The sequence below is a fragment of the Silene latifolia genome, chromosome Y, assembly GCF_048544455.1.
Source record: "Silene latifolia isolate original U9 population chromosome Y, ASM4854445v1, whole genome shotgun sequence".
NCBI classification, from domain to species: Eukaryota; Viridiplantae; Streptophyta; class Magnoliopsida; order Caryophyllales; family Caryophyllaceae; genus Silene; species Silene latifolia.
This window is the reverse complement of record NC_133538.1, coordinates 24,481,139-24,553,227: the sequence shown is the minus strand read 5'-3', so window position 1 is coordinate 24,553,227 and position 72,089 is coordinate 24,481,139. Positions and strand designations below refer to the sequence as shown.

At 37.8% G+C, this 72,089-nt stretch overlaps 1 protein-coding gene and 1 long non-coding RNA gene across 2 annotated transcripts; one reads left to right on the top strand and one right to left on the bottom strand.

Moving 5' to 3' along the window:
- Positions 1 to 11,391: 11,391 nt before the first annotated feature.
- On the bottom strand, positions 11,392 to 13,721 carry LOC141634105 (uncharacterized). The gene is made up of 3 exons (XR_012538834.1): positions 13,486 to 13,721; positions 12,540 to 12,594; positions 11,392 to 11,855 (listed from the first exon to the last, which is right to left on the bottom strand). It is a non-coding gene; the product is annotated as an uncharacterized LOC141634105 (long non-coding RNA).
- A 37,692-nt stretch (positions 13,722 to 51,413) lies between these two features.
- On the top strand, positions 51,414 to 55,257 carry LOC141627733 (uncharacterized). The gene is made up of 4 exons (XM_074440957.1): positions 51,414 to 51,557; positions 52,410 to 52,809; positions 53,288 to 53,568; positions 54,013 to 55,257. The coding sequence occupies exons 1-4, from the start codon at positions 51,414 to 51,416 to the stop codon at positions 55,255 to 55,257; spliced, it is 2,070 nt and encodes a 689-aa protein (XP_074297058.1).
- Positions 55,258 to 72,089: the final 16,832 nt, after the last annotated feature.

Genomic DNA, 72,089 nt, shown 5'->3' with positions numbered 1-72,089 from the left:
CATTTTTTTTTCATTTTTCCAATTTTTCTCTTTTTCTCATTTTTCATTCTTTTTCATCTTTTTTCTCTCTTTGAAAATGATCTTCTATTCATTCTCTTAGTCATAATGGATACACCTTGAAAACATGGCTTCGCCAACTAAATTGGGTAAGAACTAACAATTCCATGTTAGAACGGGTTGATATCTTCTCTCTTCGAGATGGGATAATTTTGTTGGGGAAAAGGCTTGCCTTCCGTCATCGATAGGGGAAACAAGGAGCTTGTCCGGGTTCATCCTAGAATCATCTAAAAGCTTGTCACAAACATTGGTTCAGATGGAGGTTTTCTACCGCCAGACATGGAATAGGTAAAGGAATCAAACACGGGATCCTAGTGTACCTTACATTTTGAAATGGGACATATTTCTACCCCAGGGATGCCTTTGAGTGTGTTGTGCGTTTTATCATGTTTCGGAATGATTGAGGATTGGAAACAAGACATATTTGGAAACGAAACTGCAACTTTTTTATTGGAATGGCAAAAGCTTAACAGACTCGAAAGAATGATTCCTAGGACACATCCTAGGTCATCGCGGAACAAACGACTCAAATTCAAGAAAGGAAAGTGCTAGACTCGACTCAACTAAGATAAGAAAACAGATCCCGACTCATAATTTTCAAATCCGGTCTTGAGCTTTCTCTTGTTCACCTGTCAGCTTAGATGCTCGGCTCTGGTTTTTGATCCCTATGATGGTCTGCCTCCATCCCGAGGTAGTCCTCTGAGGATCTACACCAGTGATGTAGGTTGGTGAATCGAATTGTCTTTTATTAACTTCGTTAATGAGAGGAGTACATTCTAGAGCAAGACTCCCGACTTGAATTTCATTCTTCGGGTTTGGCAATAATTCAAAGCAATCCACAAATATTTTCCCGATAAACACCCCTTTCAAGTGACATGGGCGGATAAAATGGGAATAATCGACATTGTCTTCGACAGAAACAAAGTTGGCGTGATCGCTAAATGGATTGGTGATATTATTGGGTTTAACAGTTGGGATTGGGAGTGTTCCATTCTCAATCATGTCTTGATTTCGTGCTTGATCGATAGCACCTTTCAAGTATCATGGCCTTCCCCTTGATGAAAGGCACAGAGGCATTTGGTTTATACCATTTACCTTGTTGATCAGCGGGAGGGTCCGGAGTTGGACCAATAGGCTTCAGCTTTCCTTGGGCTATGAGCCTTTGGAGAGCGTATGTATAAGTGCATCCGATATCGGTGAATGCCCTTGGTGTTTGGCGTTGCGACTTCTTTGATTGCCCTTCTAAGAGATTGATGGCTTCATCAATATGGGTCGTTGCTGGGGCCTTGCCCTTAGACGATGAGGCCCCTTGGTACCCTTTCGGCTTTTCAGCCTCTGCCCTTATGACATCATCTTCTACCTTTATCCCGATTCTTATCAATTCTTTGAAAGAGCCAAAATTCTGGGTATTTGTAGCATTGCGGTAAATAGGTCGTAGATTCTTTACGAACTTATCTACCATTTCAACTTCATCAGGCTTCTTAGCTAACTTCACGCTTTCAGCGCGCCATCTTGCGAGGAACTCAGTAAAGCCCTCTTTCTCCTTTTGTGTCATAACCTCCAAAGTTCTTATGTTGGTTTGAATCTCAACATTGTCAAGATAGTGCTTGAGTAACTCCACCGTAATATCTTCGAAAGTGGGGAAGTTCTTGAGGTCAAGATTGTAGAACCAAGCCTTTGGGTGTTCACCCAGAGATTGGGCGAAAATTTCAGAGAGAGCATATCGGCAGTACTCCCTTTGTGCTAAGTACCCTTTATAGGCCTTAACATGGTGAATCGGATCTTGGTGCCCTTGAACTTTGGGATGTCGGTGAGTACCATGTTCGTGGGCAACTTGTCTGAATCGGGGCATAGGCCCTAGCATTCTCATAGTGGATATTCTTCCCCTGGGAGAGCTTCAAACGGTCCTCGATGAACTTGAACCGTTTCTCTAAATCGTCGGAGGTGGAGTAGATGAAGAGGAATCTTCAACCAACTTAGACTCGATCACATCCATTCGGGTCATCATGAGGTTCACGGCCTCCGTGAGCTTGTTGATAGCATCTTCCATTGCTTGACGTCGGGTTTTGGGCGGCCTTTCTACAAGAAAACCCCGTCATCGAGTCAATATTTAAAGTAAGAGCCCCTGCACACTTAAGGACACGACCCCAACTTGACTCAAACAAAGACTCGACTTGAGATTGATTAACCAAAGGTTCGACTCACGGTTTGATTTAGACATCGGTTCATTTTAGACTCGACAAAACGACATGACTCAAACTGTCATAACTCGATTCTAAACTGGACTCGGTGTGACTAAACCCGTGATTGGGCTAACATAGCCCAGGGTTCGAGTGAAACGTCCATAAGGCCTAGCTTGGACGTTTTTTGTGGACTATTCTAGACCAAAAGGTCGACCAACATGACTCAAAGCCCAAGAGGTGAGTTTGGGTGACCCAACAAGGTCGTGTTCTAGACCCTTAAAATGAAACATACCCGGCCTAACATGGCCATGACCCGGACACGACTTGATGCATTTCATGCTTGGTTGAGGTTCGAGAAACATTTTGGATTGATTTTGAAAAACGAAGGATTGATTTGAGATTTGAAATGGGCAGCATGCCGGCTATAAAAGCTCAATTTGGGCCGAAATTCTAGTCCTATTTGGGCAGCATTCCGCGTTTTGAAAATCATGCTAGGTTTGAAAGTAAGTTGTTCAAAAGTTCGGTTTTGAAAAGGACTTGGAATTTTCGAAAAAAAGACTCGGGAAAACATATTGCACATTGTCATTCTCATGCTATAAGGATGTATGCTCCTAGACATCTCTAAGTCTCGGCAAGTCTTCTACAAGAAGGTCTATGCCCTCCATCCTTTTGCGGTCTTATAAAGCGAGGTGTCTTAAGGTAAAGTACCTAGAAGATCGTCCCCATTCCCAAGAACCACGCGAGGCGAAGTGGAAGCGAGCAATGTGCAGCTTCCTGGCATAGTGGGACGTCGCCCCCCACGCATCACGAAGAAACGCTGGGACGGCCCGGGCAAGTCCTTAAGGGTTTATGCATGAATCGTAGCACTATGAGTAATGTTTTACTTTCCAACACTTTCTTTTCAAGTTTCACCTCGGAGGAAAAGACCCTAGAAACACAGTGTAACTAGTCCTCTTTTCCCAAGTGAGTCGCCAAATCGTGGACAAGGCCCTCGGGAAGGCTGCGTCCGCGGGATCCACACCAGGCATAATCGACTCGAGGTTCTTTCGAATCGAATTAAGACATATTAGAGTCGCCACCAAGTTTTTTGGGAACTTGGAACCGTTCAAGTCAACTTTACACCTTTCGTCGAAAAGCATAAAGCCAATCGACTACGAGTGATTAAAGATAAAGACTTGTACCCTATATCACTCGATTTGAATGACTCTCGTAATCCAATGGTATTTAGACGGATCCACAAACCATAGATCTTGAGTAAGGGGTGAGGGTACGTGTTGGGAAGCCCATAAGGACACCCAACCCCGCCCGTCAATAACGGCCTCTACTAAGTCAAGTGTCGGATTTCAAACAAGGTCATAGCTACTACGATGTATGAAATGCAAACGTTGTTTTAAACCCTAACATGTGAAGTTTCTATGTTGATTTAGATGCAACTATACTAACTTTGTCAAAGTTGTAATTTAGCATGTGGGTTGATTGATCTAACAACATACAAATAAAGCAAACAAGGCTTAAGGGGGAATGGGGAGCCGTTGGGATCTACCTATTACAACCCAGGCGTTTCATGCCGACACAACAACAAATTAAAGATACAACTCGATCTAAATACAATTGCTACATACAACTCAAAACACGACACAAAACACACGGCCATTGGGCCTTGAAAACCGTGCACATGGGGGAGGTGACTCGCGGCCTACATGACACACGGCCGTGGGTCCCTCCTCGTATTGCGTGCTCTCACTTAATCCCATCGAATTAGACATTGGGCTACGCACCAAAGCATGCATTAGCATAAACCGGGCCATGTTGCTTTAAACAACATGCGGTTTACTACGCTCCTACAAGCATTGGGAACAACCGTCTAACCAAATAAAACTAAGGTTTTTTAAAAGGTTTTGACTCAAAAAGGAGAACTAATTACAAATAGATTACAAAACGTGACTCAAAGAAACATAAATTAATTACAAGTGATAAAACAAATAAAGAACGAACGATGCAAAAACAAACGAAATAGGAAAGGCCAAACACACGGCCAAACACACGGCCAACCACGGCCCAACCAAAGCCAACCTAGTTCCTAAGTTAGATTTATTGATTAGATCGAATGATTGCGAAAAGGAATCGAAAACAAGTTAGAAAACGAGTTAAAAACGATGTTGATTGATTGTCGCGCAAGGGTGCATTCTACACGGCCTAAAGGGTCCAATTAGGTTAAATTCGCTAATTAATTTAACTCATCGAGTGTCAATAAGAAGGTGCTAATCACGCACTCTTATACTAGCGAGAAATTAGGTGAAAGAGATAGATGCATTCAATTATTTACAGAAACCGTCGATTGATTTTATAACTTACGTCGAAGCCACCTAAAGTGTCTAATTAGATTATTAAATTGATTTAAAGTCATCTAATTACGTCATAGGTTAACAATCAGAAGTTAAACTAACATGCAACGGGTCCTAAGGTCCATCGATTTGGCGAAACAAGAAGAGGGTTAAAGCGAAGATCGAAGTTAGATAACTTGTTTTATTTATGCCCTACCTTGAACACGAGGATATGTAAATGAGACGGGGGTGTACGACCGACAGAAGGAGCGGTTTCTTTTCCCATCTCAAGTCAACGCGGGTGTTCATGGTGGTACTTTAACTCATACTCGGACTAACTAGTTTCGTAGTTAATTTAAAACAAACGATAATTAAAACGAAAAACAAACAAAAAAAGACAATAAAAAAGGCATAAAAAAACGAAATAAAAAGAGAAGAGAAGGGGATTTGATGCACCCTCAACCTACATGTATCGTTGACACCGTCTTGGGTCGTAATCGATGGTAGATTTTATCTCGAGAGGCCGTCGTCGACGAAGTAACAAAGCAACACGCGTTTTGGAAAGTTTCTGGACAGCAGTTTTAAAACAGTGATATCTCCCTCGTTTCACGACGAAAATTCGATCCGAAAGATGTTTTGGAAACTAGAAAGAGAGGAGAACAAGGATCTTAAAACAACCCCTGCTCGATTTGGGTTAATGGGCACGAAAAACGAGCACAAACAGAACTGGACAGACAAGAGTAAACCGCGAAAACAGAGTGTTATTTCACTCTGTTTTTCGAGGGATCTCGTGTGCTCTCAAGGTCAATTCGGCTCGTAAATCTTTATCTAATATGTATATGGATGTTATGTGGTTAATTAGGAACAAGAAACTCGAATTTTTATGGTGATTTGATGGAGGAACGAAAGGGTTTTCGAAGGAGACACACAAACAGTTTCAGTTTGTGTGTCGGTTTTGTTTAGGGTTTTTGGAGGATGTTTAGGGTTTGTTTCTGAGGTTTAAAGCTTGTGGGTGATGGTTGGATGTATGGAGAACTTAGAGGACTGAATGTATGGTGAAGGGGTGGTATTTATAAGGAGTTAAAGTAGGTTAAAAGAGAGGGAGAGGCAATCGGGCTTCATCCCGTATGGCTGCTGTCCAGCAGCTTTTGTGAGGGTTTGAGGGGGGTTTTCTTGGTGATTAAGCTAGGATAATATGGGTAGGATACTAGGATATGGGTTAGGGTTAATGGGTACGGGTCTTGGTAGTGTTTGGAGCGGGTTTTGGGCTCGGAATTGAGCTGCCAAAACAGGGGGCTGCTCGGTTTAGTGCGGGCTGTTTGGGGCCTGTTTTGGACGAGAATTTGGGCCGTGGTTAGGGGGTTCGAACAAGGGTGGATGGGTAGAGGCTTGGGTTGGTTAGTGTACTCGAGATTCGTGCCAATTCGTAAAGGAAACGGGCTCAAAAACCGAGCTAAAATCGAGCTCAAAAACAAGTGTAAAAAGCGAGTTCTTTTCGATTTCCAAATCGATTTTTCAAATCAATTAACCCATTAAAATAAATGACTTTTCAAATCAAATATACCCATAAAATGATTTTTCAAATCAAATATTTATTTTATTTTCAATAAAATAAACTTGGGAAAATAAATTCAAAATAAAATAAAATAAATTGAATTCACCTCAAAAAACCATAATTTAAATATCATTTAAATTAATAAAATGAACTTACTAAAAAAAACATTAATTTAAATATCATTTAAATTAATAAAATGAATTCACTTAAAAAACATTAATTTAAATATCATTTAAATTAATAAAATACTTCATCGACGACGCCCATTCTACATCGTAAAACGAGCTCCAAATAATGACAATGACAACTAAAGAATACATGTGTCCTATCATCATCGGGTGTTTGTCGGGTTCTCTATAAATTCCAATATCGACGGATACGGGTATCTACACTAGCTCTTCTTCAATTTGTTCTTCAATGTCAATGACCCTCTCATGTGACTTGGCCTTCCTCTTCTTCTTCGGGGGAGATTCTAAGGTTCTCCCCTTTCTCAAAGTCATGGAGCTTGCATTTTCCTTTGGTGGAAATGTTGTAGATGGAATTGAGTTAGAGTTCCTTTGATTGTTCTTGGCCATTTCTTGTGCAAGTTGGCCAAGTTGGATCTCAAGGTTCTTCACTCTAGCATCACTTGAAATTTTGTCCACATCCATTTTGTCAAATCTCTTGGTATTTTCGGCTTGCCCTTTCATGAGCATCTTAAACATCTCATTTGTAGACAAATCTTCATTTCCTTGGGAGGAAGAGCCCCCTCCTTGTTGGAAGTTCTTGTGGTTACCTTGGAAATTCCCTTGGTTTCCTTGGTTTCCAAATTGGAAGGATCCTCCCTTGGATTGTTGATGATTGTTGTTTCTTTGGTAATTGGAGTTTTGTCCTTGAGAGTTGGAGTTCTTCAAGTGGTTGAATTGACCATTTTGGAAGCTCTTGGAGGTATCTCCTCCCCAACTAAGGTTTGGATTGTCCCTTGACCCAATGTTATAAGTATTGCCACTCGGATCATACTTATAATACCCTCCCCCATTGGGGTTCCTAGAGTTGTATTGACCGTGCATCATGGCACTCACATTCTCCTTGCTTAGTCCTTGCTCTTCCATGATGGGACAAGTTTCCATTGGGTGTGGCCCTTGACAAAAATTACACTCCACATTAGATCCTTGTGCTCCTCCTTGATTGTTCCCCACTAGTTGAGCAACCATTTTTGTGAGATCATCCACGGTTTTCTCAAGCTTGTGGGAGGAAGGAGAGGATGTCTCAATGGAGTTAATATTCTTTGACCCTCGGCTTCTTCCATAGTTCCTTGTGCTAGCGGCCAACCTTTCTAGGATTTCATTTGCCTCCGCCACGGAATAGTTGTCAACTCCACCACCCGTAGCGGAATTAACCATGATTTGGTATTGTTGTGTAAGACCATCACAAAAGTTGACCAAAAGGTCATCACCACTAAGGCCATGGTAAGGACATTGAGCAACTAGCTTCTTGAATCTCTCCCAATACTCATATAAGCTCTCACTTGCATCTTGCTCCGGAGAAGTGATGGCTTTCTTTGCATGGTTATGTCTTGAGTCGGGGTAGTATTTCTCAAGAAAAGCCGCCTTCATGTCCTTCCAAGTACGGATTGTACCCGGTTGAAGGTAAAACAACCAATCTTTTGCCGCATCTTGAAGTGAAAATGGGAAAGCTCTCAACTTAAATTGATCTTCCGTGACACCATTTGGAATTGCACCCTCACACATCATATGGAATTCGGAAAGATGGCGATTTGGGTCATCCCCCGCATGTCCATGAAACTTTGGGAGGTTGTGAATGAAATATCCCTTCAATTCAAAGTTGGCATTAGCCCCCATGGGTGGGTAGGCAATGCAAAGAGGTTGAGTGTCATAATTTCTTGCCCGGAGCTCCCTAATAGTTCTAGTATCATTCGCCATTGAAGGGTATTCCACTTCAATTGGCTCCACGTCAATAGGGTCTTCTTCAATAGGGGCTTCTAAGGGTGGTTCTTCCACTATATGCTCTCTTTGGGCTCTTCGGTACCAAGGGTTAGTGAATAGCCAAGAATAGGCCCCAAAAGTGTCTTCTTCCACGGGAGTTGATTCACCGTGTTGTGGGGAACCAAACATATACCTTCGCACTAAGCAAACAAATTAGAACTTCCTAGTACTACTAACAACAAGAGGAGTAATAAAACAACTAAACATAAATTCACAAACTCAAGTTCTAGCTATGTTGCCCTTCCAAGACAACGGCGCCAAAATTTGGTAAGCAAAAGACTAGGTCGCTAATATACTAGAATAAACCACCAAATTAACAATTTATAACCTAAACTTTGACTCTACTAACTTTAAACTTAAAACAATAGCAAAGTGGAAGTAAAGGGTCGTACCCAAGAGAAGGGGATAAGACTAGAGCTTGAATTGTAAATTAATGGCTACTAAGTGGGTCTCTACTACTAATTAAGATGCTAATGACACTTTAAACTTAATCAAAAAGGGCACTAATCACAAACAATGGATATTAACAAAGGTCAACAAGTAGAAAACATAGATGGAAAAAGATTGGTTTTGAGAAACAAACATGGAAATATGAGTAGAACTAGAATATCTTCCTATTGAGACAATTCTACAAACAACTAGTATGCAAGATTCAATGTAAGGGGGAGTACTTGATGTAATTCTCTCTTAGTAACCCAACAATGGTAAAGCTTGACTCTTTTTACTCTCTCACAATTATCTACCCACTACTATCACCTCAAGATGTTGATACATGTAAATTAAACCATCCACACATACCCTTCAAGCTTAAGCAACAAATCATTAAACCATGAAAAGAGACTAAGCATGAGCATTAAGAATTTACCAAAAGATGAAGCTAGGATCAATTCCTCATGAGATTAAACCATACAAATGAGCAAAAGACAAGAACTTTCCTATTTGTTGTAAGAATCCTTTAAACCAAATCAACTAACAACAAATTTGCTTCAACAATCCCAACTAAATTAAACCATTTCATTAGGATTTGCACTAGTCAAGTAAATAACATGCAAGGATGGCCAACCCAAACATTCAATTACTCAACAATAGAAATTAAGCACAAGGAAAGAACTTTAGATAAATAAAGAGAGGTTTAAGAGTCTTACAATTACCAAAGTTGGATACTTTGATCAAATTACATCAAGATGGGAAGGATTTAGCCTTCCATAGTCTTCAAAACCCAAAGAAATGAAGAAAGATTACAACTTTGCATCAAAATAGTCCTCTAAATTATTACAAAATTAAACCCTAAGAATGAGATTAAAAGAGATGATATGATGGTAGGTGATAATCCCAGGTCTTCAAACTCTCGGGTATTTATAGGCCTTTCACGAAAACCTAGAAAGATTTCCACTTAAGAAGCCCACGAAGAAGATTAGAGAAACCCGTAAAAGGGGGATGCGCAGTCGCGCAAGAATCATTCATGCTGCGCATTTTTTTGCGCACTACAAGACTGTTTTGCGCAGTCGCGCACGATCTCGCAAATCGAACTTCTATTTTCCTCGAGCTAGACCTCATCAATTGCCTTCATTTCTTCTAGCCTTCATTCCTACTTCTCCCAACTGATTTCCAGGTTACAAATGATCTTCTTGTGCCTTGCCTTGACCTTTGAAAGGTGCTCTAATGCCACTCGGGTTCCATGCATAAGGATTGAGTGCCCAACCGAGTAAAAATGCACAAGTTGCCACCATATAACCGATTACCAATTGTTAGGAAAAGTGTACCAAAAGACCCATATTAAAAGACACGAGGGTGATAAAATCGCCCTCTTAGACCGACACAATACATGACTATCAACTACTCATACTCCATTACACCATCCATCTTACCACCACGGCACACAGCCTAAGGTACACAGCCACTTCTAGATACACAATCATACTCTAGGACATACAGTCCTTAGGCACACAGCTCTGCCTCAAGTCCACGAACCTTCCACATCCCCGTGCCTGGCTTATACAAAACTCATCATCCAACTCCAACAACAATAGAATCCACAAGACAATAATAATTCACAATATATATGAAATACTCACAATAAAGATTGCAACTGTAAGACAGGAAATTCCACCACGATAGATTTAGTTAAGGCAATAAAGCAGAATATGCCAACAAGATAAACTAAAACAAGCCAATACTTAATTCCATCCTTTATCACTTATCCAACAAATAATAATCAATAAGAACCATTGTAACACCCCCATTTATTTGGGAGCCTCTAGCAAGAAATTCTCAAATAAATAGAACTGTTACCATCTCGGTTGCCCGAGGTACTGATTAACAAAGTAAAGTAAACAAAAGTACTTTATATAAAATTTAGTGATTAAAGGTTTATTACAATTTAAGCAATAATAAACAAACTTAAAATAAAATTAATTACAACTCGCAACGGAAATGAAATAAAGTGAAATATTAAAACTATGTGAACTATACTTCTAGGTAGACTTGGCGAAATCCTCACGCATCCCCATGAGCTCCCAAGTCAGCTAACTCAAGTACCTGTCAGTCAATCTACTCCCCAATAATTGGTTCATCACAGGTGTTTAACGAATACACGGTCAACCCAACGGTTGAATAGAAATAAATACTAACAACAATAATTAACATTAGATAATTCAATTTCATACACATGGCACCACTCCCTTAACAACGTGCTCCATTGCATGACATGACACACCTCCCTTAACAACGTGATGACACCACCATGGTCCTCTCCCTTAACAACGTATCGTCTTTCCTCTGCAATAGTACCCCTCACTAATGAAAAAAGCCATTATTGCTTCAGTTGTAGAGGGCCTTTTGCGTCGGTTTTGGACTGACATATATCGAGGGTTCGTATTTGCTATGCGTCAGTTGTGGAACTGACGAAAAAAGTTCATTATTTGCGTTAGTTGTGTTTTAAAAACTGACGCAAAAAAAACCATTTGCGTCAGTTGTGTTTTAAAAACTGACGCAATTGTATGTACAACAGACGCAAATGCTTTAACATTTGCATCAGTTCTTTATAGAACTGATGCATTTTCTTTATTTTTTGCGTCATTTGTTATCATAACTGATGCAATTGATATTTTTTGAAGGCCAATTATTTTTCTCATTTGCATAATTTCTTTCAAGAACCGACGCAATTTATTAATGCTTTTTTTTTATAGAAAAAATTTGCTGCCGAAATTATATAGAACTCACAATCGAAATACCAAATCTTTAAAATCTGCAATAATAAATCCAACCAACCACTAACACATCTCATGTAAAATAACATTACATCTTATTCAACCCAACAACGTTTCAAATACAATCCAAAGTACAAATAATCCCACAAACGTCTTAGTTACTAAGCTAATCTATACTAAATGTTCTCTAAACATCTAGTAAACTTACATAAAACTATATATCAATTCAAACTCGATGTCACAAACCTAACACAACTCAACGTCTCAACCGGACATACTCAAGTCAATAGTGCTCGATCGGAGTAGTAGAAGAATACATAGATAACCTGGCAACCCAGTCTCCTCCAGTCATTGAACAAGCGAGAAGATAACGAACAATACCCTACAACAATAACAAAACTTCATAGTACAACCATAATAAGTTCATATCGCAGTTTGTAACTCAATAGATGGCCAGAGAGAGCATATACATTCAAGCAAGTGTATATGCGTCCTTCTGTCCTTCTTTACCAACACCAGTATAGCGTCCTTCTGTCCCATCCCTACAAGAAAATAAAAAATGTCAAACTAGAATCTAACCTTAACCATTCCAGTTCCATTATCACAAACAAGGGGTTGAATTTCCTCAGAATCCGCCATCTTCTATTATGAAAACTAATGAAATTTGATGACCAAGTATAAGTAAAAATTCACAAGTTTTTATACAGCATGTTTAAGAGAAGAGCTTTATTAAATAATGGAGTGTATCATTGTACAGAAGATGTCAACCTACCAGTTTCTATACCTCAGAATCCACCATCTTTTCTTTTGTTTTGTTTTATCTTTACCAGTAAAATCACCGGTTTTAAATAGATCTTTCCAAATGTTCTCAGCAACTTGAGCATTTAAAATTAGTACCCTTATGTGAATGAATGGGCAGAATTACTTGGTCTCACAGAAAGAAAAGTTAGACAAGAAAACAATGATAGTGACACAAATTTAATCTAATTCACATAAGATTGATCTATAATCCTTAATGGCATTTTCACTGTGCTATAATTATGAAGCAATTGACTTTTTCGACATCACAAGGAAAACAACAGGAAATGTGCAAGTAGAACGTCCGCATTATCCACCATCAAGACTTAACAAAACCAGCAGCCATCAAAAAACAATCTTACTGGTAAAAAAGAATTGATTGATACTTTTACCATTCTTTGTTAGTGTCATCCAAGGAATATGCTTACTCTGAATTTTTGCCTCAAAACAACGTGCTGCTATCAAGTTGTACACAACATTGGCCTGTAAATGTAAAAATGAAACAATGTAAATACAAATTCAAATGTAGACAAATGTAAGCAAAAGAGATTCCAGTACCATCACGGAATATAATCAGCTATCAATGCATTATTCTAGGATCAGATTTCAAGGAAACAAGCACAACAATCAAAATACACTGATATATCAAGCATCCCTTCCTGAGCTGTAGAAAGACTGATCTTCCTATGGATGGCGTAAGATCTCCAAACAACAACATCTCATCTTGAAAATAGAGTCTCCAGATACTATATGAACCCTAACTTGCTGAATTGTATTCAATTTTTGCTACAATATGAAGAATACTCCTTGGAACCAACGCCGTTATAACCTTAAGCAAACTCTCCAATACTAACAACATTATTTCAAATCCTTCAAGCATCCTTGCTGGCAGAGGTAAGGCAATCAAAGGGTTAGATGTACACACTTTTCCCAAAGGCGACTTATAAATACCCCAAATGAAAATTAGGTCGAGATGAGATTTGTATCAACAGACTAAAAATTAAGGCCATCATTTTAATTACATATCATACTCCAAAATCAAACTCTAAACCACAAGTAGATCAAGGTTTGACATCCATCGTAAATGGACGGAAAAATTTATACTAGCTTAAAGAGCAAACACAAAACAAGCAAATAGAATCATCTCACAATGAGCCAATTGACAAAATCAATTAAAGCAACAAACTCTAAGCAAATTGCATCTATCAGATCAGATGTACAACACTTAGATCACCAATTGAAGTTGTCCTTCGAGTCTTTGTACTCAACAATAAAGGGATGCCAGATCCTTTGAATCAACTCCATCTACCATTGTTGGTGTTTTGCAATCATATGTCACATGCTCTAAGCAAATAATTAGATAAATAACATTACCTAAACCTGAAGGATATCAAACCTCCATCTTGAGTGCATATCAAGAGCACTGGACCTATTGCAAGCAAAGAGAAACAATCAGGGATAAACAATGCTCAATTACTTAATTTTAATCTGTAACATAGGAACAATTAATCCTATTTATTAAAAGAACAACCACATAGCTGATGTGTCAGCCTGTGGTTGAAAGCCAAATTTTTTTTTAAAAAAAGAAAAAGAATATTTTCTCAGTCATGTAGCCAACCCACGTTCACTAGAACGATTTATTTAATAGATGATGATATTTCTGCTTGGCACATTAAATTGGTCAATTATTAATTTTACATCATTATTTAACAAATTTCTTTCCCATTAACTAATACCACAAGCATAAAATTCTATATATTGAATTATAGATGGATCCATTTTACTAAGTATATTCATGCAACGAACAATAATAAGGTTAGATTAATTGTAAGTGAAGAAATCTGATAAAAGTAATGAGTTGAAAATTTAACATTTGTTACAAATCATTTTAATATATCGAATAAAACAGAAAAAATTGACGTAAACTAAAAAAAAGAAGAGAAAATTGATTTACGAAAGGATAAAACTAAATATGAAGGTGTTTCCTTGAAAAAAAATCACGGATCTAATAATAAATCAACTACATTAATAAAAATATATTCACGGATTAGATTATATTAAAAATTGAGTAAACATTTACATAAATAGTGATTGAGATAAAGCCCATAATAACTTGAAACGAGTGTTAAAATTGTTCAAAAAGAACAAATTTAACCAAAGAAAAATGTATAAAAAATTGCAATCGAAAAAAAGGCAACAAATTAATTCAAATTGTTCAAAATAATGAATAATAATAAAATATGGGGAAAAAACCTTATGAGAAGATTAGTGTTAAAGAGCAAAGCCGAAAATACTAGACATTAAAAGCACCCAGAGAATTAGAATGTTTGTTGTTGGATTCAAAAGAACAAGTTGTACTACATATTTGTTGATAAAATCTTTTTTTTTTTAATAATTGCATCAATTTGTGGGTGAAAAGCAAGAGGTAAGACAGTAAGAATGATAGATAGAGTGTTGAGTTAGGGTTTTTGGGTGGGAATGAGAATGTTGCAATGAAATTATATGACGACTATGATGGATTTTTTTAGGTGTTATTTATGGGCCGTTAATTGCAATGTTCATGGACATGAGACTTCTTCAAAATAATTTCGACCCGTTCGATGATTAATAATTTCGTATTGTTGAATTTTTTTCGGATATTACTTACTCAATAGGTCTTCAGACAGTTAAACCTGTCAAACGAATCGGACGGATGAGTTACGAGTTCGGGTAAAATATAGGTTGGGTCTATTTCCGGTTAATAAAATACGGGTTTACGGGGATTTTAAGCCAGGTCAAAACGGGTCTAAATGACGATTGTTTAAAAATGTCTATTTTCTTTAATTTTAAATATACATATAATTATTTTTAATTTTTATAATTGCAATGTTCATGGACATGAGACTTCTTCAAAATAATTTCGACCCGTTCACCGATGATTAGTAATTTCGTATTGTTGAATTTTTCGGATATTACTTACTCAATAGGTCTTCAGACAGTTAAACCTGCCAAACGAGTCGGACGGATGAGTTACGAGTTCGGGTAAAATATGGGCCGTGTCTATTTCCGGTTAATAAAATACGGGTTTACAAGGATTTTAGGTCGGGTCTCGGGTCAAAACGGGTCTAAATGACGACTGTTTAAAAATGCCTATTTTCTTTAATTGTTAAGATAATGGTTTATATTTTGAAAAAAAGTCAAAGTATAAGCATATTTTATTCAAAAGTTAAAACTTATTTTTTTCATTTTATATTAGTTTTATTTGCATTATATATAAAATTTTAATAAATTTACCTGTTTTCGGGTCACGGGTTTGACGAGTCTTGACTCTAAATAGGCGGGTTATTCTGGTCGGTCATCCTTTGATAGGTCTATGTCTTCTTTAAGACAGATATTTCCATTTTATTAATAAAGCACGTCAAATAATACCCCACCTACATAGATGGGACAAACTTTTTACCAATTTTATTGCATTCTGTTTAGTCTTATCTTATGTATGATACTTGATCCGTTTTATGATTAACAAGGTTATATTTGTTTTAAATAGGAATGTGTGTTACAAAAGATATCGATGATTCTGATAAACAAATAATATTGTCTATATAGAGATTATTTTGAGATGTTATTATATCTTCTACTTATGATTGTACATTGTAATACTGTTCTATTATATTTTTTTTTGCGGTACTATACTGTTCTATTATATTTGTTTTATTTATCTTTAGTTGTTTCGCATTTATTGAGTGTAAATTACATATAAATTTGACATTCAAAACGAAAACCTTAATATGACTTTTTTCAAAATATAACCCATTATCTTAACAATATTTTATGATAACAAAATTTGAAACTACACCCGTGCAATTTGCACGGGTTTAAGACTAGTTTATATAAAATGAAAGGCTAAAGCATAAGTAGGTTTGAGTGAGTTGGTAATTGCTTTAAAGTGAAAAATGTAACTTCATTAACACACACAACCCCTGCAAACAGAATTAAACCCATAATCTTCTTTTGAGTTGGTAATTGCTTTTATTGGTCTACTCTATCCTTCTTTTATCTCCAAAAAGCCCCCCCTTCAATGTGGCCTAAGACCATCCTCAAGCAAAGGTCGCGCTAATTAGGTCACGACCCTGTTTTACTCTTAATCCCACCTTATTTATCTTGACCTACTTTCACCCTCCCAAGCAGAAGGTCACGACCTAGGACATCAATCCAATCATTTTTCACTTTTCAACCAATTACATCTCTCCACATTATATCACTTTTTCATATATATATATATATTTATTAATTATTAATATTGTCAACCAATCACATATCGCCACATATAGGTCATGAGTTGGGTCAATTTGCTCCACCAAAGGTCACAAATTGACCACCAAAGGTCACAAATTGACCTCTTCTCTCCAAAGGTCACCATAATTTTTTTGTTAATTGATGATTAGTGTGACCAAGCAAGGTCATGACCTACCAATTGACCTTGCTTGGGGATGGTCTAAAAGAAAGTTGTAAAACCCATTCAAACTTGCACTACTGCAAAAAAGGCCTAGGAAACCGGTTGAAAAAAACCTAAGAAACCGGATCATAATCGCTCTATATCTCATAGGTGTCTTAGGATAAGACACCAATTATTGAACTGGTTTCTTATCTTATATTTAAAACACCTGGTATATTTAAAGTTACATGCAGTTTTATGGCAGATTATACAAATCTAGTCGACGTATTTCAGTACAACGGAAGACTGCGATAAAGAGCAACTAAAGAAACCCATCTTTTTCACTATTGACTGAAAACAATTCATGAAGATCCAACCCTAGGTTTAGGCTAGAGGACAATTCAATTCCAACCAAATATTCAGACGAGAATCATTCAAATGCGTGCCTCCTTTTATATAAAATACAGTATTCACTTCAGTAGTTCCAACATTTATAAGCCTACATTGTACTCAATTGTCAAAATTTTAAAGAAATCTCACTTCAATCCTCATATTCTCGAAGGTCACATATAATCACATCAAGATACTTGTATAACATTAATAGACAGTCATATGCAAGTTTATGATCAGTTAAACAACATAGTCCACCATTTAAGGTCAGATGGCAATACACATGTAAATCCATCAAAGAAATAAACTACCTCACAGCCAAATTGACCCAATTGTTCTAGAGGAAACTTCTATCACAATCTTTGGCTCTTCACTTTCATCACCACTCACCAGCATCTGACAAAGTGATGGATACATCAGTAGGTTGAAGAAGCATATAACTATTGCAAGAAGTATCCTAATTCTACGTCATCATATGGAGATAACTAAATCCCTAATTTTTCCCCCTTTCAAAATTTACCCAAATCTCTCAATTTCTAGAACCCTAACTAATTAAATTTTCAATAACACCATACTTTCGAGAGCAAATCTGTAATACTACGGTTTTGTGAGTCTCTGGGTACTCTATCGAGTGGGCCTTACTCTGTCGAGTAAGTGTGTTTTGCGTTTTAAGATAGTTTCTGACCTGTTGGGTACTCGATCGAGTAGCCTTGGTACTCGATCGAGTAGGCGGCACTCGATCGAGTACGTCAGTTACTCGATCGAGTAGCCGGTTTATGGGGGGTGATTTGTTGGGTTTTGTTAATAATGCGATTTAATATATAAACACTTCCGTCACTTTCATAATACACTTTTACAAACCTAATTACTTTCAAAAGAGATTTCAACCTACGTACTTCGCATTCATCGCATTATTGACAAATCCCGGAGCTTGGAAGGTCGGAATTCACCTTTCTTTACATCTTTGTGATCATTGCGTCGAGGGTAAGATCTACGTACCGAATTAGTTATATTTAATTAAGTCTTGTTAAACCCTAATTTTGGGAATTGGGGATTTGTGTTGGTTTTATGTGGTTAGTGATGTATGTGATATTATGTTAGGAGGAGGATTCGTAGAAGAGACATTTCGATAACAGCTGTTGAGATTGTCTGACTGTGTTGCTTTGCAGGTAGGGTTTCCCTACTCAGTATTAGTCCCATAATGCGTTGGTGGTGATTTGTGATTGTTGATTGTTATCATACGAGTCTTGTGACGGTTGTTGGTTTTGATTGCTGATTAGTAGTTGTGATTGTTTGTATTTGTCTGTGTTCTTCGGGGTGCGTCCCTGGCTGAGTGGAGTCACTTGCGAGAGTGGCTTCACGCCCATTATTCGCCTTCTGTGGAACCCGCCACATAAGGGATATGCACATTAATGGATTTGGGTTATTCGCTCAACGGAGATGAGCGGGGCTTAGGTGGGAACGGCTGAAGTCCCCCACTGGCGGCGAGTAGTAACCTGTTGCGATGGGTACTCTGGCAGGGCTACACACTTTAGTATTTATTCAGTATTGTGGAGTTGGTGATGGAGTTCGGAGTACATCTGTGCCCGATTGAGCAGTGTTGTTTGTTGTGCTGCTGGATTATATAAATTGTGTGATTAGTACTGACCCCGTTTATTGTTTTTAAAAAACTTTGGTGATCCATTCGGGGATGGTGAGCAGTTGTTGAGCAGGTATGAGTCTAGATACATGGGCTAGCATGGATGTGCCACCTTTAGATGATAGAGTCTTCCGCTGTAGCATGAGTATTTTGTCAGACATTTGATTTAGTTGATGAGATAGTTGTTTTGAGAACTTGTAACTCGTATTTTGGGTATTTGGTATAGATTGTATTTTATTCACTAAACTATTACTATTTAAATGTTGTTTCGTTATTGTCTTGTGATTATCATTGCCTCAGGGAACCGAGATGGTAACATCTTTATACCTCAGTGGTCCTGGTAAGGCACTTGGAGTTTGGGGGTGTTACAAAATGGTATCAGAGAGACGATCTTGAAACCTGTAACTAATGAATATAATAAACGTAGGGAGTCAATTAAAATGAACCCGGGGTGAAGGTTGTAGGAGCTAATACAAAGGCTTGGGAGACGTCCTAAAGTCGCGAACTCGCCCTACAATTTTGAACCGGTCACATGGGGGGTATGTGTCAAGGTCGTATGTGGTGTTTGTCAGCTTATGTGAACATAACGATGCATGTTGTGAATTGTTGAATGTTGGGAGTAGAAGATTGAAATTGTGATTGAAAATTTGGTGGAGTGTGTACATATGTTGGTTTGAATAAAGAAGCATGATGGTTGTTTTTTTATATGGCATTTAATAACATGAAGTAGATTATTTTGTTGATTATATGAAGAATCTGAAGGAAAAGTAGATCTATATACTAACATATTCATATATGTTTTAATTTAATTTGTCATTAAATTAATAAGTGATCTTATGCATGCAAACTAATAAACAATATAAAGAAGAAACCATCATCTTACATTGTGATTTTCGGATTTATGGGCACAAGTGAGTTCACCTACTCACTTGTTCTTGAGCTTCCAAATATTGGATGAACAAGGTTCAAATTAGAACCTCTCTCAAAAGCATATACCCAAGGAACACTCATAATAACCAATATTATTTAGATCTAGTAATAATATTGGTTTTACTATAAAATTGACACAAAATAAATTGTATTTTTGCTCTTGAATAATTCGGTCAAGAGGGAGTATATGTGAGATTTTATTTCTCTAGAATTATCATAAATTGTAGAGAGTTTTATTGCATTTTTCTTACACTAGAAAAATTAGATGGAAAGAATGAATAATCTTATTGATCCATATGGTTGCACATACAAGAGGAAAACCGGTTGGAGGGGGGGACTTTTGGGGAGCCAATGCATGGTCTTTGTCTTCTCAAGGAAAGAGTAGGTATGCATGGCTAGAAGTAGTCTTTTTATCATTATGTTTTCCACTAATATGAAAACACAATATTAACCCAACACTCCCTCCAATTTCGGCACTTTCATAATAAAATGGATGGTCCATTTTATTTTGTCATTTGTCAATTTTGTCACATGTAACATGTTACATGACATGTCACAATGTAATGTATTTTTAACATATTAAAAATCAACATACTCATAAAATATGTCATTTACAAAATCGACTAGTAATTCGTAATTACTCGTACCAAAAATGTTTCCAAATTATAAACTACAACATTCTGTATTTATAATAATTTATTCATTCCGTTTCAATTGTTTTCATAAACAATAATTTCATCTAAGTAATAAAACAATTCGATTACTTAGACCGTATCTCATTTAATCATATTTACAATAAGATACGTAAATTATACTCACAAAATCATCCGTCAATTTTAAGCAATTTAATTAACTCGTATCGGTATACGATTAATTAAATAATCAATTAAGAGTATTTCCCTATAGGTATGACCTAAGGGGATCAACTGATCACCACCGTCGCACGACAGTAATGTCAAACTCTAGTCAGCCAATCATTACCGATATGTGTGGACCAATTTGATCGTAAAATATTACATCCCACATGTATTCTTAAAATGAGATTTAATAATGATATTTAAATCATGTGATCGCACTATTGTTGAGGACACATTTCCCAACAATCTCTCACTTGTCCTCGACAAGTGTGCGTCACCAATTCTCTTGTCCTATTACTATCTCCCACTCAATGCTAGGTGTCTTTTGGGTCGTACTTGCAAGTGATCATATCGAGAGTGGTTTCCTCGATCTGGAGAATAACTGATTGACCGGATTTATCTATCATAGATACCTTCCGAGCGTGGCCACGCATTTCCAGTTCATTACTCCTCGAGTGGCCCTGAGATATTGTTTTAACCCTGACAAGGGGGTGGATAATTCCTATCGCACTTATTCCCTTCGACTAGCCACAGCCATCATAACCCAAAATATGCCCATTTGACCCCATTTACGAAGGTCGTAGTAACACAAATCAAAGTTAATCTGATACTGTGCCATCTTAGGTGAACAGTTTTTAGTCAAAAGAATCGACTCATTAGAATACTATAACAGCTCTCGCCACGACCAGGCTATATAAATTGCCAGAACTCTATAAGCGGTCATAAGGCCCGACAAAGTGTTCCTAACAGTCTTCCTATGTGATCGACTAGTCATCTCACATGACTCTATGACACTTGAACTTGCCATCAATCGCTTCACACTCTAGTCACTTCGAGACGTCACCTCATACAAGCGACTATGGGCTAATACTATGTTAATCCGGGTTCACTTTAATGGGGTTCAACGTTGTCTCTACAACCCGTTTGGATGTAACAAAGTATAATAAAAGAGTTTTAAAGTAAAACTCGAACGACAAATGCGATTATCACATATAAATAGTCAATGCCTGATTACTATTTCATGTTCTATACTCTAATTTGATCTTGTACGTAGTTGTTCATTTCAATTCAGTTGAAATGACATGACTCATCATGTTTAGCCTTTGAGAAGGCTTTGGTTAGTAGGTTTTATCAATTTCTTGTACCTTACTCAACCTTACTACATACTCGTTTTCCTTTGTAATGTATACATTTGCATTACAAAACTTTCTGAGTACGTGTCGAGATCCAATCAAGACATAGGCCCTCTAGCCTAAGAATAGCTCCCCCTTTGTTTTCACGATTGTGCAGGACTCATCCTTCTTGCACATCTCATGATTGCAAGTGTACTCAATTTCCGTTATAAATATCTCTCATTGTTCTTTATTGCCTAGAACGATTCTAGAAAATCTACTTCTTAATTAACATTGCCACAATGGTATCTTAACCATCCTAATGTGTTTTGATTATGGTTTTGTCGGAAACCATGCGCAATCTCAATTGTCAATTGTCACCTGTGTAACACCCTTACACAAAATTGTATCATAAACACTTTGCATCATAGTCTTAATGCTTCTGCAAGCACTCAAGGGTAATCTTTATGGCTTACTTGGTAAAGATTACTTAAATTCGATTTTGAAAACAATTCATCATACTCCAAGTATATGAAGTGTTATACATCATTTTCTATTTAATTGATTTGGCAGCGGAAGCAAATGGAATCAATCAAATATGTTCAACTTGGTTGAACTAGTCATGAATCTTATCAGCATAAGACTTCTTATTGACGTTAATACCATGTGGATTTATCCTCATAAATCCGGACATTAAAGATGTATTATAATACTCCAAAAGTCTTACATCATTCACAATGATCAATATGTCATCCACATATAAGACTAATTAAAATTTCCGTAACTCCCACTAAACTTCATGTGTAAACACAACTTCTCAACTTATCGAGAAAAGTTTTATCACATGATCAAAATGTTGATTCCAACTCATTGATGTCCTACTTAAGATTCTCTCTTAAGTTTCACATTATCTTAGGATTGCAAGAATCTATAAAACTCATGACATGTATTGAATACATTCCTTCTATTGAAGAAGTGAGTTTTAGATTCACTTGCTGTATGCATATCCTCATAATGAAACACAATCCCTAAGAAGACCCAAATAGACTTAATCATTTCAATTAGTGCAAAACCCTTTGCAACCAATCTTGCTTTGAAATATCTCTTTATTAGTGCAAAACCCTTTGTCACTAATCAAGCCCTTTTGTTTCGGATTTTCATGGCTCTAAGCCTTGTATTGAGTTGCGACTTAAACACTCTTATGTAAGTCATATGTTCATTACTTTCTAGAAGTAATCAACTTGAATCAAACAATTTCTTTTGTAAGTTATAAGCTCTTTACTTTCTTAAAAGTAGCATGAATTCATCATTTTTAACAAGTGACGAATTTAACCTCCTAGGTTTTGAAGAAACAATGTTTTACACAAAACGTCTCATGTAGCCAAGAAAGACAAGAAAGACCAGTTTCTTGCGACATAACATTCTCTGTGGCTCTTGAATAATTTCTCCCACTCTGTCTTCTAGAAATAAACTTGTATTTTAGAAAGACAGCTTCATGAGCCGCAAACCCGTCGTGCTCGTGATAATTAAAAAGGGAAAATGAGCATTTGTTTCTTGTGAAAACTTACAAACATGGTACCCTTACCATTTCATATCTCATATGATTCGATTTAGTGGAAAAATAATTTAGACAAAAATGATAAAATCCCCAAAAGGATCAAGTAACTCAAAGTAACTTGATTGAAGTCCAAACCATATCGAATAGCGTTTGATTTCTTATCCATCCACACATTATTTCATAATGCGTGCTAAGAGAGATTAACTTGTGATACTATACCACATTTCCTTTGGCTTATATCAAAGTCTTCACTTTGATAATCCCATCACGACTAAATCGTGATTCCTTGAACTCTTGAACTTCTTCAAAGATTTCTCTATTTACCTTATTAAGTGAACACACTAGTGTCAACTTAAATCGTTGGTAAAAGATGATGATCAACCTATTTTGGATCGATGATTTATAACCTCGATCTCCTTTTCAACCAAAAGGTACGAGATATCTTGCTTTGAATACAAGATACGCATATACCATTAACAATCTAATGGTTTCAAGAGTACTCGATAACTCTTTGCGTTTATCATTCCAAAATTCAAGGTTTAATCTTGGGTTACCAATTTGAGTCTTGTATCATCTTCATGATATATCATTCTAGTTTGGTTTAGAATATAATCACCTTGATAATGGGCTAGCCATACATCAAATCGTGGTGTATAGGGTCACAAAAGTGAAACCTCTTTTGTATCTTAACAAGTTTGTATTCTTATTTAGAGTTTATGTACCTAATAGTCACAATTAAGTACAACTCCAAACCCGAAAACTAGATTTAGTACACAATGACTCTATCTCTTGACTTCATTGTTGCTAGTCGTCATATTCTAATCATCCTATGTATCAAACATAATGATGAAAACCACCACCGGTTTCTAATATTGACGAAGTAATACTAGCAAAATTTATGTTTAATCAAATAAACATTTAACAAAGAAGGTCCCATTAGATGTCCCACAACTAACTTGTTGATTCTTCAATAATTTGGGGTAGTTTCCTTTCTCGTGTCTAACATTTAAGACAATGGAAACTTTATCGGTCGGGATTGATAGGTTTAGTATCGTCATTCTCAACAACTTTACCATTAACATAACCTTGTATCAATTCCATTCTAATTTTACTTCTTTAAACTCGTCCTCATCTTAACGGTTTAAGAGAATGCTCCCACTCAATTCAATGAGTCTTTACTTAGAGAAGCAAAGGTGAATCTTATAAAGATTACTCTTCAATTCAATCGTTTTAGTCTTAAAACTTTCATTGAAGTGGTTGCGTTATTTTGGTCAATTACGAATTCTGACAAAACTAATTACCAAAACAATTTATCGTCTCAAGGTACTTAATTCATTTAAGTACATGAAAAACAATCTATTGTAAGTAGATGTGTTAGTCTAGAATCAAAAACCTGTTTGATAATGAATAACTTTAATCTATACTCTTTGCAAGAGATCCTTAGCAATGGTTAATTCAAGGTCTTTAGAAGAAAATTCAAATTTTGTCTTTAGTTACGATGTTTTAATGGAGTTTTGAATCAAAAATGAAATGAGATCGTATATGAATTGTGGTAAAGAAATAGAACAATATAACAACGTAATAGTGGAAAACTTAACATTTATCGTTTTATTAATACTTGAAAAACAAGTATAGCATTTACATAGTGACCTCTACCCAACTATGATAAATGATTCCAAGATCCAAATTCATATTAACTTGGGCACGGTGTGGCCGATACATCCCTTATCAATATAACTCGGTGGATTAACTCTTTAATCGATTCTACTTTTAGAACTCTTGGTCGATAAAATTACATTAACATTTATCTTTAGCCCAAAACACATCCGACAAGGGCACGGTGTGGCCGATACATCCCTTATCAAAAACTTTTGTTGAGTTCAACCCAAATTTCGAATAAATGTGTCCATGATCCAAATCCACATCAACTTGGGCACGGTGTGGCCGATACATCCCTTATCAACATGAATTCGGTGGATAGACATTTATCACCCACTTCCCCTACGTAACAAGGTTTGTACCCCGGTGTGGCCGAGTGCACTCCCTCGCGAAATAGGTTTTCATGGTTTCTACTATTTGGTAAGGCTAAGTCTCAATTGTTTATTTTAGCGAGAGGTCATGTCAATTTATTATCATCACGTTTTAAGTGAACTAAAGTGGTGAACTACGATAATTATAATTGACACGGTCGATATACTCGATTAAAAGATGATGCATGTTTTAGTTATGACGATTTAGCGATGCATGCAACATATAAATAAAATGCAAAGCATAAAAATAAATCCTAGTATGGCCTTCCTAAAAAAGAAAATCTAATTAACTATTACATATTCGGAAACCAACTCCATTGGTCCCTTGAACTTCGGTTGTGGCACGCATCTCGAGGTAACACCGTCTTTATGTATCGCCATCTTGAAGAAATCCGTCTTTGGGAACTCCGAAATGAATAAAATTACATAATAAATTACATAATTTCCCATTATACATTTGTAACTATAATAAAATAAATCTATTAAATTACAAGACGGTGATACGAGATCACAATAAAATTACAACCGAATCGATATTCCCATACATTTCGGGCAATACCAATTAAAAACTAAGGCCATACTAAGTAAAAATTACATAATTCAAAAATTACATAAAATAAAATAAAATTATGACAATCATAAATAAAATGCAGCATTAAAATATGTATGAACATGCCCAATTTTATGCTAAATCGCCTTTAATTAGCCAATATCGTATATTACTCGGTTTTTACGGATTTGCGTGATTCAACATTTTATAATCACAAAAATTACATAAATTCATATTTATGCACAAGTTAATTACCCTAACTTCTTAGGACTCAAAATTAGTCTCCACTAACTATTTGACCATAATTAACTCATATTTCTTAATATTGTTCATAAAAGGACTCAAAATTACAATAAAATGCTATAAACTTCAAATAAATCACAAAAATTTCAAATAAATTCAAAATTCAAAATTTAAACTCATGAACATTCTGGAAAAATACCATGACACTCATAATGTTCAAAAACTTAGTTTAAAAATTTCGAAAGTTATCGGGAAAAAACAATGTTGCGGTTTATCGGATTTATCAATAAAAATCATAAAAACATGAGAAAAATTATATTCATTAACTTTTCAATTTTAGATCTGAAAAAGATAATAAAATGCAACATTGGACGTTTTCCCTTAGTCATAGATTATGTTTTATTAATTTTTCACTAATAATGTCACTATTTATGCTATTTTTCTTCAAATATCCATAAATCATGCAAAAGGACTTCAATATAGCCTATTATTTTACACACATCTTGTAAAATTGCATGTGACAACATACTAAATTTATATGACCAGATTCGAAATATTTCTCATATTAACCTATTTTTCATCTAAATCCGATTTTTATCATAAAAAATCCATTTTTCGAGCATAAGAACTCATAAAATTATGAAAATTTCCAGATCATCTAAAATTAATATATGTGAAAACATATCCAAAACCACTGGAAAATTCGAAGTTTAGCTAATTTTCGTCCAAAAATGACATTTTTATCATAAAAATCACATTTTAATGCCAATATTATATAAAATGAACAATAAAATCCATAAATTAACCAAAATATCCTAAATACATTTTAGGATCAGAAACTTTAACATGCAAATATTAATTTTGTGATATATCATAATAACACAAATTATACAAGTTTTATATGTTAATCTTTATAACTCGGAAAAACTTTTAACCGATTTGCATGCAAATAACCAAGGCTCTTGATACCGATTTGAAGGAAAAGTAGATCTATATACTAACATATTCATATATGTTTTAATTTAATTTGTCATAAAATTAATAAGTGATCTTATGCATGCAAACTAATAAACAATATAAAGAAGAAACCACCATCTTACATTGTGATTTTCGGATTTATGGGCACAAGTGAGTTCACCTACTCACTTGTTCTTGAGCTTCCAAATATTGGATGAACAAGGTTCAAATTAGAACTTCTCCCAAAAGCATATACCCAAAGAACACTCATAATAACCAATATTATTTAGATCTAGTAATAATATTGGTTTTACTATAAAATTGACACAAAATAAATTGTATTTTTGCTCTTGAATAATTCGGTCAAGAGGGAGTATATGTGAGATTTTATTTCTCTAGAATTATCATAAATTGTAGAGAGTTTTATTGCATTTTTCTTACACTAGAAAAATTAGATGGAAAGAATGAATAATCTTATTGATCCATATGGTTGCACATACAAGAGGAAAACCGGTTGGAGGGGGGGACTTTTGGGGAGCCAATGCATGGTCTTTGTCTTCTCAAGGAAAGAGTAGGTATGCATGGCTAGAAGTAGTCTTTTTATCATTATGTTTTCCACTAATATGAAAACACAATATTAACCCAACACTCCCTCCAATTTAAGACTTTCATAATAAAATGGATGGTCCATTTTATTTTGTCATTTGTCAATTTTGTCACATGTAACATGTTACATGACATGTCACAATGTAATGTATTTTTAACATATTAAAAATCAACATACTCATAAAATATGTCATTTACAAAATCGACTAGTAATTCATAATTACTCGTACCAAAAATGTTTCCAAATTATAAACTACAACATTCTGTATTTATAATAATTTATTCATTCCGTTTCAATTGTTTCTGTAAACAATAATTTCATCTAAGTAATAAAACAATTCGATTACTTAGACCGTATCTCATTTAATCATATTTACAATAAGATACGTAAATTATACTCACAAAATCATCCGTCAATTTTAAGCAATTTAATTAACTCGTATCGGTATACGATTAATTAAATAATCAATTAAGAGTATTTCTCTATAGGTATGACCTAAGGGGATCAACTGATCACCACCGTCGCACGACAGTAATGTCAAACTCTAGTCAGCCAATCATTACCGATATGTGTGGACCAGTTGACTGTAAAATATTACATCCCACATGTATTCTTAAAATGAGATTTAATAATGAGATTTAAATCATGTGATCGCACTATTGTTGAGGACACATTTCCCAACAGAATCTTGCAGAAATGCATGCGTAGTTATATTATAATGTTGGGATTATGAAGTTGCATAGTATGTTGGGCTATGAGAGATAACATACGGGTAGTATGTACAAGTCAGCATGACTCGATCGAGTAGGGGCACTCGATCGAGTAGGTGAGGTACTCGATCGAGTGGGTCTGACTCGATCGAGTGGGTATTTTGATGTTTTTATAACCAGAATCGTGTTTTTGGGTACTCGATCGAGTACATAGGGGCACTCGAATTAGTCGGGGGCACTCGATCGAGTGGCTATGCTACTCGGTCGAGTATATTAGAGATCAGAAGGTCTATTTTGGGTCTAAAGTCGGGGCACTCGATTGAGTATGGTGGGAACTCGATCGAGTAGCCGCTACTCGATCGAGTAGGCTTAGGCACTCGATCGAGTGGGTTATGGGCAGTTTGTTTTCGTGTTTTGGGTTATAGTACGTATGTTTATATCTACCCTTTCTTATATAGTTTCAAGATGCCACCAAAGAAAACCGCTTTGTATGCGAGAGCTGAGAGCATGAACATCGATGATATAGTGAAGATGTTGGAGCATCAAGATGCTCTTACGGACGTCCTAAAGAGAGTGGGGAAGGATAAAGAGGTTGATTACTATAAGATCAGTCTTTATATAGCGAGGTTCAACCCAAAAGAGTATAAAGGGACCGAGGAGCCAAATCTTCTTGACAATTGGCATCGCGAGATGGAGAACATTCTGGATCTGGTACATTGTCTTGATGAGATGAAAGTGGAACAAGCTGCGTTCTACTTGAGGGAAGCGGCTGGTGAATGGTGGGATAAGGTGAAGGTGAGTGCTAGGGAGATGTACACGAAGCAGGGTCTACCTGCTATACCTTGGGATGAGTTCCGGAGAGCTATTAGGAAAGAGTTTGTACCTGAGCATGTGAGGAATAAGCTGAGGGAGGTGTTCGATGGGTTTAAGATGACATCTGAAATGTCGTTAGCTGAGTACTACAGGCAGTTTATTGAGAAGTCTAGATATGCTGAGAACATGGGTTTGAGTGAGGAGAACCTAGCGCTGAGATTTGAGAGGTGGTTGACACCCAGGATTATGGATAAGTTACCCGTGGGAGTCCTTACTGATGTTAAGAAAGCTTATGAGAGGGCTGGGAGAGCTGAGAGATTGGTGGAGATGGCCCGAGAGAGAGGTAGTGAGAAAAGAAAGGCTGAGAGTGAAGGTGGTGGCCAATCTAATTACAAGAAAGGCAACCACAGTCAGGCTAGAGCGTTTTCTTTTGGTTCGGGGTTCAGTGCTGGGGCTTCCTTTAGGCGTGGCTGTGGGAGCGGTAGTGGTAGTTGGGGGATGACTTGCTTTGGCTGTGGCGGTGTAGGCCACAATAGACATAAGTGCACAAGTGTACCGGGGGCTTTTCAAAAGGGGAGCTATTCTCAGGGACCGGCACAGAGTTATGCGAGCAACAGACTGGCTGGGTCATGGTCTAACCGGGGAGGTCAGAGCAACCAGGGTGGAGGTAACCACAATGGCGGTAATTCTTATCAGAAACCAGCTACGAACAAAAACAACAATAAAAGGTCAGGTGCTAAGCCGACCACATCAGCCAGTACTGTCCAAGGAGGTGGACAGAAGTCCAGTGGAAAGCTATTTATGATGGACAAGAAAGCAGATGAGGACGACGCACATGTTATCACTGGTACTTTTCTTATTAACGGTATTCATACCTTTGTTTTGTTTGATTGGGGGCGTCTCAGTCGTTTGTATCTTCGAGTCATGTTAAACGGTTGGGTTTGGGGGTATATGAGTCTGTAAGTGAGAAAGTTTTTATACCTTTGGGTGAGTCTGTATCATATGGGAGGTTGTATAGGGATGTATCTATGATAGTTGGGCAAGTTGACCTACCTGTATACTTTCTAGAGTTTCCTTTAGACGGTTTTGAGATGATAGTCGGGATGGATTGGTTGGGAAATTACAAATCTAAGATAGACTGTCATCAAAAGAAAGTGTCGTTGAGAGGTCCTAAGGGTGTTAGTGTGTCTTATCGTGGGTTTGTGGTCAAACCGAAAGTTAAGTTGATTGCAGATGTGACCTTGAAGTCCTATCTGAGGAAGGGATGCCCTTTGATCTTGTGCCATGTGAGAGATGACCGGATAGAGAGCCCGACAGTTGATCAGATACCAGTGGTGGGTGAGTTTTCATATGTCTTTCCGGATGATATTTCGGGGTTGCCACCGAAGAGGGAGATAGATTTCACGTTTGAGTTGAAACCGGGAACGGAGCCAATCTCTAAGGCACCGTACCGGATGGGTCCTAAAGAGATGGAGGAGCTCAGGAAACAGTTAGATGATCTGATAGAGAAGGGATACATTAGACCTAGTGTATCACCGTGGGGAGCACCATTTCTTTTTGTGAAGAAGAAAGATGGGAGCTTGAGGTTGTGCATAGACTACAGGGAGCTGAACCGGGTGACAGTAAAGAAAAATTATCCTTTGCCAAGGATAGATGACCTGTTTGATCAGTTGAGTGGTGCATCAGTCTTTTCCAAGATTGATTTGAGGTCGGGGTACCATCAGGTGAAGATTAGAGAGGTGGACATACCAAAGACAGCTTTCTCGTCGAGGTATGGCCATTATGAGTATGTGGTGATGCCTTTTGGGTTATCTAATGCACCAGCTGTATTTATGGATTTGATGAACAGAATCTTCAGATAGTTTTTGGACAAGTTTGTGGTGGTGTTTATCATCTTAGTCTATTCCAAGACTAAGGAGGAGCATGAAGAGCATCTGAGGATTGTGTTGTAGACCTTGAGGGAGCATGAGTTATATGCTAAGCCGTCCAAGTGTGAGTTCTGGTTAGAGAAAGTTGCTTTTCTAGGGCATGTGATCTCTAAGGATAGGGTAGCTGTGGATCCGGCAAAGATTGAGGCAGTGACAAAGTGGGAAGCACCAAAGAATGTTGCTGAGATCAGGAGTTTCTTGGGTTTAGCTGGATATTATAGACGGTTCGTGAAGGATTTCTCTAAGATTGCTAGACCTATGACAACTTTGATGAGGAAAGAGAACAGGTTTCGTTGGGATGAGAGTTGTGAGACGACGTTCCAAACATTAAAGGAGCGTCTGACCACAGCTCCTATCTTAGCATTGCCTGAAGGGATTGAGAACTTTGAGGTTTATACAGATGCCTCAAAGAATGGGTTGGGATGTGTGTTGATGCAGAACGGTAAAGTGATTGCCTATGCTTCTAGGCAATTGAAGCCTTACGAGGAGAATTATCCTACACACGATCTAGAGTTGGGTGCAGTGGTGTTTGCTCTCAAGATTTGGAGACATTACCTTTATGGGGCGACCTTTAAGGTATTTTCTGATCATAAGAGTCTCAAGTACATCTTCACTCAAAAGGACTTGAATATCAGACAAAAGAGGTGGATGGAGCTGATTGGCGATTATAACATGGATATTATCTACCATGAAGGGAAAGCCAATGTTGTTGCAGATGCCTTGAGTAGGAAGAGTGTACATTTGTTGTGTACAGCTTTATCTTTGATGAGGTTGAGAGATGAGGTGGGGAGGTTTAGGATACATGTGATGTAGAGAGGGGATGCCATGGGAGATTTGACGGTGCAACCTGATCTTTATGATGATATTCGAGGTAAACAGGTATTGGATCCTAAGATGGTTGAGTGGAGAGCTGGAGTAGACAAAGGGACAGTGTCTCGATTCTCTATTCATACATATGGTAGTCTGAGGTTTGATAGGAGGTGGTGTGTCCCTAATGATGAGGAGCTGAAAAAGACAATCATGACAGAGGCACATTGTACACCGTATTCAGTACATCCAGGTGGTGACAAGCGGTACAAAGATCTAAAGAACACGTTCTGGTGGCCTGGGATGAAGAAAGAAACAGCTGAGTTTGTGGCCCGTTATTTGACATGCTAGAGAGTTAAAGGGGAACAGTGACGACCACAAGGTAAGATTCAGTCTTTAGAGGTACCTGAGTGGAAGTGGGAATCCATTTCTATGGATTGAAGAGTCAACAGGGTAACAACATGATATGGGTAATAGTGGATCGACTGACCAAGTCAGCTCATTTTGTGCCAATGAAAGATACATGGACTAAGGCACAATTAGCTATGGCTTATCGGAAAAATGTGCTAAAGTTGCATGGAGTCCCTAAGGACATATTATCTGACAGAGATGCGAGATTTATCTCAAAGTTTTAGAAAGAGTTGCAGGAATCTTTGGGAACAACGTTAAAGATGAGTACAACATTTAATCCTGCGACAGATGGTCAGACTGAGAGAACAATCAAGACTCTAGAGGATATGTTACGAGCTTGTGTGATGGACTTTGGTGGTAGATGGGAATAGAGGTTAGATTTGATAGAGTTTTCTTACAACAACAACTATCACACTAGTATTGGCATGGCACCGTTTGAGGCCTTATATGGGAGGAGATGTAGGAGCCCGATTTGTTGGGACGACAGTGCTGAGGCAGTGGTTCTAGGACCAGAGATGGTACATGAGATGGTTGAGCGGATTAAGATGATCAGGGAAAGGATGAGAGCGGCTCAGGATAGGGAAAAGAGTTATGCAGATTTACATCGCCGGGATATAGAGTTTCAGGTTGGGGACAAGGTTCTTCTGAAAGTGTCTCCTATGCGTGGGGTTATGAGATTTGGGAAGAAAGGCAAGTTGAGTCAGAAGTTCATAGGGCCTTATGAGATCTTAGAACGGGTTGGAGAGGTTGCTTATCGTTTGGCTTTACCAGCTACGTTGGAGAGGGTACATAATGTGTTTCATGTATCTCAGTTGCGCAAGTATGTGAGTGATCCATCACATGTGTTAGATGCAGAGAGCATAGATCTAGATGAGTCCCTGTCCTATCTTGAGGTACCTAAGCAGATTCTTGACCGGAAGGTTACGAAGACTAGGAGTGGTGAGATAGTTTTGCTCAAAATCCTTTGGTCTAATCACGAGACTAAGAAAGCTACATGGGAGGCAGAGGAGGCCATGAGAGAGCGTTACCCTTTTCTTTTTGATCAGGTATTTATGGTTACGGGGATGTAACCTTGTTTCTTTTAGGGGGGTAGGAGATAATCGCAAAGAGTTTTTACACCCTTTTTGTGTTGTGTCGGTATGTCTTGTAGTGGTTGAGTCGGGTTGAGTTTGGTTTGTAGCATGTTTTTATGATTGAGTTTTGCTTTGGGTGTTGTGTCGGGAGTATAGTAGTATGTCTTTGTTTTGTTGTGGTTTGAACTTCGGGGACGAAGTTCTTTTTAAGGAGGGTAGACTGTAATACTACGGTTTTGTGAGTCTCTGGGTACTCTATCGAGTGGGCCTTACTCTGTCGAGTAAGTGTGTTTTGCGTTTTTAAATTGTTTGTGACCTGTTGGGTAGTCGATCGTTGGTACTCGATCGAGTAGGCGGCACTCGATCGAGTACGTCAGTTACTCGATCGAGTAGCCGGTTTACGAGGGGATCATTTGTCGGGTTTTGTTAATAATGCGATTTAATATATAAACACTTCCGTCACTTTCATAATACACTTTTACAAACCTAATTACTTTCAAAAGAGATTTCAACCTACGTACTTCGCATTCATCGCATTATTGACAAATCTCGGAGCTTGGAAGGTCGGAATTCACCTTTCTTTACATCTTTGTGATCTTTGCGTTGAGGGTAAGATCTACGTACCGAATTCGTTATATTTAATTAAGTCTTGTTAAACCCTAATTTTGGGAATTGGGGATTTGTGTTGGTTTTGTGTGGTTAGTGATGTATGTGATGTTATGTTCGGAGGAGGATTCATAGAAGAGGCTTTTTGATAACAGCTGTTGAGATTGTCTGACTGTGTTGCTTTCCAAGTAGGGTTTCCCTACTCAGTATTAGTCCCATAATGTATTGGTGGTGATTTGTGATTGTTGATTGTTATCATACGAGTCTTGTGACGGTTGTTGGTTTTGATTGCTGATTAGTAGTTGTGATTGTTTGTATCTGTATGTGTTCTTTTGGGTGCGTCCCTGGCTGAGTAGAGTCACTTGCGGGAGTGGTTTCACGCCCATTATTTGCCTTCTGTGGAACCCGCCACAGAAGGGATGTGCACATTAATGGATTTGGGTTATTCGCTCAACGGAGATGAGCGGGGCTTAGAGTGGAACGGCTGCGGTCCCCCACTGGCGGCGAGGAGTAACCTGTTGCGATGGGTACTTTGGCAGGGCTACACACTTAAGTGTGTAGTCAGTATTGTGGAGTTGCTGATGGAGTTCGGAGTACATCTGTGCCGATTGAGCTGTGTTGTTTGTTGTGCTGTTGGATTATATAAATTGTGTGATTAGCACTGACTCCGTTTATTGTTTTTAAAAAACTGTGGTGATCCATTCGGGGATAGTGAGCAGTTGTTGAGCAGGTATGAGTCGAGATACATGGGCTAGCTGGGATGTGTCACCTTCAGATGATAGAGTCTTCCGCTGTAGCATGAGTAGTTTGTCAGACATTTGATTTAGTTGATGAGATAGTTGTTTTGAGAACTTGTAACCCGTATTTTGGGTATTTGGTTTGGATTGTATTTTATTCACTAAACTATTACAATTTAACTGTCGTTTCGTTTTCTCTTATGATTATCATTGCCTCGGGGAACCGAGATGGTAACATCTTTATACCTGAGTGGTCCTGGTAAGGCACTTGGAGTATGAGGGTGTTACAAAATCACCCGTAAAATTATCAAAGAACGGCAATAACATCTTCAAACAACCTAATGCAACCAATGTAACATCAATTCCGAACTCCAAATATCATTACTCATATACGATAACTAACATAATGAACTATTAAATAGATAGATTATACCTATCATATGGAGCAGATAAGGACTCGCTTGAGTAGAAAAGAAGCGTTGGTTCATCGAGCGGCAGGTTGGCTAGCTTGGTCATGTGAATGGATCATAAGGGATGAGGGAAACAAAAATAAAGGCCGGGACGGGACTGGGTATTTGACCGTAATGAGGAGAACCGACTCGAAATCAAACTAGAGGATTGAAGTAATTTGATTCAAAATACCATGGGCGAGGCTGGGGGAGGGATTGGAGACTGGCGTTGGCGACTGGGATGGCGGTGTTGTTGCGGTGGGTTTTGAACTTGGGGATTGTGGTCGTACGACAGTAGAAGGAGGGCATCATGACTTTGCTGTATGAGCCCGCAATGGGGCACGGTGATGGTGGTGGTGCTGCGACAGGAGCAGTGGGGCACGGTGATGGTGGTGGCGGTGGGACGATGGAGCAGCACTTAGGGTTTTGGAGATGAATTATTTTATTAGAAGTGTATAATATGAAGGGTTCAACTGGTGCTTTTTTTAATCAAATATCATTTGCATTAATTTTCAGAATAACTGATGCAAAATACTTATATCAAATACGTCGGTTAAAGAACAAACATGATGTATTTGATCAAATACATCAGTTTTGCTGAGAACCGATGCATTATTGTTGGGAAATGTGTCCTCAACAATAGTGCGATCACATGATTTAAATATCATTATTAAATCTCATTTTGAAGAATACAATTGGGAAATAATTTTGTTACTGTCAACTGGTCAACATATATCGGTAATGATTGGCTGACTAGAGTTTGACATTACTGTCGTGTGACGGTGGTGATCAGTTGACCCCCTAGGTCATACCTAAAGGGCAATACTCTTAATTGATTATTTAATTAATCGTATAACGTTACGAGTTGATTAAATTACTTGAAAATTGACGGACGATTTTGGAAGTAAAATTTACGTATCATATTGAAATATGATTAAATGAGATACGGTCTGAGTAATCTAATTATTTCATTACTCGGATGAAATTATTGTTTAAGGAAACAATCGGAATTGAATGAATTTTGTAAATGCGATTTATAAATTGGTAAAAATATTTCGGCACAAGTAATTATGAAATTACTAAATCGATTTTTGTATGTGACGTATTTTTATTAATACGTTGATTTTTAATATGTTAAAAATACATAACAAATTATGTTACATGTGACATGTTACATATTGAGAAATTAACAAAAATAATATGGACACCATATTATGATTGTACCGAAATAATGGGGTATTGGGTTAATATTGTGTTGATTAATTTATTAAGTAAACATAATAATTACCTAATGGTCTAGCCATGCAAGCCTATGAACATTGTTAAGAGCAACAACTTCATGCATTGGCTCACCCCAAAAGCCCCCCTACCACCCGGTTTTTGAGAAGAGGAAACCATGATGGTTTTCTCATATTTTTACCTAATAATATACAAAATGTTTTGTATAATATTCATTCACTTGTTCATCCAAAATTTAGAGTTTTAGAGAGACAAAATCCTCTCTTCTTCTTCCTCCCATAAAACCGAAAATATTAAGAGTACATAATATTTTTGGGTCTATTTTCTACTAAGATTAATATTATACTAGTACTTATAATATTAATTAGATTAAGTGTTAAGCCTTGGGTATAAAGCTTGGGGAGAGATCTTATACTTAGATCTTGTTCATCCATAAGGGAAAGCTCAAGATCAAAAGAGAAAGGTGATCTCTTTTGTGCCCTTAAATCCGAAATCAACAATGTAAGGACATTATTTCTCTTCTTTTATATTATTGTTTGCATGCATAAAATCCGTTTTTAATTTTATGACAAATTAATTATGACATATTTGAATATGTTAGTATGTATATGAATCTACATTTCCTTCAATCGGTATCAAGAGCCACGGTTGTTTGCATGCAAATCGGTTAAAAGTTTTTCCGAGTTATAAGAATAACAAATAAAACTTGTAAAATTTGTGTTATTATGATATATCACGAAATTATTACATGCATGTTAATATTTCTGGTCCTAAAATGTTTTAGGACATTTTGGTTAATTTTTCGGATTTTTATTGTTCATAATTTACAATAATGGCATTTAAATGTGATTTTATGAGTAAAAATGTCATTTTTGGTCTAAAATTAGCTATACTTCGAATTTTCACTTGGTTTTTGGATATGTTGTCACATATATTATTTTGAGATAACCTGTAAATTTTCATAATTTTTGGACTTGTTATGCTCGAAAAATGAATTTTTTCATTATTAAATTCGGATTTAAGTGAAAAAATAGGTTAATATGAGTTAAATTTCGAATCTGGTCATAGAAAATTAATATGTTATCACATGAAATTTTACAAGATGTGTGTAAAATTATTGGCTATAAAGAAGTCTCTTTGCATGATTTATGAATTTTTGAAGAAAAATAGCATAAATAGTGACATTATTAGTGGAAAATTAATAAAACATAATCTATGACTTAGGAAAAACGTCTAATGTTGCATTTCATCATATGTTTTCAGATCTAAAATTGAAAAGTTAATGAAAATAATTTTTCCATGTTTTTATGATTATTTTATTATAAATCGATAAACCGCAACATTGTTTTTCCGGAAAAATTTCGAAATTTTTTAACCTAAAGATTTTGAACATTATGAGTGTCATGGATTTTTCCAGAATGTTCATGAATTTAAATTTCAAATTTTGAATTTATTTGAAATTTTGTGATTTATTAGAAGTTTAATAGCTTATTTTTGTAATTTTTGTCCATTTATGAACAATTTTATAAGATATGGGTTAATTATGGTCAAATTATTAGTGAAGACTAAATTTTGAGTCCTAAGAGGTTAGGGTAATTAACTTATGCATAAATATGAGTTTATGTATTTTTGTGATTGTAAAATGTTGAAATCACGCAAATCCGTAAAAACCGAGTAATATACGATATTGGCAATTTAAAGGCGATTTAGCATAAAATTGAGCATGTTCATACATATTATAATGCTGCATTTTCTTTATGATTGTCATAATTTTAATTTATGTAATTTTGAATTATGTAATTTTACTTAGTATGGCCTTAGATTTTAATTGGTATTTCCCGAAATGTATGGGAATATCGATTCGGTTGTAATTTTTATTGTGATCTCGTATCACCGTTTTGTAATTTAATAGATTTATTTTATTTTAGTTACAAATGTATAATAGGAAATTATGTAATTTATTATGTAATTTTATTCATTCCGGAGTTCCCAAAGACGGATTTCTTCAAGAATGACGATACATAAAGACGGTGTTACCTCGAGATGCGTGCCACAACCGAAGTTCAAGGGACCAATGGAGTTGGTTTCCGAATATGTAATAGATAAATAGTTTTCTATTTTAGGAAAGGCCATACTAGGATTTATTTATCTTTATGCTTGCATTTTATTTTATGTCACATGCATCGCTAAATCGCCATAACTAAACATGCATTGTCTTTTTATCGAGTTTATCGACCGTGTCAATTAGAATTATCGTAGTTCACCGCTTTAGTTCACTTAAAACGTGATAGATAATAAATTGACATGACCTCTCGCTAAATCTATCAATTGAGACATAGCCTTACCAAATAGTAGAAACCATGAAAACCTATTTCGTGAGGGAGTGCACTCGGCCACACCGGGGTACAAACCTTGTTACGTAGGGGAAGTGGGTGATGAATGTTAATCCACCGAATTCATGTTGATGAGGGATGTATCGGCCCCACCGTGCCCAAGTTAATGTGGGTTTGGATCATGGACACATTTATTCGAAATTTGGATTGAACTCAACAAAAGTATTTGATAAGGGATGTATCGGCCCCACCGTGCTCTTGTCGATGTGTTTTGGGCTATAGATAATTGTTAATGTAATATTATCGACCAAGAGTTCTAAAAGTAGAATCGATTAAACGTTAATCCACCGAGTTATATTGATAAAGGATGTATCGGCCCCACCGTGCCTAAGTCGATATGAATTTGGGTCTTGGAATCATTTATTATAGTTGGGTAGAGGTCACTATATAAATGTTCATATCTTGTTAAATTTGCAAGTATGATTTAAAAAGACAAATGTTAATATTTCCTTTCCTCCATATTTGTAGTGCATTACAATGAATCCAACAAATGCTACCGCACCAATAACTATTGAGTCATATCACCATGTTCTTGACGACGTATGCTCCAACAATAATTTCGATACAACTAGAGAACTTCATTTCGGGATAGGTTCGGATGGAAACCTTAACTTCATCACTTCTTCTAAACCACCCACTACTACTAGACCTCGTGTGAGTCCGTCTCAGGAAGACTACGTCATACGATCTATAGGGTCTTTGTCTCTGGAAGATAAAGATGCCAAAGCTAGTGGGAGCTCTAGCAATCAAGTTCTTGCGTCAAAGGGCAAGAGGTTCAAGAAGAAAGGAAAGAAAGTCAAAAACTTCAAGCAAGTTAATGATGAGTGCCATTATTGCTATGGCATGGGACATTGGCTTAGGAATTGCCCTATGTATTTGCGAAATATAAGGGAAGGACTCATTACTCCAAAAGGTACAATTCCTAAAGAAATTTATGTTATTGATATAAATTATACTTCCACTACGACATGGGTACTAGATACCGGTTGTGGTTCTCACCTTTGTAATCATTTACAGGGTTTAAGAGATGTGAAGAGGCTTAGCAAGGGAGATGTGGATCTACGCCTTGGAAATGGAGCTCGGGTAGCGGCCGAATCCAAGGGAACTTATGTTTTAGCTTTGCCAAATGGATTTGAGTTGTATTTGCATAATTGTTTTTATGTACCTACACTCTCTAAAAACATTATTTCAATCGCCATGCTAGACGTGGACGGTTTTTGTTTTGTCATTAAGAACAATCGTTGCTCTATTTCTAGGAATGATTTGGTTATTGGCCAAGCTACTTCCATCAATGGCATTTACATTTTAGAGACCTCAAATCCAATTAATGATATTTATAACATACAATCAAAGAAACTCAAAACAAGTGACCCAAGTGAAGCGTTCATTTGGCATTGTCGATTAGGTCACATAAACGAGAATCGCATCAAAAGATTAATTTCGACTAATGTGATTACACCATTTGATTATCAATCATATGGTACATGCGAATATTGCCTACTTGGCAAAATGACTCGTAATCCTTTTAGTGGTAAAGGGACACGAGCTAGTGAACTATTAGGACTCATACACACCGATGTATGCGGACCAATGAGTATCACCGCTCATGGTAATTATGACTACTTCATAACCTTCACCGATGATTTAAGTAGATATGGGTATATCTATTTAATTAAACATAAGAGTGAAGCGTTTGAGAAATTCAAGGAATTTCAAAACGAAGTAGAGAACCAATTGAATAAAAGGATTAAGGCACTACGATCCGATCGTGGTGGAGAATACCTTAGCCTTGAATTTGATTCACACTTGAAAAGTCGTGGTATTATATCACAACTTTCTCCACCCGGAACACCTCAACTTAATGGTGTTGCCGAAAGGAGAAATCGAACCTTACTTGATATGGTCCGATCCATGATGAGTCAAACCGAGTTACCGAACTCATTTTGGGGATTTGCGATACAAACCGCAATTCGATCTTTGAATAATAGTCCCACAAAGTCCACCGAAAAGACTCCATGTGAGATGTGGACGGGTAAGATCCCAAATATATCCTATATGAAGATTTGGGGATGTGATGCTTACGTCAAAACTAAGAACGACAACAAGCTTGCCCCAAGATCCGAAAAATGCACCTTTGTAGGTTACCCCTCGACCTCTCGAGGATATTACTTCTACAAACCTCAAGATCATAAAGTGTTTGTGTCTTGCGAGGCTGTCTTCTTAGAAAAGGAATTTATTTCTAAGAGACATAGTGGGAGAAATTTTGAACTTGATGAAGTTCAAGAGCCACAAACCGAGGTAGAGACGCAAGAAGATGTTCCTTCGTCGTCCAACGCGGTTGTACCTCCTCCACTAAGAAGGACGGGCCGAGTAATTCGCCATCCAGATCGATATGTGGGACTTATCGAGGAAGATGGAACACTCGATGTGTTGCTTATGGAAAGTGACGAGCCCGCCACCTACAAGGCCACAATCTGTAGTCCTAATTCCACCTTATGGCTTGAAGCCATGAAGTCCGAAATGGATTCTATGCTTGAAAACCAAGTTTTGGACTTGGTAGATTTGCCTAAAGGGGCAAGACCCCTTCAATGCAAATGGATATTCAAAGTCAAGAATGGCATAGAAGGACATGATGATGTCTACAAAGCTAGGCTAGTGGCAAAGGGATTTACCCAAGTCCAAGGTCTCCATTATGATGAGACCTTCGCCCCCGTAGCCATGCTAAGATCCATACGGATTTTGTTAGCGATCGCCGCATTTCATGATTATGAAATATGGCAAATGGATGTCAAAACCGCTTTTCTAAATGGGCATTTAGAAGAGGAGGTGTACATGATACAACCCGAAGGTTTTGTTGATTCTAAAAATCCTAACAAAGTGTGCAAGCTTAAGAGATCCATTTATGGTCTTAAGCAAGCATCAAGAAGTTGGAATCATCGATTCAATGATGTAATAAAGGAAAATGGTTTCACTCGAAATGTTGAGGAACCATGTTTATACATGAAATTTAGTGGGAGCAATGTTGTGTTCCTAATCTTGTATGTCGATGACATACTACTCATTGGAAATGATATTCCAATGTTGTCTTATGTTAAGAAGTGGTTAGGTAACCACTTCCAAATGAAGGATTTAGGAGAGGCACAACGCATATTAGGTATCCGGATCTATAGAGATAGATCCAAGAGGATATTGGCACTAAGTCAAGAGTCTTATGTTGATAAGATTCTTCGACGATTCAGCATGGACAAATCCAAAAGGGGTTTGGTACCTATGGTAACCGGAACGATATTGAGCAAGACTCAATGTCCCTCCGAACCCCATGATGTTGAACGCATGAAGTTGATCCCTTACGCTTCCGCTGTTGGATCAATCATGTATGCCATGATATGCACACGTCCTGATGTCTCGTATGCCTTGAGCATGACGAGTAGATATCAAGGAAATCCAGGTGAGAGTCACTGGATTCTGTCAAGAACATCCTTAAGTACTTGAGAAGAACTAAGGACTCTATCCTTGTGTTTGGAGGAGACACAGAGTTGCGTGTTAATGGATACACGGACTCAAGTTTTCAAACAGATAGAGATGACATGAAATCACAAGTTGGTTTTGTTTTCATGCTCAATGGTGGTGCCGTAGAGTGGAGAAGCTTCAAGGAAGTCAGAATCGCGGATTCTACTACGGAGGTGAGTACATAGCAAAGCATCGAAGCTCGCCAAGGAAGCTATGTGGATCAAGCAATTCACGGAAGGTCTAAAAGTAGTACCTACCGCCAATGATCCCATCACTCTCTATTGTGATAATAGTGGGACGATCTTCCAAGCTAAGGAGCCAAAGTCTAGTAATAGATCTAGACATGTACTTAGAAAATATCATGTAATAAGAGATTTCATTGAAAGAAAGGAAATTGCGATTTGTAAGGTTGGGACGGATGACAACATAGCCGATCCGCTCACCAAGCCTTTATCGCAGGCTAAGCATGATGGACATGTTACGTCCATGGGACTTAAACGTGTACCAAATTTTTGTTAGATTTTGAAATGAAATAAAAGTGTTGTTTTTGTTCATGTTCATAATCACATTTGTCTTTTATCTTTAATTTATACTTTGTTACATCCAAACGGGTTGTAGAGACAATTGAACCCCGTTAAAGTGAACACGGATTAACATAGTATTTGCCCATAGTCACTTGTATGAGGTGACGTCTCGAAGTGACTAGAGTGTGAGGCGATTGATGGCAAGTTCAAGTGCCATAGAGTCATATGAGATGACTAGTCGATCACATAGGCAGACTGTTAGGAACATTTTGTCGGGCCTTATGACCGCTTATAGAGTTCTGGCAAATTTATATAGCCTGGTCATGGCGAGAGCTACTATAGTATTCGAATGAGTCGATTCTTTTGACTAAAGACTATTCTCCTAAGATGGCACAGTTTCAGATTAACTTTGTTTTGTGTTACTACGACCTTCGTAAATGGGGTCGAATGGGCATATTTTGGGTTATGATGGCTGTGGCTAGTCGAAGGGAATGAGTGCAATTGGAATTGTCCACCCCTAGTCAGGGTTATAACAATATCTCAGGGCCACTCGAGGAGTAATGAACTGGAAATGCGTGGCCACGCTCGGAAGGTATCCAGAGTGGATAAATCCGGTCAATCAGTTATTCTCCAGATCGAGGAAACCACTCTCGATATGATCACTTGCAAGTACGACCTGAAAGACACCTTGCATTGAGTGGGAGAAAGTAATAGGACAAGAGAATTGGTGACGCACACTTGTCGAGGACAAGTGGGAGATTGTTGGGAAATGTGTCCTCAACAATAGTGCGATCACATGATTTAAATATCATTATTAAATCTCATTTTGAAGAATACAATTGGGAAATAATTTTGTTACTGTCAACTGGTCAACATATATCGGTAATGATTGGCTGACTAGAGTTTGACATTACTGTCGTGTGACGGTGGTGATCAGTTGACCCCCTAGGTCATACCTAAAGGGCAATACTCTTAATTGATTATTTAATTAATCGTATAACGTTACGAGTTGATTAAATTACTTGAAAATTGACGGACGATTTTGGAAGTAAAATTTACGTATCATATTGAAATATGATTAAATGAGATACGGTCTGAGTAATCGAATTGTTTCATTACTCGGATGAAATTATTGTTTAAGGAAACAATCGGAATTGAATGAATTTTGTAAATGCGATTTATAAATTGGTAAAAATATTTCGGCACAAGTAATTATGAAATTACTAAATCGATTTTTGTATGTGACGTATTTTTATTAATACGTTGATTTTTAATATGTTAAAAATACATAACAAATTATGTTACATGTGACATGTTACATATTGAGAAATTGACAAAAATAATATGGACACCATATTATGATTGTACCGAAATAATGGGGTATTGGGTTAATATTGTGTTGATTAATTTATTAAGTAAACATAATAATTACCTAATGGTCTAGCCATGCAAGCCTATGAACATTGTTAAGAGCAACAACTTCATGCATTGGCTCACCCCAAAAGCCCCCCTACCACCCGGTTTTTGAGAAGAGGAAACCATGATGGTTTTCTCATATTTTTACCTAATAATATACAAAATGTTTTGTATAATATTCATTCACTTGTTCATCCAAAATTTAGAGTTTTAGAGAGACAAAATCCTCTCTTCTTCTTCCTCCCATAAAACCGAAAATATTAAGAGTACATAATATTTTTGGGTCTATTTTCTACTAAGATTAATATTATACTAGTACTTATAATATTAATTAGATTAAGTGTTAAGCCTTGGGTATAAAGCTTGGGGAGAGATCTTATACTTAGATCTTGTTCATCCATAAGGGAAAGCTCAAGATCAAAAGAGAAAGGTGATCTCTTTTGTGCCCTTAAATCCGAAATCAACAATGTAAGGACATTATTTCTCTTCTTTTATATTATTGTTTGCATGCATAAAATCCGTTTTTAATTTTATGACAAATTAATTATGACATATTTGAATATGTTAGTATGTATATGAATCTACATTTCCTTCAATTATATACGTCAGTTCCTTCTAAGAACCGACACAAAAAGCTTGACTATAGGCCGAAATTGCATTTCCGCCAAAACTAAGTACTTTTTGCGTCCGTTTTTATAGAACCTACGTAAATCGAGTGACGCAATAGGTGTTTTCTCTACTAGTGCCTCCCTCAACAACGTACATATTATAGTTCATTTCAGAGTACAACTCCCTTAACAGCGTACCTCGGACCATAACACCTCCCATCACAATTCCACATTCATACGAAAAATCAAAAATAATAATTAATTTCATCTCGTCATGATTCCACATCCACAATAATAATGATAACAACAAAGCATAATATAATTTCTCCCCTTCCAACAATTACAACAATATCAATAGGTAAACAATTCATGTCAATATATCATCCACCATATCATACAATAACATACACAGAACACATATGAGAGTTGAGTAGGATTTATCCCTACCTGATAAGCAAGTACTCCGAATAACGCAATCCAATTAAATAGCAAAGAAATTCAATTGTTTACGCTCCACGACAAATCCGTCACCTAGATAAATAGTAATTATAATTACTAATTATTCTAATTATACAAAATATAAAACAATTGAACTAATTAATTAATTTAATTAATTAACTAATTAACTAATTAATTAAATTAATTATTACGTAACTTAGTAATTTAAACCCGATTTAAAACAGCTCAAACTAATTATTTTTTAATTATAAATTAATTAATTATAGTCCATTAATTATAATTCACGCCAATTCACAATAAATTAATCCCGACTTAAAAAAAAACATAAACAAACCTCCAAACACCCCGTTTAACCGTGTTTAACTCAACCCCCAAACACCCCCTATCTTACGGCCTAACAACCACCGTTGCCTCCCTTCTTCACCACCTACTCAACCACCCACAACCATGTGTCCAGCCTGCCCTAACCATCGCAACCAACACCTCCATACCCGGTCCCAAAGTCACGCCCTAACTGCTACACCCATGACACCACCAATAACAACAAAAACAACATACGAGACCGACGCAACTTATAAGACTCGTTGTTTTACAGCACTATTCACGACCACCACCACTACCACAGACAACAACCACTACCAACCACCGTACCTTATCCCGTCCTAACCCACAGCCTCCATACTCGACAATAACCAACAAACAATAATAAAAACGACACACACAGCCAAACCACCATACTCCCCTTAGCAGCCACCACGAGCCACCACCACCTGCTACACCACCCTACACCGAAAACCAGTAATGCCACCATGACACGGCCCCCAATGACACGCCCTAGCAGCAACTCGCGACACCCACAACTTCAAACACCAACTCGACAACCCGTCAACCACCCACGCAAACCACCGCCTTCGACCGCCCTAACGCCACTACTAGGACCGACTAACCACTGAAGTCCACCCAACCCAGGTACAGTAACGTACAAGGCGAAACGAGGCTGCAAATACCTTATTTATACACGGTTTAATCATCCCACAACCACCACGTAAAACACAGCAAAACAACCCCTTCCCGCCGGTCAACGGTGGTCCAACGTGGGTCCGGTCACTCCCTGGTGGTCCACGATCATGGTCACGGTCTTCGTTAGTTATACGGTGGTCTAGTTTGCGAGTTATAATAATTACAAAATCAATACATTATATTATAAGACGGTCTTACCTTGTGACGATAATTAAATCTAATTCTCCTTCTTCTTTCTTCTAAATCTCCTCCCTTACGAATTATTCAGATTTTTATGAAGAATAAAGTCTATAGTTGTATGTTCTCATCTATTTATATATGTATGTTAAGGGTATAAGGAATTAATTAGGAAAAATGTAATCTACAATATTATTAATATTATATAATTACTCTTATTATTACTATTATACAATTACTTATACTATTATTATCTTTATTATGCTACACAAGTAACTAGAACACGACCCAATTAACAAATCCCGACTCATTCATTAATTATTATATTATTCCGTCTTATTCTATATTTTAAATTATAAATGTCGCAAATTTTGTATTTTTTTTTTTATTTTTGCAAGAAAGGGTACATCCTATTCTTATTCATCCATAAAGGGAAGAAATTAGGAATGGTATTTCTTACAAAGGAGTATCCAAGCTAAGCATAAATAGAATTTAAATGAGCAATTACCGTCCCACTATCCTTAGTAGCCCTATCCATAATCCTGGCCCCTACATTAAACTGCAACTGTTTAAGGTAGGAATACCAGTCTCCTTGCCAAGAAATATTCGAGTATTCCATTCTTGCCAAACAGTGTATATACAAGCATTGAGGCAACAACAGCACCAACCAGCTTGCCAGTGCTTTTTGTGCCTTCTATACCTACTCTAGTACAACTCCTTCCTCAGATTAGAAGTCCTACCTTTAACACCCATCCAACCCAGCACCCTTCTCCATAGTTCACCAGCAAAAGCACATTCAAAAAACAAATGGGAGTCAGTCTCCATAGCGTTCTTGCACAAATACACACAGTTAGCCAAATAGAGCCCCCTTCTACATAAGTTATCCACAGTAGGGAGTTTCTTTTGAGCAGCTAGAGTGGCAATAAAACTGTGTTTAAGAAGTACATTAGGATTCCACATAACCTTAGCCCATCGAACCTTGGGGTAGTGAGGTCTAATAAGGTCATAAGCTTTATGTACCATGAATTGCCTTGTTGCAGAAACACAGGTATTCAAGGCATTTTTAGCAGAAGCAGAAGTACCGAAAATTTGCAGTAACATATCCCTGGTATGCAGGATGCTTCTCCAGCTTTCAGAGTGAGATGTTTGATAACAGTGCTCCATATGGTGTCATGCTTAACAGTATAAGCAACATTCCAAAGAGTCCATAATGACTCAGTTTGATGTAGTAATCTCCAAATCCACTTACATAAGTTTGCACTATTTCAGGATAAGACCTCTTTTATGTTAAAGCCTCCTTCATCCTAAGGGCAACAACACGCTTTCCAACTCTTCATATAGAGTTTCTCTTGGTCCACATTAGATTGCCATAGGTAATTCCTGCAAAATTTATTAATAATTTTTATAAGGCCTTTAGGCAGACTCAGAATATTACACCAGTAATTTTCAATCCCAAATAAGATGGAATTTAGGAGTTGTAGTCGTCCAGCATAGGAGAGCAATTGAATATTCCAGTGGCTAACAGCATGTTGGACCTTGCAGAGTAGAGCATTGTACATGGGCATGCTGAGTTTACTGTCATGTAAAGGTAGCCCAAGGTACCTGAATGAGAAAGATCCTTTTGAATAACCAGTAGCCTGCTGGATCATAACTTTAACATCATTGTGTACACCTCCAAAGTAGATATCAGTTTTATTAGGATTAGCCACCAACCCAGAGACAGAGCCAAATAGGTCAAGTGTTTGAGCTACTGCTTTGACAGATGGGACATCCCCTCTCACAAAGATCATGAGGTCATCTGCAAAGATAAGATGATTATGTTTTATCTTTTCACATTTGGGGTGATAGGTTACTTGAGGGAGAGAGCATATTTATCTTAGATAACTAGAGAGTATCTCCATTCCTAGAACAAACAGATAAGGAGATAGGGGGTCTCCCTTTCTCAGTCCCGCAGCTCCCTTAAAGAACCCCACATTACTCCCATTAATCTTCAATGTAAACCAGGTACTAGTGACATAACCCATAATCCACTTAATATATTGGTCAAGGAAGTTCAAGCTCCTAAGCTTACTCTCAACAAAAGGCCTTTGAACAGAGTCAAATGCTTTTTTAATATCAACCTTAATCAGACTCCTTGGGGAATAACTGCTATGACTATAACCCTTAATTAAAGCTTGAGAAAGCATTATATTCTCAAAAATATTCCTTCCTTAAACAAAAGCTCCTTGCTCAAGGCCAATGAGCTTCTTCAGTAGGGGCTTTAGCCTAGCTACCAGAAACTTACTTATAGTCTTATACAAGACCGTACAATAAGCAATTGGCCTGAAATCTTTAACAGAGGTAACTACATCCTTCTTATGGATAAGTGTGAGAACAGTGACATTAACTTTCCTTGGCCAACTTGCCAGTTCGAAAGAAAGCTTGAACAACATTGATAAAATCATCACCCATCACTGACCAAGCAGACTTATAAAACCCAGCAGAAAACCCATCTTACCCAGGACTTTTATAGTTCCCATTAGGAAAAAGAGCATTCTTAATCTCCGTTGCAGTAACTAATGAACAGAGAGGAGCCTGATCAGTAGGACCAAGATAAGCCCGCTGAGCAACAAGCTCTTGATCAAGGTCCAGTATGTGGTGTTGTGTCCCCAAGAGCTCTTGATAGTAGTCAACAAAAGCAGAGTTTACCCTATCAACACCATGAACAGTGGTTCCATAGTGCTTACAAATCTACCCCACAATGCTCTGTTGTTTCCTTTTAGCAATTTTGGCAAAGAAAAATTTAGAAGAGCAGTCATTCAACTTGATCCCATGGACTTTAGCTCTTTGGTGAAGCATTCCCATCTCAACCTTCTTTAATGAAGTATACACCTGGAGTAGGTGAGCCTCATTAGTCTGAAGTATAGTATCAGTAGGTGAAATACTAAGACTCTACTAGCAAGCCTTCAATTTTTGTTCAACAATGGCGACTCTTTGAGAAAGCCCATTGTATTCCTCTTTATGGAGCAAGGTTAGTTGCTGGCTCACAGCTGCCGATTTCCTAAAAAATTGGTAGATACGAGAATCTTTACTGTTACTAGCCCATCCAATATTAACACAAGTCAAATAATTGGGGTTATCAATCCAACAATCCAAGAAACTAAATTTCTTCCTAAATTTCTAGTCCTCTAATACATTAACAAGTATAAGAGAATGGTCAGAAATCCCAAGAACCATGACCAAAGCATTAGAACTAGGGAAAGTCTGAAGCCAGTTAGCATTAACCAAAGCTCTGTCTAATCTGGACCATACCCTAGTACCATCATGATATTTGTTAGTCCAAGAGTATTCACATCCACTAGAAGTGAGATCATCTAACTGGTAGGCTCTCAAGCAATCATTGAATACCATTACCTCAGAGAGTTTTGGGGAGTTGGGCCCAGTTTTCTCTGAAGCATTTCTAAGAATATTGAAGTCTCCAGAAAGTATCCATCTGCTGCTGAAAGTAGAGATCCTAAGAAGTTCAGTCCAGAGGGATTCCCTACTGTTAAGCCCAAATTCTGGATACGGGTTGGGCCAGGGACGCAGATCAGGAAGCAGAGTAATCAGGAGGCTGAATCAAGATAACGCGTGTTGAAGACTTGGACCCGGACTAGGATGCTCGCGTATTCACGGATAAAATAAGGAAATCCTAATTATTGCCATATTTTGAATAAGGAAAGTCCAATCTTATGCCAAATTCGGAATGCTTGGCGAGAAACCAAGGAACCCTAGGTGGGAGAGCTTCACTATATAAGTGGCATCAACGCAAGACCAAAGATCCATTCAGAAATACAGAAAAAGAACCCTAGCCTCCGAGATATAGCAAGTCTAGTATCATCCCACGTTGTACTCTCAACTGAATTATAGTGAAAATATTGGTGGGATTCCGTCTCCCCCCGCGGTTGTTTCCCATATCGGGTTTTCCGCGTAACCAAAATTGCTTGTGTCCTTTATTTACGTTTAAATTTAATTCATCATAACACACAAAATACAATCATCAACAAATCGTAATATTGATTAGGCACTAAGACCACTTTAACCCAAAATTGGTAGAAATTTACCAAAACAGTTTGGCGCTCACCGTGGGGCATAGTGGTCATCTCCGTTAATCAGTATACAAAGAACAAAAGCATGTCAGGGCAACCAGAAGCAAATCCGAGTAAAACTGACGGCGCTCCTGCAACACGAGCACCGCCCCATGCCGCGGCTTCCACAGCAGTACGTGCAATTCCGACACAGCCACCAAACGTCGTTCCTACACAAGGGACAGTTCCAATGCCAACAATTAAGCAAAGCCACAATTCTCAAACAGCGGAGAGTCAACCACAAACGGAAAGGGCGCAAGTCAGAGACGCAGGTGTCGGCCAAGGTAAACAGAGGATGGGACAACCGGAGAAAGGGGGATAGTCCAGGCACCAGGATCTGGTCGACCAAGTCCTACCAGCATCATGATAAGCGGGATAGATACCCTGGCAAGGACCATCAGGACAATGCAAAGTGTGAATAGGAGCATGAGGTCTTAGATGGAACCAGATAACAATCTCCTCCGGGCCTAGATTGATGAGCTACGACAGCAACCTGCCAGTCTAGCGACCTTGACGCAGGATGTCAGATTCAAGGGAGCGTCGATAGGATACAGTGAGAGGTGGCAGGAACGCCTACTACCACAAGATATGGTAACTTGGCTAAATATGGAAACCACACCGCAACAGAGGAGAGGCCTGATTCCAACAGGATTGGGGGCACTAACACCGGACGATGAGTCAGCGCGCCAGGAACCAAAGCCCATATCAGGTACTCTTCCCCTAGGTAATTTCATACGTTCTGACAATCTCTCTGGCGCAGATGTAGGGGAACGCCGACACCCACAGAGCAAGTTGAGATCCGTGACCCCGCAAGTTATAGAGCCAACTCTGAATTGGCCGAAATATGCATGGGTGAGCAATTCAGGTCGGGCAACACTGCAGATGCTCGCATCAGCAGCAACTGGACAGCAGGGACTTGCAAGGACTACGGATCTACAGCGGCAGGTGCATCAACAACTTACAGGAAGGGAAGCCTATATAGAGCAGCAGTACTAGGAACTACGCAGCCTTCTCCGGAGAGTCCCAGGAATGCCGCCACCCATGGAGATGGCAGCGCCTGACAGCTATGGGGACTCGCCCTTTACTGACGCTATAGCTACGGTGGCTTTGCCAAAAGGGTTCAGTGTCCCGGCAATGACTCTTTTTGAGGGGACCACAAATCCCTGTGATCACGTTAGCGAGTACAAATAGAAGATGATGGTGACTACAACAACATAGGTCTCTAAAGAGGCATGTATGTGTAAAGGATTCGGGTCAACCCTATCATGAGCAGCACTACAATGGTTTATCAGCCTACCCAACAAATCTATATCCTCATTTTCCGACTTAGTCAACGCCTTCAACCAGCAATTTGCCAGCAGCCGGAGGACTCCGAAGCAGCCTAGTGACCTTTACAGGATCGTACAATAAATTGGGGAATCAATCAAGGATTACGTTATCAGATTCAACACGGAAAAGGTGGCCATACGAGGTTGTGACACGTCAACAGCAATTAATGCCTTCAAGCAAGGCTTGCATAAAGATTCAGATCTATATAAGGAGTTAACGATACATCCCTGTGAGAGATTCGAGAAAGTTTAGCAGCGCGCAACAACAACATTACGGCTGGAAGAAGATATACTGTCCATAAAAGGAACAGTAACTTTTGAAAGAACGAGTAGGAAGGTTCCGACAGAGAAAAAGGACTAGAGAACTAAACCATACAGTAGGCCCAATATCAGCAAAGTGGCAGAAAAATCTCAGCAAGGGGAGGATTTGCAATATCCACCCAGGTTAGCTGAGTACGGGTTCAATACGGGAATGGAAGGTCTGTTAAAAGCGTTGAAAGAACTGGGCGACCAGGTGAGGTGGCCTAAGCCGCCTACATAAGACAGGTCTAAGGACGACCGAGACCGCAGTAAGAGGTATGAGGTTCACCAAGACATAGGACACCGAACAAAAGATTGCTTCAGACTACGGAAAGAGGTAAAATTTCATGTACAAAAGGGGAATCTGGATCACCTGTTATCACGTGGGGGCAAGCAGGAAAGAAGGGAGATGGAAAATCAGGCGCTCCCCTTTGCCCCACCTATTTGCACCAAGATCATTAACGTGATAACAGGTGGATCCGAGTTGTCAGGGTTAACCTACTCTGCAGCCAAGAGGCGAGCTACCGAAGGCAAAGAAGACCACCTAGAAACATCGTGCATGGTGAACCAGAGTAACTTGCCTATGGTCACGTTCGACGAAACTGACGTAGGGAACGAGACAGAGCAACACCACGACGCCCTTACCATAACGTTATCTATTGGGAACTGCACCGTGCGAAAGGTATTGGTAGACACTGGCAGCTCAGTGAACCTCATCATGTTTGAAACTCTCAAAATAATGGGCTTTAACAAAGAAAACTTGATAAAGAAATCTGTGCCACTGGTGGGATTTAGCGGTGAGGGCACATACAATAGGCAAGATAACCATCCCAACCTATATTGAAGGGGTCAACAAATTAGTAAGGTACCTAGTCATTGAGGGCCCAACCACTTACAATGTTATCTTGGACAGACCGTGGCTGGATCAAATGAAGGCAATTCCCTCAATATACCATCAGTGTCTCAAGTTCCCAACTCCATGGGGTGTAGTAATAGTGAAAGGAGATCGTGAGGAATCTAGAAGCTGTTATAAGCAAGCCCTAAAAGCCACAACCAAGCTTCCATCATAGCAATTACAGGACCCGGGTACCTCGGAGGGATATAAGGAGCCACCCTCAGAGGAATTAGATCAGGTCCACCTGGACGAGGCGCACCCGGACAGAGTAGTGTTAATTGGAGCAACCTGTACTGGAAAGCTACGAGATCAGCTAATTCAATTTCTTAAGGAGAACCTGGACTGTTTTTCCTAGTCCCACAATGATATGGTCGGTATAGATCCATCCATCATCTCACACAAGTTAAGCGTGAATCCGGGCTGCACCCCAGTACAGCAGAAGAGAAGAAAATTTGCGGCAGAACAGAATGAGGTTATCAACAAGGAAGTAGACAACCTCCTGGCAGCAGGAATGATCAGGGAGGTCAGTTACCCTGATTGGCTCTCTAATGTAGTGGTAGTACCTAAGAAGAATGGAAAGTTGAGGGTGTACGTAGACTTTACGGACCTAAATAAAGCTTGTCCTAAAGATCCTTTTCCGCTACCACATATCGACGCAATGGTAGGTGCCACGGTCAGTCACGAAATACTCACCTTCCTAGACGCCTGGAGTGGTTATAATCAGATTAAGATGCATCCACAAGATCAAGAGAAGACGACATTCATGTCAGAACGAGGCATATACTGTTACAATATAATGCCCTTTGGCCTGAAAAACGCTGGCTCCACCAAGATGTTAGTAAACAAGATGTTCAAACAACAGATAGGGAAGACCATGGAGGTATATATAGATGATATGGTAGTTAAGTCGAGGAAAGCTGGTATGCACATAGAACACTTAGGATATACCTTCAAAACGTTAAGGGAATATAAGATGAAGCTTAATCTATCCAAGTGCTCCTTTGGGGTTACCTCCGGGAAGCTCTTAGGGTACATGGTAACTCAGAGGGGGATTTAAGCCAGTAGGGAGTAGATAAAGGCAGTCCTCTAGCTGGAGTCACAACAGAGGCCAAAGGACGTGCAACGATTAGCAGGAAAGGTGGCAACATTGAGTAGATTCATCTCACGAGCCTCGGATAGATGCAAGCTGTTCTATGATATACTGAGAAAGAGCAAGAAGTTCGAGTGGACGGAGGAGCATGAGAAAACATTCAAAGAACTCAAGTTCTACCTAAGCACACCACCCCTGCTAGCTAAGCCAGAGCAGGGAGATCCACTGTTCCTATATCTGTCGGTTACAAAAGCGGCAGTGAGTGCCGTTCTGGTAAGAGAGCAAGAAGGGATGCAACATCCAGTATACTATATCAGTAAGTCTCTGCTTCCTGCTGAGACCAGGCATACATCTTTTGAGAAATTAGTGTTAGATCTAGTCACTGCTTCGTATAAACTACGTCCATATTTAAAAACTCATACAATTCATGTGGTAACTAATTATCCATTGAAAACGATCATGAGAAAGCCTGAATTATCTGGAAGAATGACCAAGTGGTCGGTACACTTAAGTGGCGATGATTTACAATTTGAGCCTAGAACGAGAATCAAGTCCCAGGCCCTGGCAGATATTGTCTCAAATTTCTGTCCCGCTACCCGTGTGGAGGCAGAAAAGGGGATGTTAACATTACCAGGGGACCAAGAAAGTGGGGTCTGGACCTTATACATAGATGGCGCTTCAAACGCTCGGGGAGCTGGTGTGGGTCTGGTCCTCAGGTCCCCAAAGGGGGATATGATGGTACAAGTAGTCAGGTGTGAATTCAAAGCAACTAATAATGAAGCAGAATACGAGGCACTTATACTCGAGATGCAAATGGCCCAAGGGCTCAAGGTGAGAAACCTGAGAGTGTATAGTGACTCATTGTTTGTGGTAAACAATGTTAACAACGAGTACGTGGCGCGTGATTCGAAAATGATAGCCTACCTGAAGATAGACACAGAGCAGAAGCTAAAGTTCCGATCTTTCAAGATTACTCAGGTCCCAAGGGATCAGAACGTGGAGGCAGATGCCTTGGCCACGTTGGGAGCCACCTTCCAGCCCACAGAACTCTCTACTATACCAATCACTCACGTGTTAACCCCAGCTATACAGAAGGAATTGGAGCAAAGTCAACAAGGGGAAGCAACGCGCGTGCAACACATGAATAGAATAGGAATCCTGGCATCAGATGAAAACAAAAATGCGGATTCAGATTGGAGGAAACCTTACATAGAGTGGTTGAAAGACGGGAAACTCCCAGAAGATAGGAAAGAAGCATAGAGCTTCAAGATCAAAGCTTCCAGATTCGTGCTAATAGATAACGTGCACTTTAGAAGATCTTTGGCGGGACCTTATCTCAGGTGCTTAAATAAGGAAGAAGCCAACACAGTGTTGCAGGATGTGCATAGCGGAGAATTTGGAAATCACACTGGGGGAGAAAGTCTATCTAATAAAATCTTAAGGCAGGGGTATTTATAGCCTACCATGAGGGTGGACGCTGTAAATCATGCTAAATGCTGTGATTCGTGCCAAAAGGCAGTCCCATCAATTCATCAGCCAGCAGAACCAATGCATCCAATCATCTCCCCGTGGCCATTTATGATGTGGCGGGATGGACATAGTAGGAAAGCTACCCAGGGCTCCAGGGAACATGGTATATATGCTCGTCATGACCGACTACTTCTCAAAGTGGATTGAAGCTGAAGAAATGATAGAGGTAAAGGAGGCACAGGTGATCTCTTTTATAAAACATAACATCATCAGCAGATTTGGGATACCGTCAGAAATCATATGCGACAATGGATCCCAGTTCATATCCGATAACACTGAAGGGTTTTGTGCATGTTGGAACATAACGCTGAGAAAGTCTGCTCCCCGATACCCACAGACATACGGCCAAGCAGAATCCAGCAATAAAATCATTGTGGAGAACCTCAGGAAGCGATTGGAGGAGCTAGGGTGTAAGTGGGCAGACGAGCTACCACTAGTACTCTGGTCAGATAGGACGAAACCAAAGGCAGCAACGGGACAGACACTATTCAGCTTGGTATTCGGGTCAGAAGCAGTAATCCCATCGGAAGCTCTGGTACCAACACACATATATGGTTGCCAAACAGCAGAGCAGAATCAATTCGAAATGACCAGGAGCCTGGACAAAGTTGACGAGTTAAGAGAAAGTGCTTACATACGTATGACATCATACAAGCAATCTGTAGCCAGAACGTATAACAAGAATGTCAATGTGAGGACCCTCGCGGTAGGGGACCTGGTACTCAGAAGGGTATTTGAGAATACCAAAAATCACAAGGCAGGCAAGTTTGCTTACAAATGGGAAGGACAGTATCAAGTCGAAAGCATTGTTAAGAATGGGGTATACAGGTTGATGACCATGCAAGGTCAGATCCTGCACAAATCCTAGGACATTCGCCATTTGAAACAGTACTTTGTCTGACAAAGTACTAAAACCTTAGTGTACAGAGGACCTTTCAGCAGTCCATGAAGCAAAAAAAAAAAAAAAAAACAAAAAAAAATTTCAAAAAACAAAAAAAAAGGGCGTGGGGATAATCTATGCTTTAGGTTATGGTTTGATTTTTACTTTTAGTTGCTTTTATTTTCTTTCATTTTTCGAGCAAATTGTGTCGTTTTAAAAACCAAGTAGTCCAAGCTGTGGCTTTCTGGATTCAGTTGTTGCCTTGGAACACCATGAGATAGCACCAGGTAATTTGTATTATTTGGGGATTTTTATGCTTCTAGTAAGAAAGGCTTTGAGTGCTAACGTTGGTTACTTGTCAGGCAAGGTAAACTTTTAGGGTCTAATCCCTGCCATGTGGGCTACGAGACATTGCAAAGTCTGCCACGTGGAGGGCGTACGGTCTGGCGATGGAAGGGCACGACGATACAAAGACACCTACATCTCAGCGTTAATTCCAGATAAAACAGTAGCTACGATGTGGGTACTAAAATCCCGGGGCCATATACATAGGTGCATGCACGAAAATACAAACGCTGGAACCACAGGGAACACAATATTCCCCGTTAACCGGAAAAGGACAATATGAGGTACGCTTTAACTAGCTATCCTATTGATAAAATATTTTACGTCATGGGTAAAATATTTTATCATGCATCTGCCACCAGGGGCAGAGGTTGTGTAACTATTACCAGGACAGCCTCCTGGAAAATCAAAAGTGGGAACTAAGCCCCAGACGCAGAAAGCACATAATAGAACATAGTAAAGGGGCCTGAAGACCAGGCCTAGAGAATCTCAAAATAAAGACACCTGCTACACATAGCATGTGCCATAATAGTTTCAAGCCTGCATACCAGCAGGCGCAAGCAAACATAAAAAAATAAATAAAAGAGTTTCAAAAGTATAGTTACAAAACTTGCACCACACAAGGCCAAGTCCCCAGAAAATATGATTGAAAATTTTTAAGAGAGGTCAATCCTCTCAAGAGCAGCACCCTAACTTTTGCCCTGCTCTCCATGCTCTGTCTGCTCCTTTGATGCAGGTACCTGATCAGCCCCAGGAGTCACTGCAGCATCACTACCAACCGCCTGTGCCAGGATCTTCTCTACAGCATTCTTCTCGGAGATAGTTCCAGAGATATCTATGGCAAGGAATTCAGGCTCAGGGTTAGCAGCCTCAGCATCAGGAGGGAACAGAGCACTCAAGTCCAAACCATTGGGAAAAGCACGAGCAAATTCATCCTGCTCCTCCTCCAGGTTCTTGGAAGTGTGCCTCCCCTCAGTGTAAGCCCGGATGCAGTCAATCCTCCCTTCAAAGGCAGTATAGGCTCCCACATTCTTGACCAGTTCAGCCATCTCTTCAGCACGAGCCTCAGCCTTTGTCAGCTCAGTGGTCAGAACACGGTTAACTTCCTCCGTCCTAGCTAGCTGATCATTGGCCACCTCCTTCTTCCTCTTGCCGCATAAAGCTGCTCCCTTAGTTTAGCATAGGTGGCTGTGAGCTCCTTATTCTTCCCCATAGACGCCAAGCATTCAACCTGGGCTCTCTTCAGCATCTTGCGGAGGTAAAGAGAAGATTGTAGAGCCTGGGGCACATGGGGAGGCTGCCACTTAGAAAGAAAGTCGAAATGATGAAAACAAGGGATAAAGGGAGCAAAAATCAGACTTACAAGAAAGCATTGTTCAGCAGCCACGTCAGTCATATTTTGAGGGTCAGTCTCGTTAAACATCTGGGTGCAGGTTGGAGTCAAGAGCAGCTCTAATAAGGGCCAGTAGTTGACATGCTCTGCGTCCCCAAAGCCAACAGGAAGATGTTTTAGTTGGTCATCCGCACGAGTTGGGGAACCAGGGGCACGGGATATGGAAGTGACCTCAATAGGCTCAAGAGTAGGTCTAGCAGCAGACCTCCTTTTCAAAGAAACAGGTGAAGGGGTGGACTTAGCAATCCTCTTCCTAGCCTGACGCATCAGGATCTCGGAGGCAGTTGGGCGGGTACTTCCTACAAAAACGCCAGAAGATAGATATGAATTTTCAGGATAAATGGTTACTAAAACAAGCAAGATTCAGAAAGGGACGCTCACCAGAAGACATGGTTTATTCAGCAGTAGGATTGTTAAGGCCAGAGAGCAGTGCATAGAACATCCTTTGTTCTTCAGGGATGGAGAAGAGCTTGGAAATAGAGGTGTCCTCGTCCTTAGACTTTTCAGGGTTCTTGAGTTCTACAACAAATCACAGGGTAAGAAAGGAAAGTAGTAGAAGAGATCAGGGAAAGAGACATGCAAGCGTACTTACTCTTGGCCAGGATCCAGTATTCAAATAGGTAGTTGGCATGCAGAGGAATAAAGTCAAGCTTGATGTAAAAGAAACCTTCATACCTGCCGTCGTCTTTGCCTTTGGCCGCAGACTTAAGGAAATTTTCAGTCTTATCCACGGCCCTGAAAGTATATTGGCCATTCCCGTGACCGACACTCAAACCTGTGGGCCAGATCTGATAGCCCGATCTCAGCATCTAGACTATTGTTAAGAGCGACAGTGGATAAAAGGATTCTCCATGCATATGGAGTAATTTGAGCCATGGGGAGAGAGTTCAAACGAATAAACTCTTGAATCAAAGAAGGAAAGGGAAATTTAAGACCAAGGATGAAGGGGTACATATACAAGCAGATCCCCCCCTTCACGGGAGGCGTCGACTTTCTGACCGGGGCTAGGGATGTGAATCTCCATATCATCGCTTAGACCTAGAAGAGCTTTGATTTTGGGATGTCGCCCTGGGTCAAGATGGAGTCGCAAAAATGTGGTTTTTTGAGGATACCCTGGGAAGGGAAGACGTCGTCCTCGACGAGATCAACGGTGACAGACGAGGAAGCGGCGAAACGAGTTTTTTCCATAGTAAGTTGAAGAAAAGGAGGAAGTGAAAGTACCTGGGAGACGGAAAGGGAAGGCGGCGTTGACGGCGAGGAGAAAACGGGGAGGCGTTTTGGAGAATCGAGGTTTTAAGGGTTTTGAAGAGTTGGCATGATTGAAGAGAGAGAGTAGAGGGACGGATGAGATTAAATAGGAAGAGTACTTGGGGGGTTTAAAATGTGGAAATTAATGGATTGGAAAAGAGTATGCGGAAAGTCATTCAACGATACATTGCAATATCCCGCTCAACTATCGAAAGGTGATTTTCGCGAAAAATTAGGGGCAAACAGTTAGGCCCAAATTCTTGATACGGGCTGGGCCAGGGACACAGATCAGGAAGCAAAGTAATCAGGAGGCTGAATCAAGACAACGCGCGTTGAAGACTTGGACCCGGACTAGGATGCTCGCGTATTCATGGATAAAATAAGGAAATCCTAATTATTGCCATAATCTGAATAAGGAAAGTCCAATCTTATGCAAAATTCGGAATACTTGGCGAGAAAGCAAGGAACCCTAGGTAGGAGAGCTTTACTATATAAGGGGTATCAATGCAAGACCAAAGATTCATTCAGAAATACAGAAAAAGAACCCTAGCATCTGAGATATAGCAAGTCTAGTTTCATCCCACGTTGTACTCTCAACCGAGTTATAGTGAAAATATTAGTGGGATTCCGTCTGCCCCCGCGGTTGTTTCCCATATCGGGTTTTCCGCGTAACCAAAATTGCTTGTGTCCTTTATTTACGTTTAGATTTAATTCATCATAACACACAAAATACAATCATCAACAAATCGTAATATTGATTAGGCACTAAGACCACTTTAACCCTAAATTAGTATAAATTTACCAAACACCTACCTATAGAAGTATTGCAACCATAGATAATTGAGATATCCAAACGGTGGTTGTAATACCTTCCCTGTTTAAGGACCCGTTGACCGACCTTTTGACCGAAGATTCCCGTAACATTGGATATGAGAGAAAATAGAAGACCTGCGAATCTATTTACTCGACCTAGTAGGGGATACTCGACCGAGTAGTGGTAATACTCGACCGAGTATAGCTTACTCGGCCGAGTATGAAGATACTCGACCGAGTACTACGTCTGTTAACGCGTTATTATAAAACGCGAGATCGTAAACCTTAATTCATTTTCGACGGTTCCCTTATATTTCTAACCCTAATCCCTCTCTTCCCTACCTATCACCCACATCTCTACACTCTCTCATGTAGCCTAGACACTAACCCAAGAAGGGGGAATGGTTCATGCTTGGGGTCTTCGAGTCGGGATGTCATCGTTGCCGACTTCGGTCCGCGTCACAAGGTAAGTCGTTATTTTGTTGTTACCTTTCAGTAGGTTTTTAGGAAAGTCTAGTAATAGGATACGGTTACTACTTGTAAGGTGTGCCTCAAAGTCTTGCCTGGCTAGTTGTGGGATGTACTTTCATGGATTAGCGATAAGGTAGGGTTTCCTACTTGGTTTACTATTTAAATGATTTAAGATATGTGTTCTAATTGCTTGTACGATTGATATTGTGATTAACTGTTGTTGTTGGATTGGAGTATGGTGTTGGTGTTGAGATGGTTGATGATGTTTGCGAGGTGCGTCCTCGGCTGAGTGGAGTCACTTGGGAGAGTGGCTTCACGCCATAGTTTTGCCCTCTGTGGAACCCGCCACAGGAGGGGATGTGCACATTAATGAGCAGGGTTATCGCTCGTTAATGAGCGGGGGCTTAGGTGGGCAAGGCTGCGGTCCACCACTGGCAGGGGTACACACTTTAGTGTGTAATCAGTTACGAGATGTGTTGGGAGTGGAGGTGGATTTTGAACAGTTGTTTATCTTTATCTTACTTTGTCTTATATTGATTGTCCAGTGAACTGACCCCGTGTTGTGTTTTCAAAACTGTGGTGACCCATTCGGGGATGGTGAGAAGTTGGCTTAGCAGGTACAGCTAGTCTTGATGCTTGTGGGACGTGGTAGGGAATCGAGTCATCACGCTACCGAAGTAGATGTCGACGTCACTCACGTTTAATAATTCTTGTAGTTGTCTAGGTTGTATCTTCATCACGCTAATATACGATGTAAAGCGTAAAGCTATTTAACATACGTTCTACTATTGTTTATTTGATCTACTACCTTGGAAAATTGAGATGGTAGCACCTTTATACATTGGGGTGGTCCTTGGTAAGGCACCTTGGTGTATGGGGGTGTTACCCTGGTTGGTAGCATTGTGAAGTATTTCACAATGAATAACCTAAGCATGAGTAGAGGTAGTAACCATAGTAATAGTTTTGGGATTCCAAAATATTCAAATCCTGCCATTATTGTGAGCCTTATAATTGGTAGTAATTTTATAATTGGGAAATTGTTTGAAGATAGCACTAGCATTGTGTTCCTTGACATGTGTTTGTTTGATTAATTAATCTAATAAATTTACATATTCATATATGAATCAATTTATTTAGTCATAAAATAAATTCTAGATCTTATGCATGCAAACATGAACAAAACTAGAGAAGAAATCGTCTTTCTTACTATGTGATTTCGGTTTTATGGGCACCAACAAGATCTCCTTCTTGTTAGTTCTTGAGCTTTCCAACAATGGATGAACAAGATTCAAGTTTAGAATCTCTCCCAAAATCATATACCCAAGGAAACCTCTTATTAACTAATATTATTATGATCTAGTAATAATATTAATCTAGCTTAAATATTTGACCCAAAATATTGATTTTGTTCTCCTCTATTTCGGTTTAGAGGAGAGGATTTTTGTGTGTTTTTCTTTCTCTAAAATTTCACAAGTTGTAGAGAAAATACATTTTTTTTTACTACACTTGAAAAAATATGAGTTGAAGTGTGTATGAATAAATATGATAGAGGAAAAACTCTATCATTTCACTTGGCAAAACCGGTTGGAGGAGAGAAGGTAGCCAATGCATGAGGCCAACTTTCTTCCCAAGAACAACTAGGCATGCATGGCTACATATAGAGTGTAATAATTGTGTTTTTCATTTATTAAAATAATCAACACAATTTATGCACTAATACCCTCTAAATTTCGGTACACTTGAATGGGTAGTCCATTTTATTTTCTCATTTGTCAATTGTGACATATGTGACATGTTACTTGACATGTGAATTTGTAATGTATTTTTAACATATTCAAAATCAACATACTCATAAAATATGTCATTTACAAAATCGACTAGTAATTCGTAATTACTTGTACCAAAACGGTTTATCAAATTATAAATTACAACATCTTGTATTTATAATAAATTGTTCATTCAATTTCAATTCCAAATTGTTTCGTAAACAATAATGTTATCTAAGTAATAAAACAATTCAATTACTTAGACTGTATCTAATATAATCGAATTACAATAAGACACATTAATTTTACACACAAAATCTTCCGTCAATTTTAAGCAATTTAATTAACTCGTATCGGCATACGATTAATTAAATAATCAATTAAGAGTATTTTCCTATAGGTATGACGTAAGGGGATCAACTGATCACCACCATCGCACGACGGTAATGTCAAACTCTAGTCAGTCAATCATTACCGATATGTGTGGACCAGTTGACAGTAAAATATAACATCCCACATGTATTCTTAAATGAGATTTAAACATGTGATCATCATAGTTGTGATCGCATTATTGTCGGAGGACACATATTCCAACAATCTCCCACTTGTCCTCGACAAGTGTGCGTCACCAATTCTCTTGTCCTATTACTATCTCTCACTTAATGCAAGGTGTCTTTCAGGTCGTACTTGCAAGTGATCATATCAAGAGTGGTTTCCTCGATCTGGAGAATAACTAATTGACCGGAATTATCTACCCTAGATACCTTCCGAGCGTGGCCATGCATTACTCCGCGAGTGGCCATGAGATATTGTTTTAACCCTGACAAGGTGGTGGACAATTCCTATCGCACTTATTCCTTCGACTAGCCACGCCATCATAACCCAAAATATGCCCATTTGACCCCATTTACGAAGGTCGTAGTAACACAAATTAAAGTTAATCTGAAACTGTGCCACCTTAGGTGAATTGTCTTTAGTCAAAAGAATCAACTCATTAGAATACTATAGTAGCTCTCGCCACGACCAGGCTATATAAATTTGCCAGAACTCTATAAGCGGTCATAAGGCCCGACAAAGTGTTCCTAACAGTCTGCCTATGTGATCGACTAGTCATCTCAAATGACTCTATGACATTTGAACTTGCCATTAATCGCATCACACTCTTGTCACTTCGAGACGTCACCTCATACAAGTGACTATGGGCGAATACCATATTAATCCGGGTTCACTTTAATGGGGTTCAATATTGTCTCTACAACCCGTTTGGATGTAACAAAGTATAAAAGGAGTTTTCAGATTTTAAAAACTCGAACGACAAATGTGATTATCATATGAGTAGTCAATACTTGATTACTACTTCATATCCAATTTAGATCTTGTATGTAGTTGTTCATCTCAATTCAATTGAAATGACATGACTCATCATGTTAAGCCTATGAGAAGGCTTTGGTTAGTAGGTTTTATCAACTTCTTGTACCTTACTCAACCTTACTACATACTCGTTTTCCTTTGTAATGTATACATTTGCATTACAAAACTTTCGAAATACGTGTCGAGATCCAATCAAGACATAGGCCCTCTAGCCTTAGAATAGCTCCCACTGTTTTCACAGTGTGCGGGACTCATCCTTCTTGTACATCCCATGATTCCAAGTGTACTCAATTTCCGTTGTAAATATTTCTCATTGTTCTTTATTGCCTAGAACGATTCTAGAAAATCTATTTCTTAAATAACATAGCCACAATGGTATCTTAACCATCCTAATGTGTTTTGATTATGGTTTTGTCAGAAACCATGCGCAATCTCAATTGTCAATTGTCACTTGTGTAACACCCTTACACAAAATTGCATCAAAAACACTTTGCATTACATCCTTAATGCTTTTGCAAGCACTTAAGGGTAATCTTTATGGCTTACTTGGTAACTATTACTTAAATTCGATTTGAAACAATTCATCATACTTAAAGTATATGAAGTGTTATACATCATTTCCTATTTAATTGGTTAAATGCGGAAACAAATGGAATCAATCAAATATGTTCAACTCGATTGAACTAATCATGAATCTTATCAACATAAGACTTCTTATTTGATGCTAATATCATGTGGATTTATCTACATAAATCTGGATATTAAAGATGTATTATATTACTCCAAAAGTCTTAAATCATTCCCAATGATCAATATGTCATCCACATATTAGACTAATTAAAATTTCCGTAACTCCCACTAAACTCTATGTATAAACACAACTTCTCGACCTATCGAGAAAAGTTTTATAACATGATCAAAACATTGATTCCAACTCATTGATGTCCTACTTAAAACAATCTCTTAAGTTGCACATTATCTTAGGATTGTAAGAATCTATAAAACTTATGACATGTATTGAATACATTCCTTCTAATTGAAAAAGTGGGTTTTAGATTCACTTGTTATATGTATATCATCATAATGAAATACAATCCCTAAGAAGATCCGAATAGTGCAAAACACTTTGCTTGATATCTCTCTTTGATATCCAACAATTCCATTCGGAATTTATTTCGGATTTTCATGGCTCTAAGCCTTGTATTGAGTTGTGACTTAAACACTCTTATGTAAGTCATATATTCATTACTTTCCAGAAGTAAATTGAATCAAACAATTTCTTTGTAAGTTGTAAGCTCTTTACTTTCTTAAAAGTAACACTAATTCATCATCTTCAACAAGTGATGTCTTTAACCTCCTAGGTTTTGAAAAAACAACGTCTTACACAAAACGTACAACCTCTTACACAAAACGTCTCATGTAGCCAAGAAAGACCAGTTTCTTGCGACATAACATTCTTTGTGGCTTTTGAATAATTTCTCCCACTCTGTCTTCTAGAAATAAACTTGTTTTCTAGAAAGACAGCTTCACGAGCCACAAACCCGTTGTACTCGTGATTATAATAAGGAAAAATGAGCATTTTTTTCTTTTGAAAACTTATAAACATGGTACCCAACCATTTCATATCTCATATGATTCGTTTTAGATTTAGTGGAAAAATAATTTAGACAAAAATGATAAATTCCCCAAAAGGATTAAGTAACACAAAGTAACTTGATTGAAGTCCAAACCATATCGAATAGCGTTTGAATTCTTTTTCCAACCACACATTATCCCATAATGTAAGATAAGAGAGATTTACTTCTGATACTATATCACATTTCCTTTGGCTTATATCAAAGTCTTCACTTTGATAATCCCATCACGACTATATCGTGATTTCTCTATTTACCTTATTAAGAGAACACATTAGTGTCAACTTAAATTGTTGGTAAAAGAAAATGATTAACCTATTCTGGATCAATGATTTACAACCTCGATCTCCTTTTCAACCAAAAAGCACGAGACATCTTGCTTTGAATACAAGATACGCATATACCATTAGATTAACAATCTAATGGTTCCAAGAGTACTCGATAACTCTTTGCGTTTATCGTTCTATAATTTAAGGTTTAATCTTGGGTTACCAATTTGAGTCTTGCATCATCTACATGATATATCATTCTAGTTTGGTTTAGAATATAATCACGTTGATAATGGGTTAGCCATACATCAAATCATGGTGTATAGGGTCACAAAAGTAAAACCTCTTTTGTATCTTAACAAGTTTATATTCTTATTTGGAGTTTATTCACTTAATAGTCATAATTAAGGTCAACTATAAACCCAAAACTAGATTGAGTACACAATGACTCTATCTCTCGACATTATTTGATGCTAGTCGTCATATTATAATCATCTTATGTATCGAATACAATGATGAAAACCTCCACTGGTTTCTAATATTGACGAAGTAGTACTAGCAAAGTTTATGTTAATCAAATAAACATTTAAAGAAGAAGGTCCCATTAGATGTCCCACAACTAACTTGCTGATTCTTCAATAATTTGGGGTAGTTTCCTTTCTAGCGTCCAACAATTAAGACAATGGAAACTTTATCGGCCGGGATTGATAGGTTTAGTATCGTTATTCTCAATAACTTTACTGTTAACATTACCTTGTATCAATTCCATTCTAATTTTACTTCTTTAAAACCTTATCCTTTTCTTAACGGTTAAAGAGAATGCTCCCACTTATTTCAATGAGTCTTTGCTATGAGAAGCAAAATTAAAATTCATGAAGACTACTCTTCAATTTATTCATTTAGTCTTAAAACTTTCATTGAAGTGGTTGTGGTATTTTGGTCAATTTTGATTTCAAACAAATCTAGTTACCAAAATGATATAGCGTTTCAAATTACTTAACTTAATTAAGCATATGAGAAACAATTCATTGTAAGTAGATATGTTAGTCAAGAATCAAAAACCCTTTTGATCACGAATAACTTTTATCTATACTCTTTACTAGAGATCCTTAGCAATGGTTCATATGAGGTTTTAGAAGCAAATTCATATTTGTCTTTAGTTACGATGTTTTAATGGAGATTTGAATCAAAAATCGAAATGATATCGTATATGAATTGTGGTAAAGAAATAGAACAATATGATAACGGAATAGTGGAAAACTTAACATTTATCGTTTTATTAATACTTGTAAATAACAAGTAAAGCATTTACATAGTGACCTCTACCCAACTATGATAAATGATTCCAAGATCCAAATTCATATTAACTTGGGCACGGTGTGGCCGATAAATCCCTTATCAATATAACTCGGTGGATTAACTCTTTAATCGATTCTACTTTTAGAACTCTTGGTCGATAAAATTACATTAACATTTATCTTTAGCCCGGAAAACATGCAACTACGGTCACGAATACTTCCGTTGAGCTCAATCCAAATTTCGAATAAATGTGTTCATGATCCAAACCCACATTAACTTGGGCACGGTGTAGCCGATAAATCCCTCATCAAAATGAATTCGGTGGATAGACATTTATCACCCACTTCACCTACGTAACAAGGTTTGTACCCTGGAGTGGCCGAGTGCACTCCCTCACGAAATAGGTTTTCATGGTTTCTACTTTTGGTAAGGCTAAGTCTCAATTGTTTATTTTTAGCGAGAGGTCATGTCAATTTATTATCTATCACATTTTAAGTGAACTAAAGCGGTGAACTATGATAATTGTAATTGACACGGTCGATAAACTCGATTTAAAATGCATGTTTAGTTATGGCGATTTAGCGATGCATGCAACATATAAATAAAATGCAAAGCATAAATTAAATCCTAGTATGGCCTTCCTAGAATAGTAAATATAATAAAGTATTACAAATTCGAAACACACTTCATTGGTCCCTTGAACTTCGGTCTTGGCACGCATCTCGAAGTAACACCGTCTTCATGGAAACTCCGGGAAATTACAAAGTAATAAATAAATTACATAGTAAATTACATAATTTCCTATTATATATTTGTAAATAAAAATAAAAATAAATCTATTAAATTACGAAACGGTAATACGAGTTCACAATAAATTACAACCGAATCGATATTCCCATACATTTCGGGCTTTACCAATTAAAACTAAGGCATACTAAGTAAAATTACATAATTCAAAAATTACATAAAATTAAAATATGACAATCATAACTAAAATGCAGCATTATAATATGTATGAACATGCCCAATTTTATGCTAAATCGCCATTAAGGAGCCAATATCATATATTAATCGGTTTTTACGGATTTGCGTGATTTAACCTTTTAAAATCACAATAATTACATAAATTCATATTTATATACAAGTTAATTATCCTAACCATCTTAGGACTCAAAATTAGTCTTTAGTAATATTTGACAATAATTAACTTATATTTCTTAATATTGTTCATAAATGGACTCAAAATACAAAATTTTGCCATAAACTTCAAATTAAATCATAAAAATTTCAAATAATTTCAAAATTTGAAATTTAAACACATGAACATTCTGGAAAAATACCATGATACTCATAATGTTCAAAAAACTTAGGTTAAAAATTTTGAAAATTTATCGAGAAAAACAATGTTGCGGTTTATCGGATTTATCAATTATTACCATAAAAATATGAGAAAAATTATTTTTATTAAATTTTCACTTTTAGGTCTGAAATATATGATAAAATGCAACATGTGACGTTTTTATTTAGTCATGAAGGATGTTTTAGCAATTTTTACTAATTAAAGTCACTATTTATGTGATTGTTCATCAAAAATTCATAAATAATGAATAAAGACTTCATTATAGCCAAATATTTTACACACATCTTGTAAAATTTCATGATACAACATACTAAATTTCTATGTCCAGATTCGAAATATAACTCATATTAAGCTATTTTCCATTTAAATACGATTTTAAATTGAAAAATCCATATTTCGAGCATAACAACTCATTTTATTATGAACATTTACAGGCCATCATTAGATAATATATGTGAAAGCATATCCAAAAACCACTAGAAAAGTCGAAGTTTAGCTATTTTTAGTCCAAAAATGACATTTTTATCATAAAATCACATTTTAATGCCATTATTATATAAAATGAACAATAAAAATCCATAAATAAACCAAAATATCCTAAATAAATTTTAGGACCATAAACTTTAACATGCAAATAAATTTCATGATATTTCATAATAAACACAAATTTATAAGTTTTGTTTGCTAATCGTATAACTCGGAAAAACAATAACCGATTTTCATGCAAACAACATAAGGCTCTTGATACCGCTTGTTTGATCAATTAATCTAATTAATTTACATATTCATATATGAATCAATTTATTTAGTCATAAAATAAATTCTAGATCTTATGCATGCAAACATGAAAAAAAGTAGAGAAGAAATCGTCTTTCTTACTATGTGATTTCGGTTTTATGGGCACCAATAAGATCTCCTTCTTGTTAGTTCTTGAGCTTTCCAACAATGGATGAACAAGATTCTAGTTTAGAATCTCTCCCAAAAGCATATACCCAAGGAAACCTCTTAATAACTAATATTATTATGATCTAGTAATAATATTAATCTAGCTTAAATATTTGACCCAAAATATTGATTTTGTTCTCCTCTATTTCGGTTTAGAGGAGAGGATTTGTGTGTGTTTTTCTTTCTCTAAAATTTCACAAGTTGTAGAGAAAATAAATTTTTTTTACTAAACTTGAAAAAATATGAGTTGAAGTGTGTATGAATAAAAATGATAGAGGAAAAACTCTATCATTTCACTTGGCAAAACCGGTTAGAGGAGAGAAGGTAGCCAATGCATGAGGCCAACTTTCTTCCCAAGAACAACTAGACATGCATGGCTATATATAGAGTGTAATAATTGTGTTTATCCCTTATTAAAATAATCAACACAATTTATGCACTAATACCCTCTAAATTTCGGTACACTTGAGATAAAATGGGTGGTCCATTTTATTTTGTCATTTTTCAATTGTGACATATGTGACATGTTACTTGACATGTGAATTTGTAATGTATTTTTAACATATTAAAAATCAACATACTCTTAAAATATGTCATTTACAAAATCGACTAGTAATTCGTAATTACTTGTACCAAAACGGTTTATCAAATTATAAATTACAACGTCTTGTATTTATAATAAATTGTTCATTCAATGTCAATTCCAAATTTTTTCGTAAACAATAATTTTATCTAAGTAATAAAACAATTCAATTACTTAGACTGTATCTAATATAATCGAATTACAATAAGACACGTTAATTTTACACACAAAATCATCCGTCAATTTTAAGCAATTTAATTAACTCGTATCGGCATACGATTAATTAAATAATCAATTAAGAGTATTTCCCTATAGGTATGACCTAAGGGGATCAATGATCACCACCGCCGTCATTTGCACGGTAATGTCAAACTCTAGTGGTCAATCATTACCGATATGTGTGGACCAGTTGACTGTAGAATATTACATCCCACATGTATTCTTAAAATGAGATTTAAACATGTGATCATCATGATCAACAGTTGTGATCACATTATTGTCGGAGGACACTTAGTCCAACAGTGTTTCCAAAAGTCCAAAGATATCCAACTTATTTCTAACCAATAAGTTCCTCACCTCTTGGTGCTTTTGGTGTAGATACCCAGTATCTGTCGAGTCTCCAACAAACACCTGATGATTATCAGACTACAACATTCTTAGGAATCGCAGAGTTTGATCGACAGTTTTGTACAACTATACGTCGGAAAACTTAAAACGATTTCGAAAATAAAACATTTCAAAACTTTTCAAAAGTACCTGGATTATTTAATGCATGATGACGGGGTCACAATGACACTAACTATAGTCAAAATCGACACCGGACCAAAAATCGACTCAAAATTCAAATCCCGACTCCAACAACGAGTCAAATCGAGTCAAACACAGAAAACAAACCTTTCAAGACATCCATGTTAAGTTTTCCTGGAATGCTTCATGGTCAAGTACAAATCAAGTTCATCCAAAACATAGGGTAGAACAAATCATGATTACAATTGCGTGATAGTGACAAGACACCTCGAAGACCCGCGAATTGGCTCGCGCCTCTTCGAGCGAGCCCACGGCCACGTCGCTCAAAACGCACACAACCACCCATTTCTCTATAAATACCCACCTTCACACACCATAATGCCTCATGCGAGTGTCCGCCCCCTCACTTCTCCCTTAAAATTCTAGACTCGACTTCTCAAGTCACAAACTGACACGTGTTTCCGACCTACCGATCGAAAACATAAGCCTTACACATTGTTTGGTACCGTCATCGTGCATTAAATCACTTGACCGACCATCTCGACCAACTCCACCATCACTAAACTTAAAACACTCTTTTACATTGCTAATACGGTTTTCAAACCGAGTTTTTCGACCAAACAAGTTGATACACTTTCGTCGATTTCTCGTCTCAAGCCTAGCATGTAAGTATGAGGGTGTAAAAATCCTCTTCTATCATGTTTTTCTTTTGTTTCATGACTATAACATGCTAAAACATGCATAACATAGTCCAAATATGGGATAAAAGAGGAAAAACCCGATTTTTGCCGAGGGCAGGGGCTGCTTGTATAGCAGACAGGCCCGCGCCTAAAGCCCCTCTCAGGCCTTAATCCAACCGTGTTTGGTCTTTTCTTCCCTTTAATTTCATTTCATATTTGTAATCGGTTTTTACCATTTCAAATATTTCAAATCATTTTTTTATGACAAAATTTTAACCATGAAACATTTTTCACTCTTGGTTCCTAATACCATGACGGTTTAATCCGTGTTTCGATGATAATATTTGGTTAATTACATTTTAAAACCTTTTATTTCATTTATTTAAAATTTCAAAACAAATGTATTAGTCATAAATACAATATCATCCTTAGTTTTACATACCATGTCGGATTTTAACCGAAAGTACGGTGATAAACATTGACTAATTACAAACAAATGAACTTAAAATAACTAGTTCATAATCATTTTCAAAACTATTTATGTCAAGCTTACAAAACCGAACCCGATATCGAATATTTCCCAAACAATGACGATATTCAAGTCTCGTTCTTCACATCAACACAAATGCGGTCTAAAACGACCTTTTCAAATCAAGACGGGTTTAAACACCCTCTTTTAAAATCGTTTTACAAACCTTTTTAATGGTCAGAAGATATTATTCAATCGTCTGTTGACCCGCGCCTAAACAGGCCATTAA

Excerpts from the sequence above, each read along its gene's own strand:
- LOC141627733 (XM_074440957.1), top strand. The coding sequence starts at position 51,414 with ATGCCGCCACCCATGGAGATGGCAGCGCCTGACAGCTATGGGGACTCG. Across the intron at positions 51,558-52,409 it reads CCACAAATCCCTGTGATCAC|GAAAGAAGGGAGATGGAAAA; the intron begins GTTAGCGAGTAC and ends GGGGGCAAGCAG. Across the intron at positions 53,569-54,012 it reads TACCACATATCGACGCAATG|AGGCCAAAGGACGTGCAACG; the intron begins GTAGGTGCCACG and ends GAGTCACAACAG.